The 72,089-nt window shown below is 45.0% G+C and overlaps 1 pseudogene; it reads right to left on the minus strand.

Moving 5' to 3' along the window:
• Positions 1–20,729: 20,729 nt before the first annotated feature.
• LOC141370896 (tropomyosin alpha-4 chain pseudogene) lies at positions 20,730–21,501 on the minus strand (annotated as a pseudogene).
• Positions 21,502–72,089: the final 50,588 nt, after the last annotated feature.

Here is a 72,089-nt window from a genome sequence, read left to right on the forward strand (position 1 = left end):
CCTTTGCGACTCTGGTCCAGTTAGTGGCTTGTGCCTCACTGAAGTGTAAGGTCTGCAAGGACTGGAAATGTCATCTTCATCTGTGGTGGCTCAGGGTGTGGCCTGTGGGGCTCTGCCATTTACTAGCTGTGCAACTTTGTATAAGTCACTTAACTTCTGTCTAAGGACCTCAAGTACCTTTTCTGTAAATGGTACAATAATAGTCAAGTCCCAAAACCTGCTCCCTGCTGAGAAGCCCTAGGGTCCCGTGCGGGGTTAGTTTAAAACCAGTCTTCTCACTGAGCTTGAGGGATGGGGGCAACGGGGAGCTTCCTGGAGAAACAGCTGGACTGGCATGTTTCCCTGACATGTTTTCTTGACAGAGTCTGTGAAGTAGATTTCTGTAACAGGAAAGCCAATAGCCCAGCACCAGAGTACAAGCCCAGCCCCGGACCAGTCCAGTCCCAGACCAAGCCCAGGGCTGAGGTTCTTCTCAACTAGGCCCAGCACCAAACTCACTGCCTCCCGAGCTCAGGCAGACTCCTGGGTCTGAGGAGTGGGTTCGTACATCTGGGCCCCACAAGCTGGAATCACTAGGTGATTAAACTCACCTTTTATTGTGGCCCTGAGGGTTATAAACAAGCAGACCTGACGTATGGGTCATTCCTGAGACTCCTGCTTCATTGGTTTTAAGGGCCCCTTGGTGGTAAAGAATTTCAAAGCTGCTAACTCCATAGTATATTAAAGTGGAATAAATTCCTCTGAATGGTCCTCAGGTGAGAAGTGGTACTTAGCAAATGCCTCTTGGTTTTCTCTTGAAGGACCCAAGACTGACCTCTGGTGGTCTCCAAGACCAGCTAAAGGCCAACCTTGCCAGTACCCACCCTCTAGAGTCTTCCCTGGCTGAATCTGGCTCCCTGTCTCTCCGGGTCTTTCTATGTCTGTCTGTCTGTCTGTCTCTCCTCCCTCCTTCCTTCCTTTTCTCTCTCTCTCTCTCTCTCTCTCTCTCTCCCTGCCCCCCACCTCAGTTTGGGTCTTTCTCCCTTTCCATGTATCTCTGTGTATATGTGTCTTCCTCTCTGTCTCCCTGTCTTCTTCCCCATGAAACCCCCAATCCCTTAGAAATATGGGGGTAATAGGATTTTAGAATGAGACTCTTCTTGCCTTATTTTCAACTGAAGTACCACTATGTGAGAGAGCAAATAGGGAGATACCAAAATGAGTGTAAAATAAACCTCCCCAAATATGCAAATTTACTAAGACTAGAATCCCCAGAACTTACTCCATAACCTTGAGAGCATGTTAGGTTCAAAATGAGGCTGTCCTCACCAACTTGTCCAGTTTCATTTCCATTACACACCTGTACTCTCTATGTTGTATCGCTGCTGAGGGCTCATCTCTGTTCCCCAGTAGGCTAGAGGATTTCCGGCCTCTCTACCTTGGTTTATCCTGCCCTTTGTTCATAGAACACCTTTCCCTATCTTGCTTTTCCTAATTCTGTTTTCCTTCAATGCCAACCCCAAATGCCTCTGGCCCCCCAGAGATGAATTGTACCTTCCTCTGGGCTCCCACGTGGGCTTTTACCATCACTTTCGGCTCTTCCCACCTGGTGTCAGAGAATGTGTGTGCACACCTGTTCCGCAGCCTCTGTGCTCCCTAGGGCATGGGCTATCTCCGGGTCATGCCTGGCAGGACATGCACACATTAGTAAATGCTTGGTGAATGAGGTAGTGAGTGGATCCTATTGGCCGTGGTGCCTAGGTGAGTTTTCTTCTGAGCATCAGTGAAAAAAAAAAAAAACAAAAACAAAAACAGAAAGAAGTGATTTCCTGAGTCCCTTAGGGGTGGGAGTGGAGTTGGAAGGCAAGTTCCAAGCCAGTACTCAGAGGAGAGTGACTCAGAGCCAACTTCCTGCCTTGCAGACATCAAAGTCCCTCCCTGGCACATGAGTGGGGTAGCTGTCACGGGGCTAATGCCGCACAACCTGCCCGAAGGCCAGGACTGAGAGTTTGTCACAGGCTGTGTCTACATAACGGAGGACTGCAAGACCAGTGTCTACACTACAACCTGCATCTAAATAATCCAGACTGCATACTATGCTTTTGTGACTCCTGTCAGTAAACTCCATGTCTCTACAATCCAGTTTCTGGGCAGTCCTTGTCTCCTCAACTTTTGTCTCTACCATGGTCTGTACGTCCCATGTCTGCCCGCCTTCCCTGTCCATGATCCCATCCTGGGCAGCCGATGTCTACACAGCAGGCTGTGCTGTCACAAGAGTTTCTGCACACACCATGTCTGGGTAAAGAATGTGTAACCAAACAGGTGAAGCTTTGTTTGTGACCCACTGTAAAAGGAACACCTTCCTACTCAGATTCACATGCCAAGATGGTGATTGCAAAGCCGCCTGAATTGTGCCCGCCAGAAATGGTTCCTTTATCTCAAGACTCTGTAAATATGGAAGGAAGGGAGGGAGGGAGGGAGAAGGGGAGGGAGGGCGGGCGGGAAGGGAAGACTGAAACCTTACTGAGAAATAGCGTAAGAAAGAGATTCTCTATTTTCAAGGTAATCAGAGTCACTATATTTTACTTGTAAAATAAATTTTAAAATAAGGCGTATTTATAGCTATGTTTCTTTTACTAAATAATCTATACTGTCCTTTTTACTCATTAGCACTATATCAGTGAAATTATAATATTGCACAAAGGTTGATGTTAGGCAAAGTGAATAAGATCAGTCTTCTATGGCAAATAGAGTTTACAACTGTAAGCAGGGAAAAAAACCAGAAAGTTTTCTATAAAAAAAAAAACACCCCATAACAAATATTCTTTATTAGAATAAGGACATTCTAATAAGTGTTTCTTTCCTATAACAAAATTTCAGACTCCCGAGCTTAAAAATCTTGGAAGTTAACAATAAAAATGTTTAATATTGAGGGAAAGCTCTTTGTCCATTTTAATAAGCAGGTTTAGAAATTCAATTTTATGATGACAAGATATAGAGTAAGAATAGATCTAATTTCAATTTTATTTTTTTAATTAAAGATTTTTATTTATTTATTTGACAGAGAGAGACACAGCGAGAGAGGGAACACAAGCAGGAGGAGTGGGAGAGGGAGAAGCAGGCTTCCCCCCCGAGCAGGGAGCCCGATGCGGGACTCCATCCCAGGACCCTGGGATCATGACCTGAGCCGAAGGCAGACGCTTAACACCTGAGCCACCCAGGTGCCCCAATCTAATTTCAATTTTAGAGTGCAGAATATATAAATAGTTGCTAAGCTAAGATTTCTCATCAGGATGCCATTGCATTTGGGGTAAGAACATTCTCATTGTGGAGATGTCCCATGCATTGTAGCAGGTTGGCATTCTTGGGCCTGTCCATTAAATGTCAAGGATACCCCACAGTCAGTGTGACACCAAAAACGCTCCCACACATTTTCAAAGACACCCAAACAGGTGGTACACTCTCACAGGCTGTGTCTAAACCAATGATTCCAAACCTTTTTTTTTTTTCATTATCCCCCTAAGGAGCCCTTTTAGATCATTTTATTCCCTAATCCAACTTTATGAAATTTTAATACCATAGGTAAACCACACACACACACACACACACACACACACACACACATATATATATATATATACATATGTTTATATATGTTTATATACTATATCCTTTGGAGAGCCACCATTGTTGTATCTCGAGTTTTTGTCACACCCCCCCCAAAACCAACTTTCACTCCCTTGGAATTGATATCGTTCCCATTGAAAATCACTGGTATAAACAAAGGCTAATGATCACCCAGGACTCTTTATTCTCAATGCAGGAGAATTGATGGCTCCTTGAAGTTTCTCTCAAGGTTTTTGCTAAAAACCTATCTCTTTGGCTTTAACTTTACTTTTTTAATTGAAATTTTCATTGAGATAACTGTAGAATCTCATATAACTACAGAAAATACAGAGAGATCCTTTGTACACTTTGCCCAGTTTCCTTCAGGGATGACAAAACTTTTTGGTCTGTTTTTCAAAACTACAGCCTAATATTGCAACCAGTGTATTGACATTGATACAATCCGCCCATTTATCCGGATTTCACCAGTTTTACTTATACTCATTTGTGTCTGTGTGTGTGCCTGTGCATGAAGTTGTGTACAATTTTATCACCCGTAGAGGATCTGGTATCTGTCACTACAGGCAAGACATTGAACAGTTCCAGCAACACAAGGATTCCCCCTTAGCTCTTTTATAACCACACTTACCTGCCTCCCATATCTCCACCCTTCCCCCACTCCTTAACCCCTGGACACCACTACTCTATCCCCCCCAGTCCTAAAATGTCCTCATTTCAGGAATGTTGTATAAATGGAACCATATAATATACAACCTTTGGGGATTGGCCTTTTTTGCTCAGCAAAATTCCTTGCAGATTCATTCAAGTTGTTGCATGTATCAGTAGTCTGTTCCTTTTACTGCTGACTAGTATCCGTGGTATGTATGAACCACAGTTTGTTTAACCATTCGTCTGTTGAAGGACATCTGGGCCGATTCCAGTTTGGGGCTGTTACAAATAAAACTGCCATAAATATTTGTGCACTGACTTTTGTGAACATAAGTCTCCGTTTTTTAAGAGTGCGGTTGCTGGGTTGTTTGGTAGTTGCATTTTCTTTTTTAAAAAAATTGTCAAACTGTTTCCAAGGGTGGTTGTACCATTATTTTGGCATTATATATCTTTGGCCTATTTTCTTTTTTTTAATTTAAATTCAATTAACCAACATCATTAGTTTTTGATGTAACGTTCAACAATTCATTAGTTGCATATAACACCCAGTGCTCATCACATCATGTGCCCTCCGTAATGCCCACCTTCTGCCCATTTTCTAATTGGATTGTTTGGGGTTTTTTACTGCTGGGTTTTGAGAGTTCTTTATTTACTATAGATAGTACTCCTTTGTCAGATAGGTTGTTTGCAACTTTTCCCCCAGTCTATCATTTGTTTTTTTCATCCTCCTCACATGGGCTTTTCACAGAGAAAAACTTTCTAATTTTGGTAAGGTCTAATTTATCCATTTTTGAATTGTGCTTTTGTTGTCAAGTCAACTCTGCCTAGCCTTAGATCCCAAAGATTTTTCTCATGTGTTTTTCCATAGGTTTAAAGTGTTAGGTTTTACATTTAAGTCTGTGACCCACTTTGAGTTAATTTTTGTATAAAGTGCAAGACTTAGGTCAATGTTCATTTTGGTTTTGCCTCTGGATATCCAGTTGCTCCAATACCATTTGTTGAAAATGTAACTGTGGCACAGGTGTGCAAGAGCACCCTGGCTCCAGGGGTCCCAAACAGACCAGGTTCAGCCTTTAATTGCTGAGGAAGTCCAAAGGCAGAGAAACAAGTGGTGGTGAAACAAGAGAAGAATTTATTCAGTGAGGCTAACACCAGGAAGACATTGGACTAGCGTCTCAAAGAGTTGTCTCCAAAGTGCTGAAAACCCTTCCAGGTTTATATAAGGAAAATGTGGGACAAAGGTCGGTGGGTACAGGCAGGTGGGCGGTAAAGGTCTGGTGGATCATTGTCTTGGATTCAATCACCGAAGGGGTCTTGCTGGCTCGGGGTAGTCCCCTAGGTAGTTTTGGTTTCCTATCAGTGGATGCTTTGCCTACAGGATCTTTTGTCTGAGTTCAGAGATAAGCTGGAAAGAAGAACTTAATCAATTAGAAAGCACAGACTGGGGTCAAAATGGAGGTAGTTGAAGTCTTCCGTCACAAAGGCTATTTAACTTTAATTTTAATCTAGACTGAATCAAGTATATTTAAGGTTTTATAATCATTTCACACACACACACACACACACACCCAAGGGTAAACAACATAGAGTTTGTTAATAGTCAACACAAGCATACATATTTAGCTAGTTTCTGACCATCTAAAAGAGTGGCATTAAATCTTTTTTCAAAACAAAAAATATTTGCGACATATATTATAGTTGGAGGTCTAATATCCATCTTATATAAGGAACTCTTAAAAATATTGAGGAAACAGGGCCAAACACCTGATAGAAAAATGAGCAAAATTTCTGAACAATTTACCCAAAAAAGACATAAAATTTTCCTTAAACTTATGAGAAGTTGTTCAACTCATAAAAAGAGAAATGCAAATTAAAACTACCCTGAAATACCATTTTATCACCTAGCAAATAAGCAAAAATTTTAAAACTTGGCACCACACCTTGTTGGCAAGGCTGGGGAGAAATAGGCACTCTCATACATTGCTGATAGGAATGCAAAATGGTACAGCCTTATGGAACAGAATTTGGCAGTATTCAACAATACTATACATGCATTTACCTTTTGTTCCAGAAAGCCACTTCTAGGAATTTGTTCTGAAAACACACCTGCAACAATACGAAGTGATATATGCACCTTTATTTGTTGAAGCATTATTTGTAATTGCAAAATATTGAAAACAACCTAAATGTTCATACATAAGGAGATGTGTTAAATAAACTAAATGATATCCACACAACGTAGTACTATGCAGTGGTAAAAGAGAATAGGGATGGTCTCTACAAAGTGATATGGAATGACTTCCAGGGCATATTTTGTGTATGAAAAAGCAGACTGCAAAAGGGTATATATATATATATATATATATATATATATATATATATAATATAGATAGATAGATAATTCTACCTTTTGTGTGGAAAGAGGAAATAAGAAAATTACATGCACTTGCTTTCTTAATTGCAAAAGGAAATCGAGAAAAAATAAACCAGAAACTGATGAGAATGGTTACCCACAGGGGTGGGTGGGAACCAGGTGGATAAGGGAGTCACACTTCAGTGAGAGTGACTGTTTGGAGTTTGGGATCATATTAATGTCTTAAATGCTTTTTTAAATGTAGTCAAATGGATATGGATATCAGTTTTAAAACTCTAAAATGGAATGTAAACAGAAAAAAATGAACCTAACTATAATTTAAAAGAATAACATAATCATGGTGAAGGGGAAAAAAACAAGAGAACAAACCCTAGTCACTTTTGAGCACAGTGTTTTGACTATGTACCTTCAATCTAAAGACAAAAGAACTATAAGTAAATAATTCTACTTATAGGCTTGGTTCTTGCAATGGTATGGGTTAGCAATTCTGAAACAACTTTCTGTGAAAACTAGGATTGAGCAAATAGATAAATAGATTGAAATGGTAGGAGCCACGTTTCTCACTGTGAGAGACAGCCGTTACAAATATGGAATGGGAGAAGCTAGGGATGAATTTTGTGGTATGGGATTGGAATTAGAGTTATAGGATAGATAGATAGATAGATAGATAGATAGATAGATAGATAGATAGATAGACAGATAGATAGATAGGGGTATGTGTGTGTGTGTGTGTTTTCTAGATCTGTAAGCTGAAAAGGCCTAGAAGCAATGTTATGCTGGTAGCAATGAACACACCTACCACCCAGATCTTCTTAATATTATCCCTTATAATAGTATAAGGAACCAGGGTTCCTTGGAGAAATGGCTGATTCCAAGGCTGAAGCAAGAAGAATGTCTTATCACTGAAAGTAAAGAAGTGCTTAAAAAATTATGGGAACATATCAAAAAACATCAGAGCCACCTTGATGGGACTCCCATTGGCCAAATCTGGGTTAATGTGAGCATCAAAATGAACAGTGACAGCAATGACTTATAATCCATGAATAAAATAAGATCTATGAGTGGATCTGACATAATTAAATATATGAATAAATAAATGAGAAGCGAAGAAAAGACTTTCTTATAGAGTTATGCCAACTAACTAATGTAGAAGGAATGATGAAGTTAGGAAAATCACCACTTGGCGCTCATCATACTAATAATAGATTGAAGTCAGAATTATCAATGGATGCTAAAGCGAGTGGGTGGCAGTTTGATAAGGAACAGGAGATTTACCTCGTATTAAAGTATCTTTCTGCAAATTACTTAATTACAAAGGGGAAAATGAGAACTTACAGCAGAGAGACCTGGAGGATGCCACCATCCTCTTGATCAAGGGATCAAGGTCACCGCCACCAACACGTCCCTTCTAATACAATGTTCTGAAAAGAATACAGCATCACTTCTGTGGCATTTAAGCTAAAATGCATGATCTGAATCCCACTATGAGGAAATACTGTACCCCAACTGAGAAGTAATTCACCAAATAACTGAACTGTACTCCAAAAATGTCAAGGCCCTGAAAGACAAAAGCTGACGAAAGATTCTAAATTAAAGAAGACTGGAGAGACATGACAACTAAATGCAATGTGTGAACTTGGATCAGATCCTGGACCAGGAAAAAATAGCTATAAAGACATTTGGCAAAATTTGAATTTGGACTCTAGCTTGGATGACAGCATTTTGTTGATGTTAAATTTCCCAATTTTGATAATTGTACTGTAGAACAAATTACAAATTACAAAATGTACTTCTTCTTATAAACACTGCCATATTTAGGGATGAAGGGATTTCATGCCTACTTACCTTCAAATGGTGCAGATATGTTTATATTCAGGAAAGGGGCACCTGGGTGGCTCAGTTGGTTAAGTGTCTGCCTTCGGCTCAGGTCATGATCTCAGGGTCCTGGGATCAACCCCACATTGGGCTCTGCTTGGCAGGTAGTATGCTTCTCCCTCTGTGTGCTCTCTCTCTCTCTCTCAAATAAATAAAATCTTTAAAAAAAGAGAGAACAAATGATCATGCAAATGGGGCTAAATACTGAGTCTTGGTGAATCTGGTTGAAGGGTATATGGGAGTCCTTTGTATTACTGCAATTTTTCTGTACATTTAAAATTATGTCAAAATTATAAGTTATCAAAAAATCTTTTTCCACCAACAGAATATTTTCTTAAACGAAATCCCACCTGGAAGCTCAATGTGTCCCACATATAAACTCAGAGTTACTCTGAATGAAATGGGGATGATGGATCCAGAGATCCACATATTCAGACCCCCTTCCACCCTCCACAGCAACACGTGAAGGGTGTGACCAGAGAGGCTTGGCTGTTCACTGCCAGCCCCGTCCGCTAGAGCTCTCCTGCGGCACAGGTGAGACCTCTGGCCTCTTCCCAGTCCAGGTCCTCTTCCTTAATCACCTCTGCTCTACACCTTCCCCTGACCTATATTGCCCATGCTTACTGGCCTTTTCCTAATATTTATGTAAATATGCCAATTGCTGAGAACTCTTAGTCTCTCTGTATGCATGATTCTCAGAAATGTTCTTCCCCAAACTCACATAGCTTCATAACTGTTATTTCCATTTCTACATCCAGCTGCAGCTGCCCATAGCTGTACCAAGGAGGAACGAACTCCCTGAGGGCGTGAAGGCGCTGCGCTGGTCCCCTCCAGCTCTCCTTGCCCCCTGTAAATTACCTCTGTCTGCTGGAGTGGAACTCTCTGGCATTAGGCAAGGAAAAGGTTACCTGTATTAGTTTCTTTTTTTTTTTTTTTTTAAGATTTTATTTATTTATTTGACAGAGAGAGACACAGCAGGGGGAGTGGGAGAGGGAGAAGCAGGCTCCTGGCTGAGCAGGGAGCCTGATGCAGGGCTGGATCCCAGGACCCTGGGATCATGACCTGAGCCAAAGGCAGATGCTTAAGGACTGAGCCACCCAGGCACCCCAGTATTAGTTTCATATGGCTGCTATTACAAATGACCACAAAAGGAGTAACTTAAAAAAAGAAAAAAAAAAGATTTCTTCTTTTACAGTTCTGGTAGTCTGGAGTCCAGAATCAGTTTCACTGGACTAAAGTCAAGGTATTGGCCATGCTGGTTCCTTTCAGAGGCCCTGAAAAGAGAATCCATTTTCTTGTCTTCTTCAGCAGCTGGTATCTGCCTGAATTCCTTGCTCCATTTTCAAGGGGATCACTGCAATCTGTGTTTCCATCATCACCTCCCCTTCTCCTCTTTTGTCTCATCTCCCTCTGCCTCTCTCCTATAAGGACACTTGTGATCACATTTAGGGCTCACACAAAGAATCCAGAATACCTTCCCCATCCCAAACGCCTTAACCTAATCACATCTGCAACGTCCTTTTTTCCGTGTACGGTAACTTTCACAGGTTCTAAGGATTAGGATGTGGACATCTTTGGGGACCGTTATTCAGCCTACTACAAGGTACCCAGCTGGATTATTGTCCAGCAGCCTTCCAATTAGTCCAACCCTAATACCTTTGGGTATTACCCAAATACCCCCATATTCGTTGCTTTACTTCACTTAATTGTTCCCCTAGAGTGCACTGATTCAAGTTCAAAGCAGCTCTTTTGAGACAGACATTGCCTTACTTTTGCCGCTGTGCTCTATTATGCCCCTACTGATAGGTGAAGTCACAGAGCTTGTGTCTGCACAGCCTTCCAACACAACCTTTTTATCAGCTGAACTGATAAATTGTGTTGGTCTTGTGTAGCCCTAGTCCAGGATGGAGGCCTCTAAAAGCAACAGGAAGGGGTTGAGCAAGAAGAGCCTTGGCTAATTTTCCAAGGCAATGGCAGGGGTGGGCTGAGGTCTCCCCGGGAGCTCTCATCAGCTACAACCACACAAATAAATCAAAAAGCAACTGAGCCACAGTGCTCCCAGAGAATGAAAGGGGAAAAAGATCATTGGTTCGTCTTTGGGCTGATTCTGAAATATATGGGAATGAAAGCCTTTGGGGTGATGAATTTCCCTTTAATGCTGTCACATCTGTAGTCCTGGGGGTTTAACCTCTGATTTTTGGCTGTAAAACCAACATTATTTCTGCAAACTTGACACCAGATGTTGCCAGGGAGATATAGCTGAAGTGAAAAAAAATCTATTTAACAGATTTAGTAAAGCAAATACAAACTAATTAACAATTTTGGAATTGGGATTAAACACTAATTCTTTTAAGCCATAAAAACTGAGATGAACAAAAAGGAAAAATGGTTTCCCTCTGAATAACTCAAAGGAGCCATCTGCTTGTCATTGAAAAAAATGGCCCAACTCATAGATTTTGAACAAATTTCGACATATTTTTATCTGAATTTGAATGCATTATGGACAGAAGAAGAAAGAAGGCACATTACTTCCTGGCTAACATGTCAATCTAGGCTTCCCTGAAGCTCCAGAAAACAAGCTGTTTGTGTACTGACTCAGAAATGAGACAAAGAATGAAATGATATCTTGATAAATTCTGCTTGAGACATATGTTTCCAGCCATTAGGAAGGAAAGATTGCCTGAGGTTCTGCCCAACTTTATTGTGCAGTAGCCATTGGTGGGACACAGTTTCTTCACTCTGTCTTCAGGGTCATCTCCCAACGAAGGCAGAGGGAGACTTTGAAAATTAAGTGAAGCCTGAGCTATGAAATTGTGAAAACTGGGCTTGCCATCCTCCCATCTCTCCCCCAGACACTCTCAGCCTCAATGTGTAATCTAATCTGGAACAGGGCTCTGGAACTAATCCTACCCTTGTCAGGACTGGGTGATGGGGGTGAATTCTGTTTATTCTAGCCCCAAATTCAGTTGGTTTGGCATCAAATCAGTTTGACTGTTGATCCTACTCTGAGTGGCTCCTGAGAAGGCCTCAGATCTGTTAGAAGCTATTTGAGGATGGAGAATTTGGTAGTCCTGGTGCCTAACCCAAAGGCATGCATGTATATATATAAATATATAAAATCAATACTAACAATAGCAATAATAAATGACCATTTATTGAGTGTCTATTGGGTGTCAGACACTGCTACCTCATTTAGTCCTCTCAACAACATTATGAAATAAATATCATTTTGATTCCTATTTTACAAAGAAGGAAACCAAGTCCTAGAAGGAGCAAGCAATTTGTCTAAGGTAGTACAGTCTTGAGTGGTAAGACCGTTAAAACTCAGGCCTGTCTGATTCCAGAACCCATCTCTAACCACCACATACACCCTGCTACATGTGTGTACATGATTCATCCATTCACATCCCACTTCCTTCTAAAATATATTTGAGATGACTTCACAAATACAGAACCAATACAACTCAACTCAGACCATTGAGTTTTAGGGAAAGTAGGGTGGAAAGGTCAAATTGAAAGGCACACTGTCAGTTCAGATAAGATTGGTAGAAGCACTTAGGGGGAACTTGAACCACTCCTCGAGGTTTGGTACTTGGACTCCTGGGGCAGCCCGGGCTGTGGATAACTGGCTTCACAGAAAGAAGCAAGAGAAAGTCTGTCCTGGGCTTTGATGAGTACTGATAGACTGGCCAAAGACCATGGAGGGCAAGTTGCAGGTGAACCAAGCCTGTCCATAAGACCTTGGGGACAGGCCCCATGGATCAAGCATTACAATGCCTCAGTTTCCCTCAAGTGGATCAGTATTTGGAGGCTGAAAAGAACATGTTTTAGTAACAACTCAGAATTCTCTATTGGGTTTGGGGTTTACCACAGGCAGTCACAGAGTAACCCGTATTCTTTTTGTCTGCCCATCCTGAAAAAGGCAACCGAGCTCGTGGTCTCCTCATCATTGTTTGACCATTTCCTCCATCAGAGTTTCTTCCTTACTCAGAACAATCCTTTACAGCTGGAATCAATGCAGTTCCCCTGGGCCCTCCCAATGGCTGTTCTCTAAAATTCTCCTGATGATAAACATATATATTCAAACATAGAAATAGCAGGAAAATTTTTTCCAGTGAGAGCTTCCAATCTGTTTCTGGACAATGAGTGACCAGACTCCACTCCATAAATCCCCAGTTCCTATGCCCAGTGCTAGGCAGGATGGCAAGCTCTCACTGTCAGAGAGATGGGTTGGCAGCACAAAGCCAGTGGCAGAATGATAGGCGAGCACTGGGACTCAAATGAGAAGCTGAGCTGCCCCAGTCTCCCCAGTAAACCTGAGAACAGACCTTTTTTTTTTTTTTTTTAAGATTTAATTTATTTATTTGACAGAGAGAGCAAGCACAAGCAGGGGGAAGAGCAGAGGCAGAGGGAGAAGCAGGCTTCCCGCTGAGCAGGGAGCCTGATGTGGGGCTAGATCCCAGGACCCTGGGATCATGACCTGAGCCGAAGGCAGATGCTTAACCGACTGAGCCACCAAGGCGCCCTGAGAACAGACCAGTTTTGAGGAGATGTAGACTAAAGTAGATAGAAGCTGATTTGGGTGCCCTGACAGCTTAAGCCCTGCTCCTTGCCTCCATTTCCTGTCCCACAGCATGGAGACAGCCAGGCCAGCAGGCTGTTCACACTGGTGTTTCTCGAACTAGCACCTTTGGATTTTCTTTTCTCTGGGTTCATAACATTTTGATACTGTTTTTCAGTTCCATGTTTTTGTTTTGATGAAAATCTAAAAATATAATCAATATAAGTATCTTGTGGATCAACTGGCTGACCAGCTCAAACCACAGAATTTCTGTGTCCACGTGTAGGTTTGAGTTTATGACAGCACGGGGGCTAAATAGAACTGTTTTAACTGTCTCGGGCTGATGAAAATTGAACCCAGGAGGAACTTCAAGACAAATGATATGATCCTTGTCAAGTGAAGAGCAACCTCACTACCTCCTTGTAGAAACAAAGGTGGCATGACATTTAGAACCAGACCTGGGGAAGAGCTGGATTTATCCAGGAATGGGACAGCCTTAATGCTCATCCCCATGGTTTCTTCATCTGCTCCCGCCCCCGTGACTGGAGACAGGACGAGCTCCAGAGGCTGGAGAAAGGAGGCCAGGGAGGGTAGAGCCTGAAGCTGAAAATCCATTTACCCCAGCTGTGAACTGATGAGGGCTGGGAAGCAAGAGCCAGACTAGTGAATTCACAGATCGATTGCCGGCCACAGAGAAAACAAATTACTTTAGACATAATTGCAGACAATGAAACACCAAAGCTGTTCCAATAGAACATCATATTACTTCTGATTTGAGTTACACTAGAGAAGGATCCATTGGAAGAAATTGTTAAAATGTGGAGGTTTTGCCCTTAGGTCCCATCCAGAGCCCTTTAAATGTGGCCAGCTTGTTTGAAGACAGTGCCCAGTTCTGGGGAGGAGCCACCAGTATAAAGAGGGGGGCAATCAAGGTCAACAACACATGCTCTGGGACATTGCCCAGGCCTGCTCCTGGTCATCCCGAAGCAAATACTCACAAAGTCCAAGCAAATAATGTGAATGAAGGAGATAGACAAAGTCTAAGACACAGATGCACTTGGTTTGTATATTAAATGCATGTGAATAATTTTTTAATCCCACAAAGAAATATACTTTCTACCATTTTTCATTTTTGGTCTGTATTTCATTAGTGTTGCTAAAGACATGAGTACAGAGACATGCTTCTCTATCGTAAAGGGAACAAAATCACAAAAGCGATGTAAAAGATAAACGGACACACAGTTTAAAGTCGGGAGACGATGGGGCGTGGTGGACACTGTGCTGACCTGGAGAGCCCTCCCTTGACCTGAAGACAGCAGCCCCTGCTCAGGCCCGCTGGAGCTGCTGTATGCTTCACTGGGCCAGTGTTGGTTCCGAGCAGCATTAATTCTTGGGGTCTGCAAAGGGAACAGAGGATGATTGCTAAAGGGCCATCCATCCTTCAGATGTGGGCCAAGCACTGGCCAATTTAACCGGTTTGCTGCTGGGCCTTTTTTCTGTAAAGCATTTACCAATTAACGACCTGTAACAGGTAATAGAGGTAGATTCCGGGTACAGAACACCATTATGTGTCCAGCCATACATAATGAGGTCATTCCCACGTCTTGGCCAACAGCCCATGCTAACACAACTCTGCTGATGTGGGTATAACAAATTCTATTAAATGAAAAACCCAACATAATGGCAGCTATTAATACCTTCTAATATTAATAGGTAGCATTTATCTTATGTAATAGACTCTGTCCACTTAGCAGGCACTTCATTTGATAGCTCTTCCCCAATTACTTCAAGAGTCCTCTCACCACACTGACCACTGTGTGCTGGATACCCTCTATTTGTCAAGCTATAAGATGGGGACTGAAGGCCAACAGTGCATGTCACAGCACAGAAAAAGTAGCCCCAATCAGGGCTATCGGGCTCTCCTCATACCTAGAATCTCATCCTTCAGATCTCAGCTTAGATGCCATTTCCAACAGGAAGACTTCCCTGCTCCTCTCCTCCACCTCAACAACAAGAACTGAATTAAATGCCCTCCATCAGGTTTCCACAGAATGGTTGGTTTGCGGATATCGGTCATCACCCTCTGTAGGTTCCTTCCAAGCAGGGTCCTGGCATCTCCCAGACCAAACCATAGAAAGCATTCAAACAAATGAACAAATTATTAAGTGGATTACTGTATGAATGAGTGGATAGATGTATGGGAGAGTAGATGGATAGATGGATGGATGGTTAGATGGATGGATGGGTGGATGCAGTCTGCCTTTTTAGAGGCTCTATGTAGGGGAAAGAGTGTTCTCCAATATGATGTTTTAGTAGAGATCTCGCCACAAGATGGCGCTCATAATTTTCTTAATTTATGGTTTCTATAGAAAATTTTCAAATTTTAAGCTGTCTTAAACATCACTATGTGTGTTTCACAGTAAATTCAGTTTATTTGCCATGCTGCCCATGCTTCACGTTCCACCACATTTCACACAATTAGAAACATGGTCTTTCCCATGGGACATCAAGACACAACCCTAGGGCATTTTGTTTTGACATTCGGTGGGCAGTTCTGTGGCTTGTCTTGATTGCCGCGGAGTGTGAGGAACAATGTCAGTCCCCAGATAGGACTAGAAACAAAGGCATTCTTCCACCACTCCATCCACAACAACAAGAGTCAGCGGAAAAATGAAACCTTGGCTTGAAATAGCCATTAACCTTTGGCTCCGTGAATTTTGCCTTAATAAAATAATAACCCCTTACACTGTACAGTGCTTTATGCTGTAAAAGCAATTTCACATCACAATAACAGTTTTTGAGCTCCTACAAACTATGGCAATCACTTTAGATTTATTATCCCCCTTTAACTCTCATACCAACCCTGGGAGTTAGGTCTTCATACCCGCATTTTACAGATAATGAAATGGAAGTTCAGAGAATGGATGTCATTTGCCAGAATCACAGATGGTAAGTGGCAGAGCGAGAGTTGGGACCCAGGTTTGTCTCCAGTTATGTATTTGCTTCTGATTATTCCCCAGGACATAAGCCATTTTGGTGTCAAGAAAAGGATATGAGGCAGTAAGGAGGCTTATGGAGGAAAGCGCCAGATGTAAGTTCATGTGCTGTGCCTGCTAGGTGTGCCTGCACACACACACCTCAGAACCACTCTCTAAGGAGGGCAATAATTACTATTCTCAAGTACCCACAAGCAGGCCACGCCCAATGGCAACTGCTTTCTCATACATCATTTCATTTCATCTCTGTCCCCTTCTGTGAGGAAGATATTATCCCCCTTTTACAGATAAAGAAATTATAGCATCAGAGAACCTAAATGTCTTATCTTATGTCACAGAGGACCCAAGTGCCAGGGCTGAGATTCAAACCCAGTTCCATCTGACTTTAAAGCTCTGGGGTACCATATGAGGTTGCCAAAAGCTACCCAAGTGGGGGTAACTTGGGAATTCTGGGAAGGATTCCCGGAGCTGCCACTTTATCTGCTCTTATAGAACTATCCATGTTCCCCCAAACATCCTCTGAGCCTTTGCACATTCTGTTCCTCTGCCAGAAATGCTCTTCCCTACAGAGTCTGCCAGGAAAACTCCTCCTCACTGTTTGAGACCCAGCTCAAATGTCATTTCTTCTATGGTAACTCTTCTGATGGCCTCCTCATTAAATATATACACATATCTTTACGCCCTATCTATTGCCCTTCCTCTGAGTCCTGCCACACCCACACACACCCCACCCACACTGGCACCCACACCCACACCGGCACACACACACTCACCTTGTGGTTCCCTACAGAATAGTCCGTATCCCACTGCATGGTGTCAAGAATTGACAGGTCTGAGATCTCACCTACCTGCAAGCTCATATGTTGACCCGCCACAGTTCCACAGATGACAGAGGAAGACACAGATTCCATCTTCACTCTCTGTCTCCAGCACCGTTAACGGTAACCTGCTCAGCAATGACTGCTGAGTAACGGAACGAATGAGTTCAGAGGAAGGTTCAAGGCCCACATCTTTGATGGCAGGTAGTTGTGGAGATGCAGATGATTGGCGTCTCTGTGTGAACCTGAAGAAGGAGGGGTGGTGACAGGAAGGACAGAAGCAACAGCAGTAGGTAGATTCAGTGGAGACAGGAAGCTTCCTACCCATGGACCACTTAGCGGTCACGCATCTGTTTGTAAATACTGAAGTCCCCAGCTAGAAAATTCCTGTATATTCTTTTTTACAGACACGCGTAGCACTTAACTCTGTCCAGGAGCGGCACTCCATGACCAAAGGTCATACAGCTTGGCCAGTTCCTCTTGGGACACTTTGGAAGCCTTTAGCCAGTAAGAAGTTCAACTACCCTGAGGCCACCGTGTGGAAAGACCAGAGAGGGTGATGCCTGAAGAGTGCCTATGGTTTCAGATCCAGCTGCTTGAGTGTCCCTAGCCCCCCATCACCACCATGAGAGAGCCCCAGAAACAGCTTTCTTTTTTTTTTAATTTTTTTATTAACGTATAATGTATTATTTGTTTCGGGGGTACAGGTCTGTGATTCATCGGTCTTACACAGTTCACAGCACTCACCATAGCACATACCCTCCCCAATGTCTATCACCCAGCCACCCCCTCCCTCCCACCCCCACCACTCCAGCAACCGTCAGTTTTTTGCCTGAGATTAAGAGTCTCTTATGGTTTGTCTCCCTCTCTGGTTTCGTCTTGTTTCATTTTTCCCTCCCTTCCCCTATGATCCTCTGTCTTGTTTCTCAAAATCCTCATATCAGTGAGATCATATGATAATTGTCTTTCTCTGATTGACTTATTCGCTTAGCATAATAACCTCTAGTTCCATCCACGTCATTGCAAATGCAAGATTTCATTTTTTGATGACTGCATAATATTCCTGTGTGTGTGTGTGTGTGTGTGTGTGTGTGTGTGTGTGTGTGTGAACACATCACATCTTATTTATCCATTCATCTGTTGATGGACATCTAGGCTCTTCCCATAGTTTGGCTATTGTGGACATCGCTGCTATAAACACTGGGGTGCACGTGCCCCTTTGGATCACTACATTTTTATCTTTGGGGTAAATACCCAGTAGTACAATTGCTCGGTCGTAGGCTAGCTCTATTTTCAACTTTTTGAGAAACCTCCATACTGTTTTCCAGAGTGGCTGCACCAGCTTGCATTCCCACCAACAGTGTAGGAGGGTTCCCCTTTCTCCGCATCCCAGCCAACATCTGTCGTTTCCTGACTTGTTAATTTTAGCCGTTCTGACTGGTGTGAGGTGGTATCTCATTGAGGTTTTGATTTGGATTTCCCTGACACCAAGCGATGTTGAGCACTTTTTCGTGTGTCTGTTGGCCATTTGGATGTCTTCTTTGCAGAAATGTCTGTTCATGTCTTCTGCCCATTTCTTGATTGGATTATTTGTTCTTTGGGTGTTGAGTTTGATAAGTTCTTTCTAGATTTTCGATAGTAGCCCTTTATCTGATATGTCATTTGCAAATATCTTCTCCCATTCTGTCGGTTGTCTTTTGGTTTTGTTGACCACAGAAACGGCTTTCTAACTGAACCCTCTCTACTCCCAGATTCTATAGCAAAATAAATGATTGATATTGTATTTTTAAACCACTTTACTGAGATATAATTGACATACAATAAGCTGTATATATTTCGTCTATACAACTTGGTGAGTTTGGAAATAAGTATACATCTGTGAAACCATCACTACGATCTATGCCATAAACCTATCCATCACCTCCAAAAGTTTCCTCCTGCCATAATAATAATAATAATAATATTTTTATTATAATTTATAATAATAAAAATATTATTATTATTATGTGTGTGATAAGAATCCTAAATATAAGATCTACCTCCTTAAATTTTTAAGCATACAATACACTGTTATTAGCTATAGGTTCTGTTGCTGCATGGTAAGGCTGTAATACTTATCCATCTTACATTACTGAAACTTTGAACCCTTGGCCTAACACCTTCTGATTCCCCTATCCCCAGGCCCTGGCAACCACCATTCTACTCTGCTTCTGAGTTTGGCTATTTTAGAATCCTCGTGTAAGTGGTATCCTGCAGTATTTCTCCTTCTGTGTCTGCCTTAATTCTCTTAGCATAATGTCCTCAAGGTTCATCCATGTTGTCACATATGGCAGGATTTCCTTCTTTTTTTAAGGCAGACTAACATTCTGTTTTTTATATATATATACATATATATATATATATATCACATATTTTTCATTCATCTGTGAACAGATGTTTAGGTCTTTCATGTCTTAGTTATTGAGAATAATGCTGCAATGAACATGGGATCTCTTCAACATCCTGATTTCAAACCCTTTGGATATATACCCAAAGGTGAGATTGCTGGATCATAGGGTAGTTCTATTTTTAATTTTTTGAGGAACTTCTGTATGTTTTCCATGGTAGCTATACCAATTCCCACCAAAAGTGTGCAAGGGTTTTCTTTTCTCCACAGCCTTGCCAGTGCTTACTCTTTTTTTGTAATAGTCATCCTAACTAGTGTGAGGTGATATATTATTGATTTTCATTTTCCTGATGATGAGTGATATTGAGCACCTTTTCACACTAGCCATTTGTATGTCTTCCTTGGAGAAATGTCTATTCAGTTCCTTTGCCTTTTTTTTTTTTTTACATTTGATAAAGTGACTTTTTTTATTTTATTATGTTCTGTTAGTCCATTTTTTAATTGGGTTATTTGGTTTTGTGCTACTGAGTTGTAAGAGTTCCCTATATATTTTGGATATTAACCTTTTATCAGGCATGTAGTTTGCAAATATTTTCTCCCATTCCATAGGTTACCTTTTCATTCTGTTGATTGTTTCCTTTGCTGTGCGTAAACTTTTTTGTTTGATGTAGGCTCACTTATCTGTTTTGGCTTTTGTTGCCTGTGCTTTTGGGGTCATATCCAAAAAATCCTTGCCAAGTCCAATATAAAGAAGCTTCTCCCCTAGTATTTTTCTAGAAGTTTTATAGTTAAAGTCCTTATGTTTAAATCTTTAATCATTTTGAGTTAATTTTTGTGTATGGTGTAAGATAAGGCACCAATTTCATTCTTTTGCGTATGGATATCCAGTTTTTCTAATACCATTTATTGAAGACTATCCTTTTCCCATTGTGTAGCTTGGCACTTTTATCAAGGGTCAGTTGACCGTATATACATGGGTTTACTTCTCGGCTCTCTATTCTCTTCCATTAATCTATATGTATGTTTTTATGACAGTACCATACTGTTTTGATTACTATAGTTTTGTGATGTATTTTGAAATCAGGAAGTATGATGTCTCCAACTTTGTTCTTCTTGCTCAAAATTGTTTTGGCTGTTCAGGGTCTTCTGTGGTTCCATCCAAATTTTAGGGTTGTTTTTTCTATTTCTGTTAAAAAAAATGTCATTGGGATTTTGATAAGGATTGCATTGAATTTGTAGATCACTTTGGGTATTACGGGCATTGTAACGGTATTAATATTTCCAATCCATGAACATGGGATATCTTTCCATTTAATTTTCTCTAATTTCTTTTCTTTTTTTTCAGATACAAAATGTTGGTCATATATTCATAATTTACTTGACATTTCCAGCACAGTGAAGATTCAATAGCAAAAGAAACTTCTTAAAAGAGAAGAGAAAGATACGGAGCTCTGGAGTTTCTGTTGGAACAGGACCCTTCTGTTTGGTTATATACCTTTAAGTTCGTTTAGTGTCTGATCCAGTGTCTGATGTAAGCCCACATTCTCTTCTTTGGCCTGGGCAAGTTTTTCTTCCAGGTCTCAATTGTCTTTTCCAGTTTTGCAACCGTTCTCTCTGCAAATTCAGCACGGGTCTCAGCCTCTTTCAGTTTGTCAGACAAAAGTTTGATTTCTTCTTCATATTTATCCTCCTTTTCAGAATACTTTTTGGATGCAGCCTCGAGTGACTTCAGATAGTTAGTGACATTCTTGAGCTCTTCTTCCTGGTCACCACATTTTAGTTCAGACCCCTCGGCACACTCCCTCTCCAGCTCACCCTCCAGGATGACCAATTTACGAGCCACCTCCTTGTATTTGTGGTCGGCCTCCTCAGCGATGAGCTTGGCCTCTTTGAGCTGCATCTCCTGAATCTCCATCTTCTCATCTTTCATGGCCCGGTTTTCTATCACCTTCATTCCTCTCTCGCTCTCATCGGCAGCCTTTTCTGCCTCCTGCAGCTTCTGCAGGGCTGTGAACAGTCGCTCCTGAGCCCCGTCCAGCGCCTTCTCAACAAGCTGGATGCATAGATTGAGAGCTGCCACATCCCCTTCGGCTTTCTCAGGCCACTCACGCTAGCTGTCCAGCTCCTGCTGCAGGCCCTGCGCGCGGGCCTCTGCCTCATCTGCCTGTTGCTGCAAGGCCTGGATCTTGTTTCACCGCCTCCAGGGAGTTGAGGCCAGCCATGGCATGGAGGCGCGGAGGCGCGGAGGTGCACGCGGCGGGCAGTGGGCAGCGGCGGGCGCTGGGCTCGGCTTGGCTCAGGCGAAAGCTGCACCAGCCATGCCCCGGCCTAATTTTCTCTAATTTCTTTCATCATTGTTTTACAGTTTTTAGTACACAAGTCTTTCAACTCCTTGGTTAAGTTCATTCAAAGTATGTTATTCTTTTTGATGCTCTTGTAAATGGGATTGTTTTCTTAATTTCCTTTTCAGATAATTCCTGTTGGTATACAAATGCAAATGTTTTTGTGTGTTAATTTTGTATCCTGCAACTTATTGAATTCATTTATTAGTAATAACAGGTGTGTGTGTGTGTGTGTGTATCTGTGTGCATACATGTAGTCTTTAGAGTTTTCTACATATAAGAGCATGTCATCTGAAGAGGTAATTTTACTTCTTTCTTTCTGATTTTAATGCCTTTTATTTCTTTTTCTTGCCTAATTGCTCTGGTTAGGACTTCCAGTACTATGTTGAATAGAAGTGATGAGAGCAGACATTCTTGCCTTGTTCCAGATCTTAGAAGAAATGCTTTCAGTTTTCCACCATTGGGTATGATGTTAGCTGTGGGCTTTTTATATATGTCCACAGGCTGCTGGGTTCTGTGGGTGGGCTTGTTCTTTCTTTCTCCCATAGGAAAACCCATGACTCAAGGGGATCTCTCTCAGAACTGCACTGTGCCAGGTTGGGGGTTTAAAGTGAAACTTTTCTTCTTACCCTTTTCAGTGTGTCTTTTTTCATTTCATGCTCTGCTGGGGTGCTGTAATGTCTCACCTGGATTCTGAAGCTCTCATAAGGGTAGTTTCATCAATGGATGGTTGCTAAATTGGTGTTTCTCTGGGAGGGCAAGGGCTGAGACTGCATATTCCACCTGCTGACATCCTGCTGATGTCACTCCTGATTGTTACTGTCTTGAAGCCACTGTTCGGAGTGGTTTGCCATGCTGCAATAGATAACTGAAACAGGTTTGGGTTCCCAGTGAGATAGGTGCTGTAATTAACCCGAGTACATGTCCCTAACAACTGCACAAGCTGCCTCTCCATTTAATCCCATAAAATGAAACTAATAAAATCAGACTGAGGATATGCCAGATTTCCAAGTCACAACAGCCTACTAATGATGCCTGCATGTTTCAAAATGTCTGCTAATAATTCATTGTTTCGCTCATTCTGCTTTAGCTTGAGCAAGAGGTAGCTCTAGGTTGCAGCACTTCCAGCTTTTTCAAAGTACACATAACAAACGGGCGAAGTGAAACCTTGAAAGACCTCTAATGTCCACAGCTAAACAAAGGTGAAGACAGATGAGGATCCATTCTTCAGCCACTATACTTTGATTGGTGGTGAGGAGAGTCTGAAAAACAAAAGTGCTATCAGTCGATCTGTAGTATTGCAGGTTGGGAAGATAGTTACACCACAGGGCCTTCTCTAAAACACATGCCTGGGAAAAGAAGCATGCCTGAGAAGTAGATTCTCTAGATCAGGGGTCAGCAAGCTAGAGCCTATGAGTCAAATCCCACTGGCCACCTGTTTTTATAAAAGAAAGCTTTAGTAGAACATAGCCAACCTATGCATTTGTGTATTGCCTGTGGCTGCTTTCAAGCTAAAACAGCAGGATTGAGGAGTTGTGAGAGACTGTACTGACCACAAAGCCAAAAATATCTACTTACCTTGCCCTTTACAGAAAACGTTTACCTAATTCTGCTCTCAATAAGTGACATTTAGCTCTTTTTTATTTATTTTTTTAAAAGATTTTGTTTATTTCTTTGAGAGAGAGAGAGAGCAAGCATGAACGGGGTGGAGGGGCAGAGGGAGAGGGAGAAGCAGGCTCCCCGCTGAGCAGAGAGCCTGATGCAGGACTCGATCCCAGGGCCTGGAGATCATGACCTGAGCCGAAGGCAGATACTTAACCAACTGAACCACCCGGGTGCCCCAATTAGCTCTTTTTTATCTTCTAAATGTCTCTCAAATCATTCACACTTTCCTTCCTTATTGTTTTTAAATTGTTAATCATGAGATATTTCAAACATACATAAAATTAGACTAAATAGTAAATAACCCACTCACATACCTACCACTGAGACTAAGCAGATGTTAACATTTAGCCAGATTTGTTTCATCTTGACTTTAAAAATGAAAAAAAAAATACAAATACAGCCAAAGAACCCCTTCCCTTCCCCCTCTCCCCATCCCCAGAGGCTGTCATCATCTTGAAATTGGTGTGCTTCCTTCCTATTCATATTTTTGTAGTTACTACAAACTTATACAATTGGCTACAGGTTGAATAATTTTTACATAAGTACTATCATCATATTGTATGTATCTTTTGGTAACATATTTCTGCTCAGCATTATCTTTCTGAGATTTGTAGATACTGATACATGTTTATCTAGTTCATCCATTTTAATTGTATTATGGCATTTCATTTTATGAATTAACCACAGTTTATATAACCCAGTTGTGTAACAATCTAATGAGAGACAATTTGGTTGTTTCCAATTTTTCTTTTAACAGGGCTGTAATAAACAACTTTGTATACATCTTCTTGCACACAAGCATATGAATTTCTCTAGGGCATGTTCCTAGGAGTCCAATAGCTGGTCAGAGGGCATGAGTGTGATTACTTATCTTCTGTTCGCCCTTCCAGATACCACTCTTCACCCTTTCCATTCCTGCTCTGGATGCCAGGGAGCTGAATTATGTGGACCGATCAGCAGGCTCCCTTGCCTTCTGCTCCCCACTGTGTTTGGCCAGTGAAGGGAACCACCTGGAAAGGTGGAGAGGGGGAGGAAAGTGGGACCAGGGTATTTATTCCCCCAGACCCCTCTCCGTGGGATTGCAGCAGGCTGGCTGGGTCCCTCCGGTAAAGGTCACAGGTGCCTTCTCACAGCCATCTGTCCCAGGTTCCAGTGACTCCTCCCTCAGCTTTCTCCTGCAGGCCTGAGGGTGGTACGGTCCACTAACCCTAGCTCCTGGGGACCGCACTATTCCTTGTGCCTTTCCTGTACCTTGTCCATACGTTTCTAAATAGTCCCATTATTAAATGTGCCTCAAATTATCAAATCTGAGTGTGTCACCTGTCTCCTACCAGCACACTGTCCGGTACAATATGCATCTTCAACTGTACAGAGTCTGTAAATTGGTCCCCGAAGTGGCTGTAATAATCTGCACTTCCACAGATTCGTGTATGAGTCCCTATTTCCCCACATTCTCTCCAAAACTTGATGGGATTTGCTTAATGACTTTTGCCAGTGAGACTGAGCACGAGCATCTTTCTCTATGTTTATTGGGTTTTTTGGGTTTTTTTTCACCTGTCACATGCCTGCTCCTGTTCTTTTCGATTTTTTTGGCTTTTTTTTTTTCTTACTGATTGAAATGAGTCCTTTATATATACTGAGTGCTATTTCTCGTTGGACTGAGGAAAAAAATCTTCTCCCAATCTAGGTTTTGTTGTTGCATTTGACTTACAGTGTGTGTGGCTTTCAGTTTTCAGATGATCAGCATCGTCAATCTTTTTCTGGCTTTGCTTTTCATAATTTCTTAAATTCTTTCCTAACCCACTGCCATAAACATATTCTCTTATATCGTCTTCCCAAAGTTTTCTAGTTTTGCTTTTCTGTTTAGATGTTTAGCCTGTCTGGGATATATTTTTGTATTTGGTGAAAGGTGGGAATATAATTTTATTTTTCCATATAAATAACTAGTGTATTGGATAGTCCTTCTTACCTTCACCAATTTATAACGCCACATTGGCAGCATTTCAAGACACCCAATGGCACATGGGGCTGTTTCCCCTGTTTTGTTCCATTGGTCTATTTGTCCCTCACCCAGGACCACACAGTTTTTATAAAACATCTGGCTGTCTGGCAAAGTATCCCACCACCTCCCCCAAACCTGCTTCTTCAAGGACTTTCTCAGGTCTTTGTGCATTTGGGGTAAACCAGATCATGACAATTTTCTTCTGGCTCTGATTTTCTAGTAAGTTTAATGATAAATGAAAATAATATGTTAAAATATATATAATAAATGGTGTATAAATAATTTATAATTTTTTGCGTTAAGAAAATCATATGACTTGTCTTTTCATTCATTAACAAGGTGTAATACACCAACATATTTTCTAAAGTTGAACTGTCTTTGAATTCTAGAGATAAGCCTTATTTGGTTGAATTATTTTTCTTAATACAGCTGGTTTACCTAGGATTTTCGCGTCTATGTTAATAAGAGGGATAACCGTATGATCTATTTCTTGTGTTATCCTTGTCCAATTTTTTGTGAAATAGCTCATAAGTGATAGCTTTCTCTCCTTTTGTATTATCTGACTTAGTTTTGAAAGAATTCTCTAAATTTTGAAGAATTCCTAGAACCCTCCCATAAAAAAACCTATGCCTGGTAGCCTTTGAATTACATTATCAATTATCATTCTAGTTCATTTAATAGTTACAGGTCTAGTCAAGTTTTCTGAATCTTGTGGAGTCATTTTTAGTCCAATACATTTTTCTTTTTTTTTTAAAGATTTTATTTATTTATTTCAGAGAAAGAGAGAATGAGAGATAGAGAGCACGAGAGGGAAGAGGGTCAGAGGGAGAAGCAGACTCCCCGCTGAGCAGGGAGCCCGATGTGGGGCTCGATCCCGGGACTCCAGGATCATGACCTGAGCCGAAGGCAGTCGCTTAACCGACTGAGCCACCCAGGCACCCTCCAATACATTTTTCTAAGCTGCTGTCTGTTTCATCCACATTTGCTAGCACATGACGTGGAGGAGCAGCTCCTCTATGACAGCCAGATGACCTTGCACTGTTCCTCACAGGCCACAGAGGCGAGGCTTCTCCATGGTCTGACTGCATCTTTACAGAACCCCCGTCATCCCCCTGAGGACATGGGGAGATAGGCGGCCATGTGGGGAGCCGTCGCAAGCCTCTTTACCATGCACTTCCTCTGCCTCACAGAACACTCCCTATTTCGTGACAGGTTGCCATGAGACAACAAAATTTTGCTAACTGAATGAAACTCAGACCTCCCGTCTCCAAATCCAGCAAGCTTCCCTCAGTCCCACACTTCCTCCTTGTCATCACAGAAAGGACTAGAGCCCACCTGGACCGGCCCGACCCCCCAAGCGCTCCTGAATCCCCGGTCCTCTCCCCAGGTCAGGGTCTAGTGAGGCTTTTGCCCTGGGATACGTCCATATCCACTGCTGTGTCCCTCTCTAGGCATAGTGTCTGCCACAGGGCAGGGCTGATCTCAGGTGCTCACAAACCCGGGGTGATTGAAATGGATTGGCTTTTTGATTTGAGAGGCCTCCCAACACCGAACAGTGCTGACTCGGGGAATCGCAGCTCCCACAACGGCTCATACATCAGGACCTCTTTAATGGGGAATTGTGGAAATGTGCCCCCTGGAGCTGTCTTAATCAAGATTGCAGCCTCTGAGTGGACTCTCCCCGCTATCCTCCCCTCGTCTTTGCTCCTTGACACCTAGGGGCGGAATCCAGCTGCCTTTGACAAGGCTTTCCTTCTCCCAACATTTCTGCTGACAGGCTCAGTTTGGAAACAGTTGAGCTGGTTGGGGATGGCGGCCTTTCGGCCAGTATGAGCTCCCTGATGGGAAACCCAAATGAGTGAATAATAAAGATCTTGCGGCCCCGTGCTGCCTAGTTCTCAGGAAAGGCTGCGGCTGAGGTTGGAAATAGGTAGAAGATAAGATAATCAGGTTGGATGTTCTTCCCGGCACCCGCTCTCTCCACTCACATCCTAATGCCAGTTTGTCCTGGAGATTATATTCCAACCAGAGACTAGAGGTGGACTCCCGCCCTTCCCACCACCTGTTGGCTTCAGTCCCCAACCAGAGGGCAGGCTGGGTCCTAGCCTCCCAGGGGAGGAAGGGCCGCCATTCTTTCTCTCTCTGTGCACAAGGACATCTTTTTAGTATGCTCCGGGAACACAAAAGAGAACTGGGCTCCAGGAAAGTCTGGCTTCCCGAGGCAAGAGTCCGGACCCAGCCCAGAGCCCGATGCCACCTGACAGCTTCCTGTCAGCCCAAACTCCCTCACTCAGACTGGCCCTGGATTCTCCATCACCATGCTCAGTCCTCTGGTCACGTCTTCACTCAGCAAGTGTTCACTAATGTGTGTGAGGTCTTGACACTCTAGTTCCATGTCCTTCTTCCCCCTCCCCCCGCACACAGTTTTAAAGTTTATATAAGATAATTTCCAAAGCAGCTTTTTTACCAGGTATGACTCATCTTTCAGTTCATGGCTGTAGGTTTCTCCAGTTCCTAGCTTCGACAGGGAATAATTTAAAAAGTGTAAACAAACATCTAAATCATTTGGGAGCTCACTATATAAAAGCTCTAGGGGTGAGCTTCTTGTAATGATGTGGCCATTCCTTAAATCATCTGTGGGTAAAACCTCCATAAACAGGAGGGCTCTTGGGTAGAACTCTACTTGAGTGAATAGAGCCATGAAACTGCACCAGGCAGGACAAGAGGGGAAATATTGTGTATCCATTTGTCCTTTATATATTCAGCTGCCCTCACTGGTTCACAGGGGATATCAGAAATCCTAATCCCAGAAAACAGATCCTTCGCACCTGAGTCCCTGGCCCTGCTTCTCCAGCCTAACCCTTTCCAACAGCTTCCTGCTTCCCAGATCAGTAATTCTTCGAGTGTGGCTCCTGGGCCAGCAGTATCGGCATCACTTGGAACATACAAGAAATGCACATTAGCAGGCCTTACCCCAGGCCTACTGAATCAGAAACCCTAAGGGTAGGGCCCAGCAATCTCTGTTTTAACAAGCCCTCCCAGTGATTCTGATGCACACAGTTTGAGAATCACTGCCCTAGATGGGGGCACACCCTTAGCAAGATCTGCAAGGCCCTCCACGGAGACACCGGCGGCCCCAAGGAGCCGTTGCGTAAATTAGAAGTACAGCCTCCTCTGGGAGGACGTGGCTACAAGCATGCGCTTGCCGAGGGGAGTCAGAGCTGTATTTCAGCCCCTCGCCCCCTCGGTAGGGTGTGCTTATAAAGCCAACAGCCTGCACAATCATACCCGGCAGCCCTGCCCGCAAGACCAGACCCTCCAGCCTCCTCACCCCTACGCTCCAGCCACTCCGAACATTTTCCAATTCCCCGAACACATCACGGTCCTTCGTGCTTCCTTCTCGCCTTTGCCCAAGCCCTTCCCTCTACCTGGAATGCCTTTCCCCTGCCTCCCACCTAGAAAACTCCTACAACCTTTAAGAGCCAGCTTGGCCGTCTCCTCGGGCTCCCTTGTCACATTGTGCTCGCCTCTCACGTTGTTCCTGCCTCACTGTGTTCTCACTGTTCCTCGCATTGTCTCTGCGCCCCCTGCACCGGCAGGAGGGATGTCTGATCCGTCTCTGTGTCACAGCGTCACATTCATACAATGGCAGAATACCAAGCGTCAGTCCTCTGTTGGGTTCTTGGCACTGGAGGTGCAGCGAAGGTCATGTCAGGTAGGCCAGCCTCATGGAGCTAATTCATAATTAAGTGAACACTCCAAAAGGAGGGAAGGGGGGAGGGGAGAAGCGAGGCCTTTGCCAAGGTGGGGAGAGGCAAATGCTTTTCTGAATGATTTAGAAGCTGCCTTAAAAGCAGGGTGACTTCCTCTAGCTCTGGGAGGACAAATTCCTGTCCTCTCCAGATTCGTTTGTGAAGGTGAAAAAAACGAAGACCAGTCCCAAGCAGGAAAAAAAAAAACCTTCCATGGCAGGAGGGATGTGTCCTCCCACCGGGCGCGGTTCAGCCCCAGCCATTGAAGGGCCATCTTGCCATCCAGAACGTTCAGTGCCACGCCCACGGCAGCTGCAGCCAGGAGTCTGAACAGGGATAAGCCCAGATGAGGAGACTTGATGCCTCTCCTCCTTATAATTAAGGCTCTGATCACTGTGTCAGGACTCCAATCAGGTTGGCATGCCCTTCCTCAATTAGCCGCTGATCTAATTATAAGGCATGAATTGCAAGTTTCCGCTCACTGCAGTAATGCAATAATGGGGTTCCTTATGGAAGCCATTTGACTTCTGAACTGATTTCTACACCCAGTGAGCAATGAAGGAATAAAATAGGAGTTCAGTTTACATGCAGAAAACATGAGTCTCTTCAAAGGAAAAGAATAGGTTTGAAGGTAGAAGGGGAGTGATATAAAGAGGTGCTTGCCATCATCCAGAGGGAAAATGCTCTGGAGCAAGGCGGTGGGGATGCGGAAGTCACCCCAGACAGACATATAGAGATGTTTGGAATATAGACCTTGATGTGGGAAGAGAGAGCAAGAGGGATCAGGAGGGAGATGAAGGGGTCTAGTCTGGACTCTGAAAGTGCTACAGGAAAAGCTAGAACAGACTTTCCAATAGACAGACTTGATTAGCACACTCCGCAGCCTGAGCCCAGAGGGCGTACATGCACACACGTACACACCCCCATGCACACACGCACATACAGGCACACACGCTGATGCTGAGCCCAGCCCCACTTCCCTTTATTGGCATGACTGTGCTATAAGAGACCGCCTTTCGGAAAGCTCAACAGAGCTAAATCAAAGCCCCATTCTGTAGCCCCAGCTTCTTCAGTTTCTCCCTGTAATAACAAATTGTGACCCTTTGCTCCGTGGTGCAAAAAAGCCTCTCCGGGGGCAAGAAAGCAGATAGTGTGGCCAACAGAAAGGAGGGAAAAGAAGCTCAGTCGTGGTGCTGATCCAGTGTGCTAAAAAGGCCAATGCCCACATCCTTACCAGAATTCGGAGTAGACGCACACAGACATGAACCCACATTCACAAATACATGTAATATACACAGAGACACTCCGACCTGCAAGACATGCACACATACACACATACGGAGGCTTTCTCGCTCACAGAATCACATACAAATACACAGAAAACATAAACTTGCACACACGAACATCACACAACAAACAGGCACTCTCTGAAATACATTCATTCACTTAAAACAGTTTTGAAATAATTATTCAGAAAATTAAAGCAAAAAACAATTTCGTGCTAACTATCTAGATTTTTTTTAAATAAATAAAATAAAAGTGCATTGTTTCATTGAATGTGCTGAACACTCTCCGGCTATAAAACATCTTGTATGGGCGTGGCCCGTTTCACTCAGCAACGGAAATACACAAATGTTATCTCCTTGACACCTCACAGGGCTTTTCTGTGGGCGTGTTTCTTTGTCATTTCCACATGCCTTTTGTGCTGGGTGCTGGCTGTAGTGCTCAGCACTATCCCAGCCCTTCTTAGCTCTTTCTCTAGCCCCAGAAGCTGGAAACCGAAAGACTACACTTCCCAGATTCCCATGCCAACAGAGTTCTGGTTTCTATTCCACTAATAGGAGACGTTCCCATGAGATTCGGAAGGTGGAAGACATTTAGCAGGCAGGTGGGCATTGGCAGGTGCAGGCAGGGGGTTTTGCCGTGGTTCTGTTATCCATCCCCCTGTGAGTTACCCACGTCAGGGTTTCAGGTGGCAGAGATCACGGGTGGTGGGAATTCTTGTAATTTTTATAACTGCCTGATTTTCTGAGACTATCAGCAGTTTTCTCAACCTTTGCTCTTCCCCTTCAAATATTTTTTAAACATCAAGTTCCATGTATCAGTTCCTGTCTGCACGGAATACCTTACGTAGTCTTCCGGATGGATACAAATGTGCATACCACACACGCGTAAACATCATATTTCCCCTGTCAGGTTAAACACATCTTCATGAACAGTGAATTAAAAGGAATGCTTTTATGTAGTGCCATCAGATTTGTCTATTTGCTTATGCTCTCTGTATCCATTTCCTAGGGCTGTCATAACAAAATGTCACAAACTGGCAGGTTCAAGCAACAGAAATGTGTTGTCTTACAGTTCTTGTGACCAGAAGTCTGAGATGAAGGTGTGGGCAGGGTTGGGTCCTTCGGAGAGCCGTGAGGGAGAATCCGTCCCATATCCCCCTCCCAGCTTCTGGTGGTGCGCGGGCCCTCTTTGGGGTACTTTGGCTCCTGCTGAATTACTCAGATCTCTGTCTTCGTCTTCATGTGTGTCTCTGTGTCCAAATTTCCCCTGTTTGTATGGACGCCAGACATACTGGATAGGGTGCCCTAATGACCTCATTTTAACTTATTACCTCTGTAAAGATCCAATTGCTGAATAAAGTCACATTCTAAGGTACAGGAGGTTGGATTGCAACATATCATTTTGAGGGGGACACAATTCAACCCACAGCACTATCCAATTCCAGGTAAATGCCCTGCAGCAGTCAGTTGGATGGATCACTCAGGAATTCAGAGATGATTTAGGCTAGAGATAGAGTTGGAAGGCTCAGCCAAAAGTGGCTGGCAAGTTCAAGCAGAAAGAATAAAAAGGGTAAGAGAAGAGGTCTGAACGCAGAATCCTGGGGCACACTGACATGTAAATCCAGGGTGAAGGAAGAGAAGATTGTGAAGAAACCGAGGAGTAAGAAACATGGAGAATTCAGGGTCCCAGAGCCAAGAGAGGGTGAGATGAGGCATGAGGATGGAGAACTAGAACATGAGGTAGATTGGACTCCAGGCTTGCACAGAGGTACATGCAACGTGCTACTTCTGGAAACTCCATCAGGACCCCATGGACTAGCCAGCAGTGCTCAAATGCCACTATGCCATCCACTCATGGCCCTGGACCTCCCTGCCCCTCCACTCCTGGGCCCAGGTCCCACTAGCCCTCTGCGGAGGGTCTTCTAGTTTGAGGGAGGAGGCAGTTTCCTCACTGGACTCGTCGGGAATCTTTTAGAAGTGTTTATGAGGTTAGAAGTAACAAAAATCAAATTTGAGACTTAAGCAAAAAATAAGGACACATCACTGGAGTAGCTCACAGAATTACAGCCTCAGGAGCCAGGGTGGATTGGGTTCCCGGAGAAGTGGGCTCTGAGATGAATATTAGCCTGGAGGGAGTTTGGTAGGGAGAGCACAGGACTGGAAGGGATGTGGGGAGAACTCGAGAACCTATCATTCTTGACAGAAGCCCTGGACCACCACTGGGGGTATTCTGAAGCTGGGATGACCCTTCAGTGCTGGGGCAAGAGTGCCGGAGTTCACCCCCTCACATTTGCCAGTTGTCCTGAATGGAGGCAGAGGCCAGGCCTTGGTAACCCACCGGAAACGGGGGCATGACCTTAGGCAAGGCGACTCTTGTCAGCTGAGGCAATCCCCGCAGGAGACAGAAGGCTCCGAGCCTTCTGCCTGCAGCTTGAGGTAAACCGTCCTTTGTTCCTATTACGGACGGGAAGTGTGTGCCCCCCCAAAATTCATATGTCAAAACCCTAACCCCAACGTGACTATATTTGGAGATAGGACCTGTGAGGAGGTAGTTAAGATGAAATGAGGTCGTAAGAGTGGGCCCTAATCCAGTAGGACCGGTGCCCTAATACAGAGAGGAGGAGACACCAGAGTTCTCCGTCTGCCCTGAGAGGACGCGGTAGGAAAGCAGCCATCTGCAGGCCAAGGAGAGAGCTCTCACCAGAATCTGGCCGGGCTGGCTTTTTGATCTGGGCCTCTTCAGTCTCCAGATCACTGAGAAAATTAATTTCTGTTGTTTAAGCCACCCAGTCTGTGGTATCTAGTTAAAGCAGACCAAGCTAACACAATTCCTGAAGGAGAATGTGGGCCGCACACAACCAGGTCCAGCGCAGGAGCTGAACCAGGGACCCAGCTTTCATCTCTGCTATCTGTCTGTCTGTCTTTTCTCTCTCTCTCTCTCTCTCCACCTCTGCTCTTTTTCCCCAGTTGTGAGATAGAACCTGACTACCTGTAGGTCCTCATTCTTCCAAAGCCATGACCCAAGAAGGAAAAGAGCTGTCGTCCCTCAGGCTACAATTTGGAAAACCCTGGGAAGCCCACACTGTGTACAACCTCCTAGACCAATTCTGAGCCCGGTGGCATGGGGTACCATGACTCACCTTGCCCTTGGCCAAATAGGCCAGATTTGCTATCAAAAGACGAAGGAGTGATGGGAAGATACCAAGCAGGAGAAGACACGAGACACGAACCTTTTATTTTACCAAGTATTTGCTCAGTCAGATTTCAGTAAGTCACCAACCCTGTGACACCAAGCAAGTCACTTCCCCTGTCTGAGTTTTGCTGTGCTCATCTGTCCGGAGATGGCTGTGGTTGTGTGGGGATAGGCCTACCAAGCACGAGGCTGGCACATAGTAACTGTCCAGTAAAAGATAGCTTCCGTTATTTTATTGTCTGGGTACTGCCGTAAGAAAATATAATGCTGCATCTCCAACTTCAAAACATGGAGGAAAAGCGAAGTCCCACTGAGGGCAATAATATTTGCGCCAGGTCCAAAAACTACTACAGTTACATGAAATATGCATTTTTCAGATAAGGAAACGGAAGCCCCGAGAAGTTAATAACTGGCATGATATCCCACAAAGAGAAGACAGGGCTGGATCAAGAACCCTGAACGCTAGTGATGTACCCGGGTCCGCTGCATCCCACCATTATCTCCCCACACAGCCCGCAGCCGGGACCTGACTCACACCAGCCCAGGTATGCAGCCTCCTGTTTTTTTTCTCCCGGACTCCCAGCCTGTATGGTCAAGCCCAGGTCCACTCAGCAAGTGTTGCTGCAATGGAATTGAAACCCAGTGGGGTATCTGGAAAGCAAGTGGGATATCTGGAAGTAATAAACTTCCAACTGCTTGTTCATTTGGCACCCAGTGGGGGTAAGCACAGACTCCTCTCATCTCTCTTTCTTAAGAATCAATAAAAGTTAGTGATGCATTTAGCAGAGATCAAATGCATGCAATTCGGTTCCTTTTTTAACCTTTATGGGACCAATACTTTGGTCACATTTCTAAGAATTGCTCCAGGTCATTCTGACCCATCATTTGGTAATTGCATTGCAATTTTAAACACCGCTTCTCAGTGGACTGAGAAGAGACACATTTGATTGGCTGGGGGAGGTGCGAGCGACCAGGAGAAAATAGCATCTTTGGCTGAGCTCTGACGGCTGAATGACCAAGCAGGGGTGGGCATTCCTGGCAGAAGGAACCAGCGTGACAAAGGTGTGGAAGAAAGGAACACAGATGTGCTTGGGGCTGGAAGGACTAGATGAGTTTGGAGATGCTTTCGGTGAGCGTCCGAGTGGGCAGGGGTTGGGCCGGGGCTGGTCGCAATAGCCCAGCACTACCCACAGGCTAAGGCAGAGGCAGTGAGACTGCAGACGCGGGCGTTTCAGAGTCTGAAACAATAGCATTTGGGAACAAACTTCTCCTCTCTGATCCTGACATGGGAGGGCTGGAGGAAGATGGGCCTGAGTTCAAATCCACTGCTGCCATCAACTTAGTGTGAGATTTTACACGTGTGTTTTTTTTAACCCCTTGGGGAATCACTATCTTCTCAGCAGCTGGAGGCAACAATGCTCCCCTTTGAGTCTGCAAACTCAATGCCTACAGGTGCCAGGCAAGGACAACAAATGACTTGTCCTGGGTATAAAAGAACAACGTCTAATGCTAAAAGTAATCAAACTCAAAATATATTAAAAAGATTGTGCATGCCAAACAAAACACACTTAGCCAGCATATAACCAGGATGTGAATCCCTGACAACCTCGTAAGATTGTCCTGAGAAGTAAGTGGGATGATGTGGAGGAAATGCTTCACATCGTAGAGAAGCTAGACAAAAAAAGAGTCCATGTGCTATGATTCATTTACAGGAAGTTCAAGAACAGGCTAAACTAATCTGTGGTGACAGGAATTGGAATAGTGTTTCCCTGGGAGCAGCAGGGGCACTGACCATGGAGGATGTAAGGGAGCCTTGTGGTGGGCTGGAAATTTTCTATAGCTGGTTCCAGGTCTGGGTACCTGTGCGTAAACATGTATAAATATTCACCGAGCTATACGCTTGAGCTTTGTGAACTCCACTGAATAAAAATTTCACTTCAATCAAAAAGGACATTTTAAAAGAGGTCGTTTCACAGAGAAATAAGTACTGAATAAATGGCTGTTTTAGTTGTTATTACCATGACTACTTTTACTATTACCATTATGAGAAGGAGGAGGATTTAGCCACAAGGTCAATAAACCAACTAAATGAACAACAAATATTCACCAAAGACTTATGTATTGTATTTTCCAAAAATGACTATATATATATATATTTCTGCCGCGAGCTCTTGCTACAAGGTGAGTTTCGTGCCTCCCACCAAGAGGTGGGGTCTATGTCCCTCCTGTTGAATCTGGTCTGGATTCATGGCTACTTTCACCAGTGGAGTACAGAGGACGTGATGCCCTGTGACTTCTGAGATTAGGTCATAAAAGCAATCAGCTTCCGCCTGACTCTCTCTTGGAACACATGCCTTGGGAACCCTTCTTGCCAATATGTGAAAGTCTGGCTGCCGGGAAGGGGGCCATGCTGGAGAAATCACATGGAGGGACCACACCAAGAAAGATGCCTGAGGAGACCTGGCTGTCCCAGCCCCTAGCTGCTCAAGTCTTCTTTTCCCAGGCCTTAGACACAGGAGCCCAGAAGCCTTTAAGATGCCCGGACATCATCTGACTGTGACCTCACGTGGGACCCTGAGCCAGAATCACTCAACCAAACTGCTCCTGAAACTGAGAGACGATAAGTAGCTATCATGGCTTTAGCCAATAAGCGTTGTGGTGTTTGATTTATGTCAGCATCAACAGATAACTAATACAGATTTTGGTACCTGGAAGTGAGGAGAGGGTGCTACTATAACAAAAAAAAAAACTAAAAATGGAGCAGTCACTCTGAGGGCAGAGGTTGGAAGTGTAGGGAAGAAATGTGGAATCTGATGTTCTTTGAGGAGGCTGCCCATGAGGGCTTAGGGGAGAGTAGGGAAGATAATATTGGAAGACGGAGAAAAAGGGACCTTTGCGAGGTAGTGCGTTACTCGGCTTAGGCTGCCATTACAAAATACCACAGACTGGGTGGCTTACAGAATGGAAGTTTATTTCTCACAAAAAATGGGAATGGAGGCTGGAAGTCCAAGATCAAGGGGCCAGCCAACCCGCTCACTGGTGGGAGCTCTCCTCCTGGCTCGCAGGTGGCCACCTTCTCCCTGTGTCCTCCCGTGGTAGAGAGACCGAGCTCTGGTGTCTCTTCCTCATAGTGACACCAGCCCTACAAATTAGGGCCCCACCCTTATGACCTCATTTTACCTCCATCTCCGCCTCACAAACTGTCTCCAGATGCGGTTCCATTAGGGGTTAGAGCTTCGATATATGAGCTCTGAGGGACGTAGCCATCCCGCCCATGACACATAGTGAGGGAAATCATAGCAACCCTGTCTTTTGTGACAAAGCGGAAAGTAGGAAGCGTGCTGAATGAACTGGATGATGTACTAAAGAAAACTTCCAGGCAACACGTCAGACATACCTCCTGTCTCCTGGTTGCTTATAATAAAATGTGAAAGGAGAGAAGGCGGGTTAAAGAAAGAATGATTGAGAACAAAGGAGCCAGGACTCGCTGAGTTTGAAAATAAAAATGTCTTATTCCTAAGTATTCCAGACAGGAGTAATACTAAAATGTTAAATGGCCTCCAGGCAAAGATCAAATCTAGGAAAACATCGGGAAAATGTGGTCTAAAGATAAACCTGAGGGAGCCAACGTAAAACCCTTTATTAAGATCTTGGAAATATTTAAGGCAGTGATCCAAACAGGGGGAAAAAAAAAAAGTGCCTCATAGATCCTTACCGGTAACCCGTAAGGTTTCTGGCAATCTTAAGTGCGGTGTCCCACAGCGGGTTTACAGGAAACCCGAGGTAGAAATGGGCTGCTCTCATTCACATTTGTGGTCGTGACTTTGATCTCATGGAGCGAGCGCCAGTCAGAGGCACAGAAAACGCCCAGTGATTCTAAGGTGACTGCAATGTCTGAAACACTGCCTGTGTGCGCTAAAAGGTACAGAGGCAGTGCAAAAGGAAGCTAGGTCTTTGGCCCTCCAACCTGCTGTCAGAAAGCAGGCTGAGGAAGAGACTTAGCTCACAATGACTGTTTCTTATGGAAAAGAGAGGCAGGTGCAGAGGATATCTGCACCTGAGCCCAGAGGGTGGAGCCAGGAGCCATGGAGAGCCATTCCCAAGCAGCAGTGCTGAGTTCTAACCCAGAAAAGACCCATGTGCCCAGAGGAATTTCTGAATTGCTAAGGATCCCTGTGTATCTCCCATTCTTTACCCTCATTGTTTTTTTTTTTACAAGAGGACCTGTAATGGTTATCCTATGCCTGTCTTACTGCTACATATTAAGTAGAGGGAGATGATGTGTTTCTTTAGTCCACAGGCCCATTGATCCGGAGGAACTGTACAGGAAGAGCTGTAGGTGAGAAATTCACCCAAGGAGCGATTAGATGACAAGGCGCAGGACTTCAAGTTGATGCCGCAATGTAATGAGACTTGAGGGCCATGGAAAGGGGTGAGTGTATTTTCATGTGGGAAATATATGAACCCTCAGGAGCCAGAAGGTAGACTGAAGTAGCCAACCTCCCACGATCCCATGGCCATTCTTGCCCCCGAGAAGGGATTCCTTCTTGCACTGCCTCAGGTTGGCCCTGGGTGACCCAATATGTTACAGAGAAAAAAAGGTAGGTCTTAAAGCCTTGCCGCTTCTTCTTGGACTCTGATCTTCTGCTCTAAGGGAAGCCAGCTGCCATGATGTGAAAAGGCTCATACTGCCCTGTGGAGAAGAGCGGAGGCCCCTGCCATTCGGCAGCACCAGCTGCAGCCCTGTGTGCAGACCGCCTGGGGAGTCGAACCTCCAGCTCCAGTCGAGCCTTCAGATGGGGGCAGCCCTTGCTGCATCTGACCGCAGCCTCCTGAGAGATCCTGAGCTGGAACCAGCCAGCCACACTGCTCCAGAACGTGAGCCCCAAAGGAATTGTGAGGGAGAAAAAAAATGATCATTGCTGTTTTAAGCCACTCAGTTTTAAGGCAACTTGTTACACACCAGTAGATAACCAACACAACTCTATAGGGTATGAAAAAGGGAACCCAATGCAATCACTGGCAGAGGAGTAAAAAGAAAGTGGGCAGACCCAGGAGAACACACACACACACTCAGGCAGCATGAGGTTCCCTTGGCAAGCATGACAAAGGGCAGCTTCTCTCTCTCAGCGTAGTGTTGGCATTGAGGGTCAGAAGATGAGGTGCCTGGGGACGGTGAGACTTTGGGAGACAATTTCAAGAGGTGAGCTGGCCACCTTAGATGGGACTAAACCCTCCTGGGTCCTGGCTTTATTGTTGCAAAGGAGGCCTTGCCATTTACAGAGCTATTTTGCATCCATCTGTCACAATGTGACAAAGGCAGGTCCTCGCCCAGAGGACAAAATTGAGGGTCGCACTGGGTAATTGGTTTGTCCAGGCCCTGGGCACTTTCTGTTCCTGTAACAGCTCTCAGCAGATCAGAGCTGCCTTTGCCTGCCAGAGGAATCAAATCACCCAAAGAGTCTCAAGACCAGGCCAGAAAGACACATTAAGGAACAACATGAAGAGGAAATGCAGGCCAACTGCTCTGATGGGGACCCTCAGTCAGCAATAACAGACGTTGGCTGCCTTTAAGCCATCTTTCACACCTATTAAATCTGTGCCTTGGGATGCAGAAGCTGAACTAGTGTCATTGTTCAGATTCTGTCCCTCTTTACCATGTGGCCTCAGGCCTTGGGTCTTTGAACTTCATCCATATTATGTGGGGTTCCACCGGCTGGTCTCTTCGGCTCCATGTGGCTCTGACAATGTGGGATTTGCAAGGAAACCGTGGGAATGTCAATACTGATGTTGGCATAATAATACCAGGCCATTCCCAGTCAAGGCTCCAATTTACAAAATCAGTGCCGAACAGGAAATTGCAGGCAGTAATTTATTCTGAATTTTCCCACCATGGGACTCAGTTTGTATACGTTGCTACGTGGACTTTAATAAAATAGTGAACAAGGGAGGTTTCTGCCAGCTTCCCCAGCCCCCTGACATATGCTCCCCTTTCTGCCAGAACCCCCTGGAGAGAGGACCTCCCCGGGACTGCAGCTGTGATCGGGAATAAATACAGAGAGTCAGGTGGGAGGTCGTTTGCAAAAACAACACAGCCTGTAAAATAAAATGGGGTGGCATAAAATAAAATAACACAATATGCAATAAAATCATAAAATGACCAGGCTAAATTAATGTCAGAGGACGCTGTCTGCCCGACACCCACTCTTGGTCTCTATATTTAAAAGGAGGAAAACAAACTGGAGTATCTGCCTGTCCAGCCCTACCCAGCTGACTTGGCCCACCTAGGCCCTGGGGCAATGGGGATCATCATGGCAAAACAGTAAGATGAAGTGGGGTCTGTGTTGACCCCATAGACAGTGCTGGCACCTGCTCTGCTGGGCTTGGCTCTGGGGGCCCAAGTGAGCACTGAGCTGCTACTGCATTTTCTAGCAGCCATTATCCCTTCCCAGAGAAGGATAGCAAACCTCTACTCTCTCCCTATTGCATCAGTATCTGCACTAGCACGTAGGACCAGAAACAGCTGGAAACACAAAAACATACTAATGAAAACTCAGGAATGTGAAAGCTAACCTTTGATCCCCCAAAGCAGAGATGCCTAAGAGCTTTGGGCTGGGGGTGCCTCTGCTCTGAACAAGGAGATGAACAGCATGGAGCTGCATGGTCCTGAGCTGGCCAAGGAAGCAGAAACAGTTTAGCAGAATATGCAGAATCATGACAAGGCAGGGCACGGGGGAACTGGATGGTGCTTAAGTCACTTGTGTCTAAAGAGGTCAATGTCACCCCTGGGAGCGAAGGTTGGCAGTGAGCACACAGCCGTCTCTGAAGGGAAGCCTCATATTGTGTGTGGCTGATGCAAGTACAGTTATGATTAGGTTAGCTGTTTGAGTAAACAAAATACAATGGGCTTGCTTCTTAGCTCATCTATTTGTTATCTTTACAAATTCCTGAACAAAGGGTGCTTGCTGACACCTTTAAGGCACTGACTAAACTATGAGGTGTACAGTTGGCACCTTGGTGCTCAGCAGAGATAGATCCAGGAAGCAGATCCCTGCTCTTCCCCTGCCAGAGGAAAGAGGGAAAGCCTCTTCCTGCTCAAGTGTCTGATCCTCTCCTTACCCTTTAAGGCCCGTTTTCACTTAGTAAGAGGCACACCCAAGAAGAGAGGCAAATGTGTAATTTGCCACAATTTAGAAAAAACAACAAAAGTAATTGATTCACTTCACCATTTTAATGGATGGTAGAGCAAACATAGGCTAAAGATGGAATGAGGCCCAGATACACTGCATGCTTGGAGACACTGCTAGAGATTATCTCTGCCCTCCACCAAATGAGAGAGAGAACAAAGAACACGGAATGGGGGTTCAAAGACATGCGTCTGGTCCCAGCTCCGCTGCTCATGGGCTGACTGGCCTTGAGTGAGTCACTCCCCCCACTCTGGCTCTCAAGCCTTGCACCTGTGAAGAAGCAGGTTGGGATGTTTGACCTCTAAAGACGGGTCCACCTCATTCATTCGTTCGGCCAACATTTATCAAGTGTCTTTTTTGTGTCAAGCACTTTTCTGGAAAGCAAGAATACATGACTGAGCCAAAGAGAGAGCCCCTGAAGCTTACACTGTAGTGGAGGGAAGACAGGCAATAAACATAAATACAGAATAAGTAAGCAAAGTATATATATTTTTAGAAAGTGCTGAGTGCTATGAAAGAAAAGAATGAGGCGCCTGGGTGGCTCAGTCGTTAAGCGTCTGCCTTCGGCTCAGGTCGTGATCCCAGGGTCCTGGGATCGAGCCCCGCATCGGGCTCCCTGCTCCGCGGGAAGCCTGCTTGCCCCTCTCCCACTCCCCCTGCTTGTGTTCCCTCTCTGTCTCTCTCTCTCTGTCAAATAAATAAATAAAATCTTTAAAAAAGAAAGAAAGAAAAGAACAAGGAGACTGGTTTTTCTTTTTAAATAGAGAGATTAGAATAGGTTACGTTGAGGTGCATGTGAGTGGTGAAGACTTTAGGGAGGTAAATTTCAAGCCATAGAAATATCTGGGTGAGGGCACGTGGGTGGCTCAACTGGTTGAGTATCTGACTCTTGGTTTCGGGCCAGGTCATGATCTGGGGGTTGTGGGATCGAGGCTGTGGTGGGGCTCCACGGTGGGCATGGAGCCTGCTTGAGATTCTCTTTCTCTCCCTCTGCCCCTCCCCCAACTTGAGTGCGTGCTTGCGCATGCTATCTCTTAGATAGATAGATAGATAGATAGATAGATAGATAGATAGATAGATAAATAAAATTCAAAACAAAAAAAAGAAAGAACTCTCTGGGTAAGGAGCAATTGGGACAAAGGGAATACAGCAGAGGCTCAAGCAAAGGATGCCCACCATGTTAGAGAAACAGCAAGGAGGCCAGCGTGTTTGCATCAGAGTGAGGAAGGGGATAACAACAGAAATTGGGCCAGATTGGTGAAGGGGGTGACCAGGCAGGTCACAAAGGCCTGGTAGGCTGCTGTAAATTCTCCATAAACTTGCTCCAAGGTCCCAAAGGCCCCCAGACAGCCCCTTTTAACGTACTTGGGCCCCTGGCAGAACATGAGGGCAGCGATGCCAGCCCAGCCTGTTCGGCCAGAGGGGGGCTGTGGCGCTAAGGAATGGCTCCGTGCGCCTTGGCACTGAACCTGGCCGCCTGGAGTCAGGCTTGCAGTGTGGCCCTCACACAGAGAGGCCATGTGCCCAGGGCCTCTCCTCCCCAGTGCAGCCCTCAGCAGGGCTTCTGTCTTCCTCTAGCTCAGCTATGTCCTCCGTGCTGGGCACGAAGGAGATCCAGGAAGGCCCTGGCTGTGCTCTGGGTTGTTGGTGCTCTTTCCAGCCAATGCCATTACTGCTAATTGACCTTGATTGCTCACTCCCATCACTTGGAAACCCATTGCAGCCCCAAGTGTTCTCTGTGCCTCTGAAAAGTAAAAACTCACTTAGGCTTGAACTGAGCAATAATTATCTTGGCATTGTGAGGCCAGCCAGGCCCCTCCTCCTAGCCCATTACCTCTCTCCTCTTTCCAACTTGGGAAAGAAATATGAACCAATGTAAAAAAAAAAAAAAAGTCATTTATTCTCCACTTTACAGGCTGCCCCTCAAATAGTTTGTTGAGGCCTTTTGAAAGCCACTCTCCTCACTCACATTCTGCTTAGAAGCTTGCTCTGTCTTTTCTTCTGCCATTGATTTTTGCATCTGGTTAGGATTGTTCGGTGCTCCTAAGGAATTAATAACAGATTAGCCAAAGTCTAACAAGCTGCAGCTCAGATAGCTGGGCTTACCTGGACAGACAGTCTGCACTCTGCTTCTCTTCCACTTCATGCCAGGAGAACGGGGGTGCCCCCAAGGATGGAGTCTGGGCTGGAGCACAGCCTTGGGGTTCCTGGGCTTACTTGGCATTGCCAAGGAAGAGTGGGCAACTGCTCTGGGCTTGATCTTGGAGTCCTGAGGATTGAGTGCAGACCTCTGGAGGTAACCGGAAATCTATGGGGAATGGTGAATGGATGTGGTTTTGGAGCCAGACTTGAATTTGAATCCAAACTTAACTAGTCACGGGCTATGTGGCCCTTTGGCAAGTGTCCTGGTGTTTGGGGGCTACCAGGGTGTCCCCAGGGTGTCCCAAGAGAGCATCCAGCTGCAGATCATGCTGGGAAGGGGCTAAGGAGCATGATAAAGGAAGCTAAGGAGGTACAAGTCTGGAGCCCGGGCCATCGCCTAACTAGAGAACAGAACCCTGAATGGGGAAAACAGGAAACCAGATCTCAATGTTCGGTCTGGGTCACTGAATATTCAGGTTCGGGCCAGGCTGCCATCAGGGTCCAAGAAGTTCTACTGGGCCCTTGGGTTCTGAGAAGGACTCTAACTGGGACACTGCAGTGCATGCAAACAAGCAACAGCACAGTGGCTAAGAGCAGGGACTGGGAGCCACACTTCCTAGGTCCAAATCCTGACGTGGCCACTCACTAGCTGTGTAAGCTCAGCCAAGTCTCTTAAGCTTTGTGCCTCAGATTCCTCATCTGTAAAATGGGACTAATCATTGTACCTCATGGAGTGATTGTTCAGATTAGTAAGTTAATATCTGTAAAGGGCTTAGAAAAGTGCCTGGCATCTGGTAGGTGCTATAGAGGGCTAACAAAAAGAAGAAGAAGAAGGAGGATGGGAGGGAGGGGGAGGGGAAGGGGAGAAGAAAGAAAGGAGAGAAGAAGGAAGGAAGGAGGGAAGGGAGGGAGGAAGGGAGATAGGAAGGAAATGAAAGCGAGGGCTCACCTATCGCAGAAATGTCATTGCACTTTCCCCTTCCTATCCACCTGCAGCACAAGTAAAAATTCCTCATGGCTTTACAAACGCAGGCATCCCCTCTAGTGCTTGGTGCTCCCCCATCAATCACCAAGTCTCTGTGCCCCTTCCACCACGGGCCCAGGCGTCCCAGCTTCTCGTCCTCTGGACTACTGCACCAGCTCCCCTCCTAGCTGCTCTGTGCTCTCCGTCTCCAGTCTCGTATTCTCCAATCCACTCACCATACTTCCAGCAAAGTGATCCTCATACATCACAAAGCTGGTCAGATGGCCCATCGGAAGCCATTTCACAGGGCTTCTCCCTTTATCTACAGGAGTCATTGAAACTTCCTGGCACACAAGGCCCAACTTGGTCCTCTACAGATTCCTGCAGCCTCATTTACTGCCCTCGGCCCCACTCTTTATACCCCAGCAACACTAAGCCGCCCGTTGTCACTCACAATGCACACATGCACACGTGCACATACACCATCCTTGCCCACACGCACGCACACATTCCATGATTCATTTGTTCTGTTCTCTCTGCCTGAAATATCCTCCCAGATTCCCCCACCTGCCCACACATTGCTTGGCTAGCAGCTAACTCCAGCCAGCACCTAAGACCTGGATGTCACTGTTTCCTAGGCTCCTTCCCTGAAGCCAGCAGTTGGATTAGACGATCTATATCCGTTTGGATGATTCTAGATAACAAATTCCTAAATTTCCATGTCTCGACCCAATCGAAGTTTATTTCTCATTCCAGGACAGTCCAATGTCGGTGTCCCGGTCCGCAAGCAGGCTTCCCTCACGTGGAAATCCAGGGCTGCGTCTTTTGGCTCCATAACCCGTGGGATCTCAGGCTTCTGCATCCAGCTCGTGGAAGGGGTGAGAGGAACCAGAAGAGGCCCGGCCACTTCTTAAAAACCCCTGGCTGGAAGTGCTACCCCTCCTGTCTGCTCATTCCCTTGTGAAAATTAGTCCCAGGTGACTCCTGGATGAAGTACGGCCCCTGTGCTGCCCAGTGGACAGCCGGCCCTCGAAGCCCCAGGGCGGCTTCTTGGCCGCTTCCCGCCCCCCGCCCCTCCCCCGCCGCCGCCGCTCCCCGGCACCCTGTCCGTACACCGCCTCAGTTACCACAGTGTGTGGTGGCTACCATCTGTTTCCAGGCCCACCTCCCCCACCAGGCTGGAAGCCCCTGAGGGCAAAGGCCTCGTTTCTTGCACTTCTCCGCACCCAGCACCGGGTATGAGTGCTTAGTACTCAGTACTGTTGTTGCTTGAATGGATGTCCCAAGTCAGAAGCAGCTCCGTGAATGGGTGGGTCTGACACTGCAGGTTGAAGGCCCTCCTTGCAAACAGCTGAGCTAAACTGGAAGAGGCAGGGCCCGCGGGGACAGAGCATGAAGAGAGATCTCCCTTGGGAAAAATCAAACACAAGGAGAATGATTTGGCCCTTTGGGGAGGTTTGCAGTTTTACCTCATGATACTTCTCAGGGCCGAAAGGGCCCCAACTCTGAAAGCTCTCTTCGTAGCTAACACAAGGGGCCCACACCATATGCCGAGCTCTGTTCTAGCTGCTGTGCGCGCACTCCCTCATAAATCTCCATGATAACTCTGTTCTCTACGTGAGGAAAAAAAGTTAAAGATTCGGAAAAGTTAAATGCCACGATACTCTCTCTACCCACGGACTTACCTTCCATTTGTGGAGCCCCTAGACGGCCCAGGCAAGGATGGTTTCAGCCTATCTTCCAGAACTTCTGTCAGAGAATTAAGTTTAGGGAAATAGCAGAGACGTGGCTGCCTGGAGGCCAAAGCAGACATTTTGGAGGTTTCTGACCCTATCTGAACCTCAGGGCTCAGGGAACAGGCCGGATGGCCTGAGAAATTTCCAGGATTATTCTTCACCTTAGCATTTTTAAGCTAAGAATCACTGAACTTTAACATTGATGTTTATGTTTTACAATGTCCTTTGGTGAAATTAAAAAACAGTACAGGTTGGAGCCAAGTAACAAATTGCAAGCCTCCAAGCCCATCTCAACATGACACTTGCGCGGAATTAACAGTGATAATATTATGACAGGAGACTGATCCCTCTGCACACACCGCCAGAGCTGAATACCCAGAGGCTGGCGGCGCAGAAACACAGCTCCACTCAGCCATGCTCCACGTCCCCTATGCTGGGCGTTTCCAGAGTCTTAACTGGATAACAACTGCGGCCCCTCCTGGGAAATCACTGCTTCGGAAATGTTTTACACTGATGACAAGAGAAACAGCTGTAATTTGTCATTATAGAAATATCCAATTATCAAGCCACCAAGTGAGGACGGCAGCTTCTCGTCCTTACTGCCATCAGTCTGGGCTCTGAGCTACACACCTGTCATAGCCGGAGGGGCCTGCCAGGTGACAGCCATGGAAGAGCCCGGCTTCTCTTCCCACCACCTCAGGTGGTGGCGGGGGTGGGGGGGGGCGGGTAGCAGTCTGTGCCTCTGGCAGGAAGCAGGTGCCTCCAAGGCCGCCTCCTGATGCAAGTGCAGGAAGAACAGCGTATGAGCAACACCTGGCTGAACTGCCACCTCCTCCGGGAAGGCCACAGGAGTTACTCTTCCTCCTCGGCTTTGCCACCAGAGGATGGAGTGGACTGTTAGAAGCGAAGGGGCTGAGTCTTTGAAGCCAGGCAGGCCTGGGTTCAATGTGTGTCCCCAGGATATCCTAGCTGTGTGCCCTGTGAGGCTCACTGGGGACAGAATCTTCCATGGATGGAGTGGAATGTACTAGGGAAGGAGAAAACAAATGGAAAACAACTGAATCCGATACAAAGGTGACGAGCCATCATTTATAGGTACCAAGCATTTTACATGTTTTAATTCATTTTTATCCTCACAACAACCCTACACAGTGGGTGCTATTATTATATCTATTTTATAGTTAGGGAAACTGAGGCAAAGGAAGATTAAGGAATTCAACCAAGGACACCTGGCTATGAGGGACAGACATGGGATCTGCACCCAGCAGTCTGGTTCAGGTGTTGAGCTCCTAATGTTTTGTGGTCCTCATAACAAGTATTACTGCTATGTCCCGGGTCCTGTAAGTTCTTTATATGTATTATGTCATTTAATCCTCATAATATAATATCTCAGATGTGTACAGATGAGTAAACTGAGGCCCAGAAAGGTTGAGTAACTTACCCAAGTTCACACAGCTACTAAGTAGCAGAGTCAGAGCTCAAATCCTGGCCTTCTGGCACAGTCTGGATACCGAGCCACCATCTAGCTACACATACTACACTGTGGTTCCTTGATTACTTTCTATGCACATTTGCTTTTAATTAATTCACCCAATAACTCCTGAGAAAGATACTGTTATTAACTCCAATTTATAAAGTGAGAAGGTGAAGATCATAGAACCTAAGCAGATTACAGTCAGTAATTGAGGATCCAGGATTCACATCCAGATGCTGTCTGGAACCCTCTCTGCTGCAGTAACCTCCTACCCTAACCCAATGCCAGCTCCTATGCAGAACATGTGAATTTGAATTCAGTTGAGCTGAAGTGTGAATGAGCTGCTCAGCACCTGGTTCAAATGCCACCTCCTTCAGGATGGCCTCCCTCAATCTCTTCTTCCTCTGTTTAATCTCAGACCTGGCTTTTGTACCCAGAATAGCTCTTGGTCACTTCTATGGGCAATCTTGCTGTGATGGAGAGAAATCTATGCAGAGAAGTTAAATGTGGTGACATTGGAGTCTTCCCCAACAAGTGGTTAGACAACAGGTGGCAAAGCTAGATTACCCTGCAGAAAAGTTCCTGGTTGACAAGCACCAACAACAGGTTTTTTAGAGCCCCATTCCTGAGCATGAGCAGATATGCAGGGATCACCAGGCTCCTCAGGGAAGTTTCCAGCATGAAGGACAGAGACCAAAAGAACCAAGGGGGCAGGGGTGCAACCTGAAGGAAACAGACTATCCAAGATGAACAACCTTAAAATAACCTCAGCATCCTCAGAGATGTGAAAGAATACGTTATATCCAAGAAACAAGAAAAGGATGTTATAAAAGGGGAGTGGGACATTTGAAAACAAGGGAGAGCTTTAGGGAATTAAAAACATGGAAGCAGAATTGAGAAACTCAGTAGTAAGTTTGAAGGGCTGAGGAAATCTCCTCGAATGATGGAAAAGAAGAAAACAAGGTAATTTAAAAACCAGTTCAGTGGTTCCAACGTCTGAGTAATAGGAATTCCAGAAACAGAAAAACCTATAGTACCAATTCGAGATCGTCCAGATCTATAGGCCATGAGTCTCCAGATCAAAAGGGACACTGAGTACCCACAAAAATGGATAAAAATACCCAAACCAAGGCACATCAATGTGAAATTTCAAAACATGGGACAAACATAAGAGGCTATACGTTTCCAGAGGGTGGGTGGGAAGGAAGAAGGAAAGGGCCAGTATACACAGAATTCGGAGTTAGAACAGTGTTCAACTTCTCAAAAATAACTAAGTTCTAATGGTTAGGAGTAATAATCTAATAAATAACTTCTCAATAACAAATAAGAAATAGAACTAATAAATAACTTCTTAAAAATAGCTAGAAGCTAGAAGGCAGCAGAAGCATGCCTTCAAAATTCTGAGGGGTAATAATTACAGAAGGGCAAGGTCTCAAAAAATGTATATCCCACACCCCTGTTTCTCAGGAAGCTACTGATGATGCGCTGCTCCTTCAGTATAAACCGAAAAAGAGGAAGAACGGAATACAGGAAAGAGGAGATCCAATGCAGTAGAGAGGAGAAGGGAATTCCCACTTTGATGCTGAAGGGACATCTCAGGACAACAGCCATGCACCAACCAGGGAAAGAAACCATCCACCCCCAGCAGTCCAGAGGCCATGGAAAAACGCCTTCAAGAAGATAAATTGATAGAATATCTGATGTGAATGAAAGGTAACATGGACAAACTTTGGAGAGCTTGGGGTTGAACTGGTGATAAGTACATGGAATATCCAACACACATGCAAACAAAAGACAAATTTAACTCCAGGGAAAATAAAAGACTGTTCAGGAAAGGAAAAGCAATCAAAATTTGCTATGAAGGCTCAGACCTGAATAGCATACCTGGTCATGATATTGTAAGCACTGACTATTGATCTAAGTAAAACTGTAGTTGTGCCGGGAGGATGGGAAGGTGGCAGGGTGCATGTGTTTGGCATGACAAGAGAAAGAAAAGGAGCTAAGCCCGACTTTTCCATAGTGGGAAGTAAACAGATGAAGCATAAAACAAATACCCGCAAAAAAGTAACAATACAAACATATGGTGGGAAATAAGGTGATAAGGACTAAAATAAATCTAGAAAAGCTGAAAATGGTTACCTCTGTGGAGGGGAAATGGGGGAGGTAACTGAAGACTGCTTTTTGTCTTAGCAAACCTTGTAGAACCAGCTGAGTCTGGTTCTTTAAAATAGATGGTTGTTTATAATTTCATATATATGTAATGTATATTTTTGTACATGTATAATTTTGACAGAAATTAAAACTTAAAAAGTTTTCCCTGGCTTTGTAGTGGGAACTGTAAGAACAGGGTGGTGTTCTCTGCAAAAACCCGGCCCATTTATGCTTTGGCAGTGAAATAGATGGCTAGTATCATACTGCTGCTGTTCTGTACCACCATAGAGTTTATTCGCTCATTTATTTGACAAAAATCAATCAAGGCCCCACTATATGAAGGCAGTTTCACGTCCATTATCTCTGATAATCTGGCTTTTAGAAATTAGAGGGAAGTAATGTGGGCTCATGGCTCCCTTTCTAATCAAGTCCACACAGGGGCTACTGACTCACCTGGGAGGGAGCAGGTAGGGTCTGGGCCTGTGCTGGGGGTAGAAGAAACAGAGGCTGGTCTTCCCCTCTGGGTGGCAATGGATACTCCTCTGGTATGTCTAAAATAAGTCACCTCACCACCTAAAGATTAGTTTCTTTCCAAATTAAGTCTCACCCACAAGCTAAAACTCGTATTTCCCCTGTTAATGGGGTACATGAGAGAATGGGGAGGGATGAGGAATAGTGTCTGTTCTCTCTTTTGTGGAATATTTGTGACCTGGGAAAAGTATGTAGTTGAAGTTCTACCCCTCCCTAATGAGCGGGGAAGGAATCTACATAGCACAGTTGGGTCATATGAAATATGCCCTCCCTGAGCATGTCCTGCTCACTGTAAGTCACCAGAAATTTGGGGGCAGCTCTCCTTTCCTGTCACAGAGAGCCTGTGTCATCTCCTCTACTTGGGAAGCAATTCTGACCTCCTTAGCAATGTCATCTTTCACGTGAGAAGGGGTAAGCTATATGCCAAAGCACCACTGAGATTGCCTTGGGATCAAGGTGCACGAAGGCATGACCAGTGGCTCCCCAAGCTAAGAAGAAAGGGTCATCAGGTGCCTGTCTCAGTGGGGCCATCTACTGCACCATGGAGGAAGGAGGAAAGGAGAAAGGGAAAGAGACAGGTTCAAAGTGGAGACAATTAGGAACTCTCCCTCTGTGGACTATTTAATATCACACTTGGCTTTCCGTCACTCCTCTTCATTATAGATTTTCTGAATCACAGCCCAGACAGAGGGGGTACTACTCAGCCCTGAGATTGTTTGTTGCACTCGCGCCTTGTATAAACCACATTTCAGAGCCAAAAGATGAGCTAATATTCTACTTCAGTGTAAGTAGTAAAAAGCAAATAACTTTGGGCATGAGAACCAGGAAATAAGAAGAGAAGTTTAATGCTCCCATAGAGAAGCAAACATTTGCACTTATTAATATCCTGCAACCCACGTTGCCATGAATAGTTCCTTCTTCTTTTATCCTGTGGCTTTGTCTAACACAGTGATATATTGCCACCCTTTCAAAATCCTGACACAGATGACATTGAAGCAAATTATGTACCTCAGCCAGATTTCTCAGTTGAAATGGAGATAGCTGATGTGTACATTTTTCCATCTAATTAACATTCCACAGTTTGAATAGCTGTTATCATGCCCTGGGTCCCCATGAATGGGGGAATAGATAGAAAGATCCATAAACAGCTTGGCTTGCATAGAATGAGATTTTTCTCCAGACAAAGAGAAAATGGAATGAATCATTGTCATCTGGATGGTAGCAGCCATCGGAGACTAACACAAGCACACTCCCCTGTGAGCCGAACACAAGTGTGTTGCCCAGCACCAGCAGCCATCTCTGGAGGATCTTGGCCCACTCGCAGCCTCTGTATTTGGCTACAAAAATTTTTTCACCCAGGTCTTTGCTTACACTGTGTTATGGTGTCCAAAAATCTGTCCCAAATTTTCTGATACTCCTCCACTCAACAGGTGTAAATTAATTCTCCTCTCCTTGTACTTAGTGATTCAGTTCCAACAAACGGAATATGGCAGAAATGATGGTATGTAACTTCTGAGACTAGGTCAAAAAATGCATTTCTCTCTCTCTCTCTCTCTCTCTCTTTCTCACTCTGCAGAAAACCAGTTGCCATTGCAAGAGGTCACTCATAAAGTTCCACGGAGAGTAACTGAAGCCTCCTGCCAACAGCCATGGGGATGAACCATCCTGGAAGTGGATCCCCAGACAAGCCTTCAGATGAGACCACAGCCCTAGCCAACATGACTGCAACCTCCTGAGAGACCCTGAGCCAGACCCACGCAGCTAAGTTGCTCCTGAATTCCTGACTCTCAGAAACTGTGATGTAATGTTTATTGCTTGAAGCTGCCAAATTTGGGGCTGATACTATGCAACAACAGATAACTAATACACACTATGATTTCTCTTGACTTTCATCACCATATTTGTGGGAAAAAAATTTTTTTCTTCCTAATATTCAAAGGCCAAGATGACTATAGCTGCCACAGCAAAACTCCAAAGTCACTGCAAAGTGAGGGGATCAGAAGCTTGCTCAGGCCTTCCACAAGCCAGCCAGTTCTCTGGGAACTGCACAACTTGCTGGAAAAGGACACAGAGAAATTGAAGGAAAATGTCTAGGACATGCCTCAGGCCACTCATCACTCACTCCCTCTTTCCTCCACGTAAGTGGTGTCACCTCTCGCAGACCTCACCATGTTCTGCAGCCTCTCTCATCAGCTGTGTGCATGCTCTTGGCCCCCTGCGTAACTCCCCGTACACCAGTCTCCTCCCCCCCAGAAACCCATAGCTGGCATACTGGTGGTCACATCTGCAGAGCCTGGCCCATGCCAGGTCCTGTGCCATCTTGGGCCAGGACACATAGTGTCAGAGGTCCCTTGGTGCTTTCAAAGCGAGGTGGACATGGAAAGCCCCATAAGTGGAGTAACTACAAATGAGCAGAGTGGTTAAAGTCTCCATTTTGGACCTAGACAGAAATAGGTTTGATTCCAGAATCCACTGTTGACTAGCTAATTGACTTTGGACAAGATAAGCAACTAATACTTGGCTTCCTCCTCTCTAAAATGGGAGCATGCCATTGCCTACCTTAAATAGGATTACGTTAAATCTATGTTACATCTTCATACAGGGCCTGGCGCCTTACTCAGTAAATGTTGCTGTTCAGACCAGGAGTAGAAGGCTTGATATCGCAAGCTTGGAATCCCCTTCTCCCCCTGTGCAATTACTTCATTCCAGCTCATTGTAGATGCTGGGGATTCCTCATACCCGCTGTGAGTGGTTTGGGGTGGTGGTGTTTTCCCCCTGCTCTTTTACCTGTTCTTACCTGTTTTCCATCAGCTCTGGCCATGGCTTCTGGCTCCTGCCCTGACTCCTAGCCCATTGTTAGGCCCCAGGGGTGCTGTGCCCTTGCTGGTATCTGCTCACACCTACCCTCCAACACCCTTGTCTCTCCCTGCCCAGCCCCAACTGACCTCTGGTACATGAATGGGAGCTCAACACCCCTACCACGACACGTCTCCATGCATCTTCAAAAGGTTTCCTGTCTGTTTCGTCTTAGGAGGAAAGAAGGAACCTAGTCCCCTCTTTTCGTTCAGGGAACTGCCTTTTCTGGGGAAAACTAGCTGAGGTACTTTATGTGCCCTGCTTAATTACTTCACTCCCAGACTCCCAACTAAGTTGCCCTAGCAACACCCAGCCACTGGCCACTGTCACCAGGTGCTTCTGTAAGAGAGTTCTTCTGGCTGTGTTATAAAGTCTTTTTTTTGGTCGCCTTGGTACAGAAAAGAGTAAGTTAAACAGGACTCTGAACGATATATAAACCAGTTTTATGCACCCCGCTGCTCAGCTTTGCCTCCATTTTCCTGGGTAGGTAGTGTGGTATTCCTCCCGCACTTCGATTTAGAAACCACAGTGTTTCAGAGCACATCTTTAGAGTCGGCTGGATGTTCTAGCTGTGGGACACTGGGAATAGTATTTAACCCTGCTGTGCCTCAGATTCTTCATCTGTAAAAGGGGGGTGATATTACCCCCCTAGATAATGCACAGTACTTGGCATATAATACACGTTCAGCGCTGGCTGCTATGATTATGAGTAATCTCAGATGGGAAAACAACAGCCGACTTGGCAAATGACCCTACAGCAGAGTCACGTGACTGAAACACGCAGTCTACCTCGGGAATTCTACAAACTGTGCCCCTCCTCTCCCTCCCTGTTCCCCTGGCTGCCTCCCACCCTGGGTCCTATCCCCACTCCCACCACATGTAAGCTCCATGGGGGCAAGAGTTTTTATCCATTTTGTTCACTACTGTATCCCAGCACCTAGAACAGCGCTTGGCTTGTAACAGGTGTTCAATGAACATTTGTTTGATAAATGAATGTTTGCAGAGTTGTCTTGTGCATACAGCCTCCCTTAGGAACTTTGTGTGCTGAGATATGGGAATTCCTGCGTCCCTAGCCTTACACATCTTAATAACTCACCAACCCCTAACAGCTGCTAAGCCTTGTCTTTGTAGAAGGCCAGGTCTAAGCAAAACCTCAAGTGTGACATCTAAACCCATCCTAAGTGGTCATTTCATTGCCAAAACTGTCCTATGATAAATCTCCTGAACTTATTTCTTTACAATTGAAGTTACAGCCGCAACAGGGAAACTAAAATGACATCCGAATCCTCAAGACGTGGTGTGAGCTAGGAGGCAGAAGTGGAAGGATGTGCTCTCATTGTGCCATTCTTAGGGGTTTTTTTCTCTCTCCAACCCAGTAGATCTGTTCTAAGCAGGGATCCTTCTAAGGGGGAGAGGGGGAAGGAATGTCCAAACCAAAAGGAGAGAGCTTGTCCGGGGTGTGAAGAGGGTGCAGATCCAGGGCCAGAGCCAGAGCCTGCCTGCACCTGGGGTCAAGAAACCAGAATTTTAAAGGAGGCCAGAGAATCAAAGCTGTGTATTTGGAGCAAACAGAGGAAAAAGCCACAAGTAGAGGTAACAATGCATTCATTGCCAAAGCGATCGGGAAAGTGGGAAGGGCTACCCCTACAGATTACAAGGATGTTCCCGAATAGGCATCTTTGGAAGGCCCAAATTCTATCTCCCAAACCTGGGTCTTCTGTTATAAATAAGAAGAGCTTTATGAATATAGAGGGAGCTTCTGCCTCATACCAAGGCCAACTTCTTGTGATCTAGCCCATGTCCTTCCAAATTTTCACTTTGGGAGCAAAGTCGAGAGGACCCCAATATTAATTAGCAGTGCTGCCTGGGGCATGTACCACCTGGGGGTGACCCTCCCTGACCTCTGTGAAGAGTCATTCCACAGAGGGGAAATTAGCTCTGTCCTGCCCAGTGCCTGGTGCCCTTGAACTTGATCTGGGAAGCCACCTATTCCTGCTGGGTGAGTCCCATGGCCCAGGCAGGTGCATCTGAGCTGAATGTCAAAGAACAGCAACCAAACACACCCAGGCATCCCATGCTCCTCTATCCCCACCCACCTCTTTAGAACCCAGGTTTTGTCCCCTAGAGTCACAGCCCATGCCACCATCCAGTGAAAACTCCTACTTATAAGATCGTGAAACTGAGATTCACAGAGAGGGTCTGACCCATGTCACACACCACATCCATGGGCAAGCTCCTGACTCCTGGTCTCAGGTTCTCTTTCCATTGCTCCCAGACTCCACACTGAGGCTCCTGGGACCTGACCATGAATGCCCTGCTCTGAGTGCCCAGGGGTATAGTGGTGCATGTCTCCCCTCAACTCCAGCCCCTCCGGGGGCAACCAGCATGGTGGGGAAAACTTGAGATTAACTGTCAAAAGACTGAATTTAGTCACCAGCACCACCTCTCACTAGCTGTGTGTTGGAGGCAACTCACCTACCCTCTCTGATCTACGGTGGGAATAACTGTAGGGTGGAAATAACACTGACGAAGTTGTTTGGAGGACTCAGTGAAAAATGTGTAAAAATGTTCTGCGTATTCAAAAGTCATAATGTGATTTTTATTTTCCTCCCTGCGCTTTTCAGGATTTCCCAAATTTTCTATGTTGATTTTAAAAGAAAGAACAGACTATACATAACTTTAAAAATGAAAAATTGTTTTAAAGAAACAGTACCTTTTACTTTTGAAATTGGCAAAACTGTCGATTCTTACTCTAATGTTGAAGGGTACAGTGAGATGAGCATTCTCATGCTCTGCTAGTGGGAAAATAAATTGGAATTAACTTTCTGGAAAATTATTTGGCAACAGGAATCAAGAGGCTTTTAAAGTTTATACCTCTTGGGGTGCCTGCCTGGCTCAGCCAGTGGAGCGTGTGACGATTGATTTTGGGGTTGTGAGTTCTAGCCCCACATTGGGGGTACAGATTACTTAAAAATAAAATCTTTTAAAAAGAGAGAGAGAGTTTCTATCTCTTGACCCAATAATTCCACTTTTCAGAATCTATGTAAAGAAAATTACCAACTATACAGTAAAAAAATAATTATGAGGGCAGTCTGTGGCAGAATTTCTTTCTTAGGGGCACCTGGGTGGCTCAGTCAGTTGAGTGTCTGCCTGCAGCTCAGGTCATGATCCCGGGGTCCTGGGATCAAGCCCCACACTGGGCTCCCTGCTCCGCGGGAAGCCTGCTTCTCCCTCTCCTGCCCCTTCCCCCTGCTCGTGCTCTCTCTCTTTCCCTCTCTCTCTCAAATAATTAAAATATTAAAAAAAAAAAAAGAAACCTCATTTAAAAAGTTTCTTTCTTAAATATACCTAAAAACTGGAAACAACTTGTCACCAAATGAGAAATTGTTACATAACTGTGGTACTCCTTACAATAGAATATCCTGAAGCCCCTAGAAGTCAACTCTTCAAAGAATATTTAATGAGCTGAGCAAATAGTCATAATATAATATAAAGTAAAACAAATAGAATATTAAACTGTATATATGATAAACACCCATCTTTTAAAATACAGAGAGAGACACAGAGAAAGAAAGAAAAAAACATAAAAACATTAACAGTGTTGCCTCTGGGTGATGGGCTTATGGGTTTCATTTTTCTCTTTATGGTCTTTTTTTTGCATTTTAAAATTAATTACAATGAGCTTGTGTTCTTTTACAACTGAAAATGCTATTACAAATAAATAGGCAAATAAATAAAGTCGTATGTTTTTGCATTCCGTTTTGTTGCTCTGGTAGTACTTTTTTTTTAAAAGATTTTATTTATTTATTTGACACAGACAGAGAGACAGCCAGAGAGGGAACACAAGCAGGGGGAATGGGAGAGGGAGAAGCAGGCTTCCCGCGGAGCAGGGAGCCTGATGTGGGGCTTGAACCCAGGACCCTGGGATCATGACCCGAGCCGAAGGCAGACGATTAACGACTGAGCCACCCAGGCGCCCCTGTTGTAGTAATTATTTACACTTATCTGTATCAAACCTTCTCTCATTAGTGGTTAGAAGTTTTTATTAACTTTTTATATCTCTAACTGGTTTTAGTGCTTGCTTCTTTCAAATTCCAAATTCCCTATTTTACTTTCTTGCTGTGATTCATTTTCATGTAATTTGGAGACATTTTTTGAGTCATTCTTATAGAAAAGGTACTTGGATGGTACCTTTTCTTGGCTTCTGGAGATCAGAGAATGCTGTCTTACATTGGTGACAATGTGGCTGGGTGTCTTAGTTCATTTGGGTAATCTCAGGGTCGTGAGATCGAGCCCCACTTCGGGCTCCAAGCAGGGCAGAGTCTGCTTGAGATTCTCTTTCCCTTTCCTTCTGCCCTTCCTGCTCATGCTCTCTCTCTCTCTCAAATAAATAAATCTTTTTAAAAAATTATTTCTCAACAGTTTTAGACGCTGGGAAGTCCAAGAGCAAGGTGCTGATAGATTCCATGTCTGGTGAGGGCCCACTTCCTGGCCCATATAACCTCACATGGTGGAAAGGGGAGGGAACTCTCTGCGGTCTCTCTTTAAGGGCACTAATCCCATTCATGAGAACTCCACTCTCGTGAACGAATCACCTTCCAAAGGCCCCACCTCCAAATAGCATCTCATTGGGGATTACGTTTCAATACATGACTGGGGTAGGGGTGAGCACCCAAACATTCAGTCCATAGCACTGGGTAAAAGTTTTCGATTTCTGTAGATATCCTATTGCTAACTTTTAGAATGTATTGTTTCAGAGAAGAAACCTAATACTAGTCAGATTCCTCAAAAGTATCCTTAGTTTGTCAGCTTATTTGCCTGTAGGACTCCTACATCCTTAAAAGTAAATCATCGTAAAATTGTTATTGATCCTAAAACACAAGCATCAAGAGGCAAGGCAACAGCCAAAGCCCAGCTCACAGGGTAAGCTTCCATAAAAGGTTTTAGAGACCAAACCCTTCTCTTCATTGGCCAGCCCTCCACATTCCACGCCGAGTGCAGACCCAGCTCTTCCCACAAAGCAGCCTCCATTGTACCTTTCCACTTAGCCTCCTCCTCCCCAATTCCTGGCAAAACCAAGGTTAGAAAACTGCTGGTTGCCATTAACATTTTTTCTATCACACATTCGTGCAATTGAATGACGCAGGTGGGCGTGCACAATTTGGGCATTTAGGCATTATTTTGCACACACAAAGAAAATGTGACTCTACTAAATGCACTTCTCTATATCATGCTTTTAGTTAGCGCACCTAACTGGCAGTCCCTCTAGGTTATCTCTAGGTTGATATAGATACAACTCACTTTTTCTAGGCTGCATAATGATTCAACTTACCCATATATTGCAATCTGTTCAAGGGTTCCTGTACTGATGGATATTTAAGTGACCATTTGTTATCCTTATGTGTAGCTTCGTTTTATTGTCTTTGTTTGCTGACACAACAAAAATGCTGCAATAAACACATTTGTAGACATAACCTTATTTTTTTTTAATTCTTGAATTTCTACAGGATAAATCCTCAAAAATATAATTGTTCCATCGTGAGCATTTTTTTCTTTCTGTAAGTGCTCTATCTATTCACATTTCTACCAGTATTATAAGTGCCCTTTCCCCAGCAAAAACCTCTACTAAGTATCACCTCTGTTTAATTTTTCCCAGCATGACGTGCGAGAAGCTGGATGGATCTCATGACCCCTTTGATTTGCACTGCACTAGCGTCTTCCACATGGTGTTTGGACTCCCTTTTGGATGAATTGTCTATTCATATCCTTCGCCTATTTTCCAAGTGGGATGTCTTTCTTTCAGTTTGTAGAGGTATTTAAAGATTTTAAGTGTTAATCTTTTATCTCTTTATACACTGTAACTTCTTCCTAGTTTATCACTTGCCTTTTGGCTTCATTTATGGACCACTTTTCCTTACAATTTTCTAAGGTTTCGACAAGTAAATATGGCTATCTTTTCCATGATAGCTTCTACAAGTCTACCGTCTCAGTTCAAAGATCTCCCATACCACTAGGAGATTTGTATGTTCTCCTAGATTTTGCTCTTATACTATTTTGTCCATTTCTTACATTTAAATCTTTAATCCATCTGGAATTTATTTTGGTATGTAGAGGGAGTTAAAGCTCTCTTCATTTCCTTCTGCATGGATAGGGTCAGTTAGCGAGCGTGATATAATACACAGAGCCATTCTTTTTCACATCAGGACTAGCTTCCTAGGTGTGTTGCATGTGCAGTCGCCCAGGACCTCACACTCAGAAGGGCCCTGCATGCCTGGTTTAATGCTCTGCTCTCGCCCTCTTGAAATTCTTAACAATGTGATCTTCCAGCTTGTGTTTTATAAGTGAATTCCAGTGGGGCACTGAGCAGGGGGATTTTCTATCCTATCTCCTACTGCCTCTCTGCTTCCTTGGGATGGTACCAGGCCTCCAGCTCCCCAGCCCCCTGGTGCCTTGGTCCCTGCCCATCTTCTCCCTCCCCGCTTTAGCCCCTTCTCAGTCTTACAAAGACTCAAGAAATTTAGCCATATGCACCCTTTCTGAAAAAGATACTGGAGGATATAGTCCACCCAAACTAGAGAGTAAATCAAGAGAAGGGAAGATATTGAGTTCTAGAAGCAAAGACCCAATATGGGAGTGAGGAAAAGGGTGTTCTGTGAAGGTTCGGCTGGCCTCGAGGCCTACAGAACAACCAGCAAAAACCAGAGCAGGCGGACCAAGGCCGGTGGGAGGGACATATCCAGGGAAAGAAATGAAATGCCTAGATCCCTATTTGCTTGACCTTACTGAGAGGGGTTTTACAGCTGTGTGGAAGAATTGGGGGAAAAACTGGGGACGCGTTCACCAAAAAATCCTAGCAACTGAGAAAATAAGATAATCATTAACTCCAGGCATAAGAGAATGCCATATGAGGAAAGAAATGTATTCATAGGTTACTTCTTGGCCAGCCGTAATATAATTAAATGGTCACAGAGAAGGTAAGTATTGAATGTTGATATAACTATCCTGGGAGGATGATAAAGGAGAAAAGTTTGAGGGAGAAGGCAAAAGAGGAATAAGAGAACTAAAGACTTATCTTTATCTTCCACAATGGAAAGTGAATACGGAAAGTCTCAAATCGAAAGTTTAAGAAACAGCGGTTCGTAAGCATGTTTTTCAGAAATCTGGAGATAAATACCAATGGAAATAGCCAGAGTTAAATGTCTCTGGGGAGAAGAAGTCAGGCATAGGGGCGGGGCATAAAACTATTGCTTTTTATACCCTACAGTACTCTTTATTTGTAGAAGCAGATCCTTGGTCCCCCTGCTCTGGTTTTTGCTCGTTGTTCTCTAGGCCTCGAGGCCAGCCGAACCTTCACAGAACACCCTTTTCCTCACTCCCATATTGGGTCTTTGCTTCTAGAACTCAATATCTTCCCTTCTCTTGATTTACTCTCTAGTTTGGGTGGACTATATCCCCCAGTTTCTTTTTCAGAAAGGGTGCATATGGCTAAATTTCCTGAGTCCTTGTAAGACTGAGAAGGGGCTAAAGCGGGGAGGGAGAAGATGGGCATTTAAACTACATATTTGTTAGCCTTTTTAAAAGTAAAAGTTAAATTTTTTAAAAAGTAACAGGCAGTGGGAAGTCAGGACGTGCCCTACTTCACATGGGTGAGAAGGGTCTTATCCTCCAAGGCAGGTCTTTACTGCCCAGCCTGGTGTGGCTTCCATGCTGGCACTTCGGTACTGGTAGAAGCAGATCCGTTTCGTTTCAACCCTATGAAACCATCAAAGAATTGGACAATCCAAAGATACTTAATCTCTAATTCCAGGATTTTAAAAAAAAATTTGTAAAATGGTTGGGTTTTTTTTTTTTATACTTTTCATAACAGTTCCTGATCCACTTCTTAATCTTCGAGTTTTCACACCTGTTCTCACCTTTTCCATCTCTTTCAACTCAAAATGTTTTCTTTAAATTCTGGGAAATCTTTTCAGATTTGACCTCTGCTCCAAAGACAGAATTTTCCTCTGCTTTCAGCACTTTCTCAGTGTCTCAGAAATGGCCTAGGACTTTTTAGCCCTGAGAGTCAAAGTTAAAGAAAGTGCAGGGTCTTTCCTTAGAGCAGAAGAAAGAAAACCAGGATTATAAAGAGCAAGCACCGATGGCAATTGAAATCCAGCTCAAGAGAATGTCCGCATTGGACGTAGGTAGTTATATTTATTTAAATGTTAATTCTGAATTACCATTTTGTGGATATTTAGTAACAATTTAATTATTTTAATACAGGATTTTGATGGGGGAAAGTGTAAGTGACTAAACCAGTGGCTTTCAATCACCCAGGAAGTTTCTAAAAATACTGATGCCTGGGTGGGTCCCCCCTGCAAAGATTCTAATTTAATCTGAACATAGCATAGGTGTAGGAAATTTTTTTTTTAACTCCCCTTGTTATTCTGGCATGCAGCCAATTTTGGGTACCACGACACTAAATTGTGTCCCAGGTGTTCTCGCTCAGTTAAAATGTCCAAGAAAAATATCTAATTAAGTAACCATAATCCAGGTAAATTCACCTTGTGGCAAATGCCTATATGGCATATGAATTCCTGGAGGAAATAACCAGTGGCTCTTGCAGATTTAAACCTCAAAGTGAGAGCAGCTATCACACAGGCATCCCTAAGCCTTCTCCTCAGTTCGCGATAGATTCCCAAAATGGCATGTCAACGGTAGCATGGCTGACCCGTTACTCTACCTCATTTGGGCCTCCTTCCGCACAGACAATGCTCCTTTCTTGTCAAGTGGTTTGTTTGAACTACAACATTGCCCATTGCAGAGCCACCCTGCTTGCCCACACAACCAGCTTCTCTGCACTCTTTAATCAAAGAACTAGCTGCTCCGAACATGGTTAACCCTAAGTCCTTTTGTTCTGGTCTGGCACCTTGGATGAACAAAGGTTTCATGGAGCCCATTCCCTATGTGGAATCGGAGGATGCTTTGTGAGCATATGTGAAATGCCTCTTCAGCAACTGCAATGGCATCTGTCTCCTGAGATAAGCATGTGTTTGGACGGGATGAATCCAGTCCCTCAGCTGAGATCTGGAATTGGTGATTACAGTCAGCAGTTGGTGCCTATTAGTGAAGCAGGTGAGGCGCCTGTTGAAAGGGGTTGGGGTGGGGGTCTGCTGAACCAAGAGTCACAGGTAGAGGTACGTAGAGCACCTCTGAACTGCAGATAGTCAAGGGGTAGGTGCCAATGCACTGATCTGGAGCCCAGGTAGAAGAAGCCAGACTGGCATGGGGCCACACTGGCCTGACTCCCAGAACAGAATCATCACTGGACCTCCTAGGAATGCAAGGGTGGGCGCAGGGAATATGAGAAGGAGCCAGGGAGAAAAGAAAGCCATGATCATCCTCCTATAGATGATCAGCACTCCAGGGTAATTGCTGGAGGAGCAAGGAAAAAAAAAAGAAGACCAGGAGCATCTCTGGGGCCATTATGTCTCAGCCAAAGGCCTCCAAGATCAGGAAGCGGGCCCTTGTGAAATGCCCCAGTCCTAAACCAAAGCCGTCAACTCCAGCCACAGCCTACAGCTCCGATGCTGTTCATACCCAGGTAGGATGTCCCAAGCTGCTCCATACCCATTTTGAGTGCAGTCAGGCCATTGTGCAGGAGCCCAGCTCAGACCTGAGCAATAGGAAACACACTCAAAAGGCCTCGTGAGTCTTGGCCTGGCAGAGGAAGGAAACCATCAGTGGGTAATGACTATAATCAGAACTAAAGTGGAAACAGACGGGCATGCCTATTTGGCCCTTTGAAGGCTGGACCAGTTTCTAATTTTCCTTGTTATACTAAAGAACCAACACTTTTGAGCCAATGTGTGAGATGGAACATGGGTGCAAACTCCATCTTAATTATTAATGAAAAATGTGAATTGTTATCCTCCTCCATATATGTCTAAAATAATCCTGATCTGTATATATTAGTCAAACCCAGTCCCCCTAAACCAGTCCCTTTACTTCCACAAATCCCTTGAGCAAGGCCAAAAGCTCCAGAAAAAATACTGTTCTTTTCCTTCAAGGTTCTAAGTGTTGAGAAATCTCTAATCTGCAACAGATATTGAACAGAATCACAGAGCTATGGCCTATTAGACCTGAGTTCATCAAACATTTACTGAACACCTACTTTAGGAAGTAGATACTAGGAACTGAGGTTAGAAAGAAATCATACCCAGTGCCTGCTTCCAGAGGCTCTCTGAGAAAGGAAGGTCATAAATCGATCATTTTGATACAATATAATGTATGCAAACCAGAGTGATATGAATAAGTGACAGAAGGATTGGCCCTGCACGAGGGAAGGAGGAGAGAGTCAGCAAAGGCTTCATGGAAGAAGTAGCCCTTGAGCCTAACAATGAAGAAAGTAAAATAAAAGTTGAAATGTTAGCAGTGTTATTTTTATAAAATGAAATAAGGTCATTCTTTTTTAGAGCATAATAGAAAAATAATAAATAGTTGGGAAAGTACACTTCTCCCACCCCAGCTCAACAATTATTTGAACAGGAAAACAAGATGGCAGAAGGTTAAGAGGAATGGCAGCAACATCAGAAACCATGCAAAAATGACCAGTTCATCACTGGTGATGGCCAGAAGGGTGAGATCAGTATAGAGGAGAGATATTTGTGGGTCAGACGAGGCTAGCTTACATCTAAGAAACTACAGTAAAACAGTAGCTGTCAAGGCTTGGAGGTGGGGATGTGCAACTGTGTGGAGAGCGGGAGGATGTAGGCCGCAGAAGAGCTCACGTGAGTCCCCAGGACTCCACAAGGGAGGGTGCCCGGGGAAGAGGCCTAGTCATTTCACTGTATGTCCTTTGTAAGACAGGGAAGGAAGGAACCTGCTGAGAGCAAGCATGTTTTATTAGAGTGTGGTGGTTGTGAATCTAAGGCCATAGTTCAAGTACAAAGAAACAGGACTTCACTTTTCCATAACTCAATTTCTTTTTAGGTCCCATTCCACTGAGGTGCCCTTCTTCTTTTTCCCAGAGTTATTACAGAGAGCCAGGGCATTGGAGTGGGGGTGGTGATCTGGTCTTCAGTTATTATCTACCCACACTGATACAAGCTCAGATGTGTTTTTTGTTGTTGTTGTTGTTGTTACCTGTCATTCCCAACTAAACACCCTATTCAGGTTCAACTTGTCCAGCCACTTCCATACCACTCCCCGGTGCCTAGGAATTAAATCTGCTCCTCCCACACCATGCTGGGCCTCCACAACTGTGGAGCTGTGTAAGACCTTGTGATATCTATGACAGGCTGGCCAAGGGAAATTATGACCAAGACACACAATGTAGCCATGTCTTCTCTGTGGGCTTGCCACTTCTCTGGGGCTCCAGAATGAAATGAATACAGTCATCCCAGTGAAAGGAACTGTATTAGATTCACTATTAAGCTTCAGTGATTACAGCCAGCAAGCTGTATCCATTCATGTGCCTTCAGATATAAGCGTAATAGGTATCTACTGCTGTGTAATGAATTACCCCAAAACTTAAAGGCAAGGAACATTTATTATCTCACAATTTCTGCAATTCGGGAATTTAAGAGTGGATGAGCTCAGTGGTTGTGGCTGAGATGCTCTCATGAGGTTGCAGTCAAGATGTCAGCTGGGCTGCATTCATCTGAAAGCTTGACTGTGGAAAACTCACTTTTAAGAAGGCTCACTCAGACATTTGGGAAATTAATGCTGGTTGTTGGCAGAAGGCCTCAGTTCCTCACTGCATACACCTCTTCACAGGGCTGCTTGAGTATCCTCACAACATGGCAGCTGCTCCCCCAGAGTGAATGATCCAACAGAGAAAACAAGGAGGAAGCCACAGTGCCTTTTATATCACAATCTCAGAAGTCACTCATGGTCACTTCTGCCACATTCTCTACTCATTAGAAACAAATCACTATGTCAAGTCCATACTCGAAGGCAGAGGAATTAGGTTCCACCTTGTGAGAGAAGGAGTACAAACAAAGGTGTGGTCATATTTTAAAACAGGCACAATAAGTAACAGGAAAAAACTCAACTTAGCTTGAAAAATGAAGGAGATATATTGACTTATTAACTAGAATTCAGATAGGACAAATTAGCAAGATATTGATTGATCCAGTGCCTCACTGCAGTAAGTCATCAACGATCTAGTATCTTTCTGACTCTTTGCTTGATTATTTTGATCATTCAAAATATCATTCTAAAGTTGGCTTTCCTCATGGTCACAGGATGGCTGCCAACAGAATTGAGGCGTGTGTGCTTCCTTGTTCATTACTAGCCAGAGAAAGAAGGCTGAACTCCTCCAATTATAAGATAAAAGTCTCCTGTGGTCAGGGAACACTCACATGCTGATTGGTTTAGATCTGGTCTACCTGAGCCAATCACTGCAGCATGGGGGTGGCACTACCTGACTGGTTTAGACCTGGATTTGGGGATTGGTCATTCCCTCCCAAATCTTAGAGTTTCCGCAAGGAGTAAGGGAGATTGCAAATGCAGAGGAAGAATACAGTGTTTACCACCCAAGGGCTAGGCAAAGGGCGGGCTAGGCAAAGGGCAGACTGGCAAGCAAAGTGCTGGCTCCAGGAGAGCTAATGGTAATAACCAGAGTTCAACCCTCTGAGTTGCAGAGAAACTGGAAATCACCCTCTCACTCAGCCACCCTGCCTATAGCACTCAAGACCCAGACAACCTACCCAGAGGAGATGCTGCTGGGTCAACAAGCTTCTCCTCTGGGAGAAGCAAATAGTCCATAAGCATGAATACATCAGTCACCTTGCGTTCCGTCACTTGAATTGTAAGATTCCAAGAGCTCAGGCTCAAGGGGTTAGAACTAAAATCGGGAAGGAGTCGGAGTAAAGAAAAGGAATAGAGGGGGACATTCACTCAGGCCATTCTCACCAAGCCTCTTCCTCCCGGCCCCCCACACAGCCACCCTCTCTAATTGCATTAAGGCCATCATGGGATATCCCAATTTACAAGGGCCCTAAGCCTCAGTGTTGGGCACACACAGAGTAGGGGCTCACTCTGTTGGGCCCTGTGTCAGTCTTCTAGGGCTGCTATAACTTTGTTAAGTAGCACAAGCTATATGGCTTAAAAAAACAAATTTATTCTCTCACAGTTCTGGAGCCTAGCAGTCCAAAATCAAGGTGTTGGGAGGGATACACTTCCTCTTAGACGGTGGGTAGAATCAATCCCTCCTTGCCTCATCCCTGCTTTTGGTGGTGGTCAGAAATCCTCACCAGTACTTGATGCAACCGCATCACTCTGATCCACCCGTCATCCCATGGCCTTCTCCCCCTGTGTCAGTCTACACATGGTGTTTTCCTTTTCTTATAAGGACACCAGTCATATGGGATTAGGGCCCACCCACCCTAATGATCTCAACTTGTTGACATCTGCCAAGATCCTGTTTCCAAATAAGGTCACATTCACAGGTACTGGGGGACTAGGAACTTCAACGGGTGGGGGCGGGGGGACAGAGTTCAGCCCACAGCAGGCCCCCCCTCATTCATTCCTCCTCCGGTGCTGGTGGCAATAACTGATGGACAGCTCCAGTCCTTTCCCTTAAAGAACAATCATGTATTGCCCAGTCTAGTCACCCTAAATGGACTTGGAAGGCAGAGCGAGGGGATATCCTGTCTGCTGATCCTTCAAGAATATAATACACTGGCTCACGCCCGGCCGCAGGGCTAGCCATTCTCCATTGAATCACTGTGTGTCTGTGTACTGAATGCCTACCCTGGTTTGTGGCTTCCTGACCCTGGGACTTGTACCCAAGCTGCAGTCAGGCTGTGGTGATTAATATAAACCTAGCCTCACTCACCTCTCAGGGCCTTGGTTTCCTCATCTGTAAAGTCTAGAGACCTCTAGTATCTGACAGGGACTATAGAGTGGGCACATCTGGCCCCAAGCAGTTCCACAGTTAATATATGGCCATGTTGTGGGTGTCCCGTGAGACCTGCAGGAAGGCTCATCAGACCTCTTAAAGCACCCCCTGGGGACAGCGTGTATGCTAGTCTGCAGATTCCAAGCTGAGATAATAAAGAAGCTACCGCTCTTCTCTTCCCAGGAGCCAGTGTTTTGTATTCATACAGGATATCTTGACACCCAGCAGACACCCTTTCACACACATATAAAAAAATCATACAGAGCAAAATGCAGGGCAAAATGTCTGAATCATAGAAGAGTCGGGTTAGTTCACTCTGCAGAATCATTCAGCAGACAGTGGCCTCTTGGCTTCAGTTGAGCAACTGCATGAAAGCTAAACAGCTTTCCCTACAGAAGGAAAAGAATCTGGGACCCAGCAGGACAGAGACTGGAACAACGCACAGTCAGAGTCCTGCAAGGGTCGGCAGGGGCATCCAAGGCCACGGTCCTTTTGGGCAGCCACATCAAATCCATCCATCAGCAATGAGCCCATTCAGGAAGGCCCTGCTGAGGGCTAGGGATGGAGAGCATAGGACCCAACTCTAAGAGAGGAGCACCGAGAGGACTAGGCAGAGAATCAGGACCCAGGCATGCAGGGTCAGGGCTCCCAGCTCGACCTGGATGTCCATACCCAGCAAAGAATCTGATGGGATGAATGCTGATTGAATTGGGGTGGGAGTGGCAGAGTGGTGGGGCCGGGGGGGGGGGGGGGGGGAGCAGGGAGAGGAGGAATTCAAAGCAAGCCATGTGTCAAAGGGCAGGAGATCCTTTGACTTGGTGGCTCTGGAGCCTCAGGGCTCCCCCAGGCCTGTGAAATATCAGGTCCCCGAGTAGCAATTCCAAACCCACCCATGAGGCCTCTGGGCCAAGTGGGATGGGTCCAGGCAGGCCTGGAGGGCAGAAACAGACACTGCACCCATTCGACCTGTTCTTCTGGGGCCCCAAGAGAGGGCATCCCTGCTCCACCCACCTGCAACCAATCTTCACCACACCCCATCTGTGGGTAAAAAGCAGTGTCACAGAGAATAAGATCTGCAATCAGATGACTAGACTTGAATCCTGACCCTGAATTCATCAGCTTTGTAATGCTGTGCAAATTATGTAACCAGACTAAGTCATTATATCGTCATCTGCAAAAGGGAAAATAATTGTACCTGCTTCCCAGGGTTTTGTAAGGAATCAGTGAAATGATGGAGTAGTTCAAGTGGTTACCAAAGTGCCTGACACACAATATGCTAAATAGGTATATATTCCCTCTCTCATGTAAAAATGTGTAGGGCTTGTGCGGAAGGTGAGGATTGTCTGCAGGACAGAATCCAGAGGCAGGCTAAAAATCCCTGTTTCACAGTTAAAATTGCAGGCAGCCGATGGCACTTGACGCCCCCCAAGACTGTTTCATGTCTCAAAATAAGAAAATCAGAAAACAGAAGGTCTCTTTTTCCAGGTCAAAAGAGGCTGTCATCCCAGTAACCATAGTTCTGGGAAAAGGTGCCCTCTTCAGGCCTCACTCACTTGCCCCCAACTAATTATTTTTTTAAAGATTTTATTTATTTGTTTGTTTGACAGTCAGAGGGAGAGGGAGAAGCAAGCTCCCCGCTGAGCAGAGAGCCTGACGTGGGACTCAATCCCAGGACCCCAGGATCATGACCTGAGCCAAAGGCAGATGTTTAATGACTGAGCCACCCAGGTGCCCCGTTGCTTGTCCCCAGCTAATTAACTGATCTCGCTGTGACCCCAGGAGACTGACTATTGTCCCTCCTCCACTGTGGGACATGGGAGGGGAGCATATCTCAGGGAAGACTCTGCTTGTAACCCCTCACCACTTACCCCTCCCCCTGAAAACAGAATGAGATGCCAAAAGATGTGTTTCCCCCTTGCAGAACCCAACAGCCCCAAAACAGGCTGCTCAGAGACATGGCCTGGCATTATGGGAGCTGAACAGTGCAAATGAGTTATTATGGTAGACTCCCTAAAGGTGTCCGTGTCCTAAGCCCCAAAACCTATAAATAGGTCACCTTCCATGATAAAGAGAACTTTGCAGACGTAATTGAGTGAAAGATCAAGTTGAGGAGAGTAGCCTGGGCTAAGCAGGTGGCCCCAGTGTAATCATGAGAATCCTCATATGAGAGAGGCACAAGGGTCAGGGTCACACAGGGAGGTGTGATGATGCAGTCAGAAATCAGAGTGATGTCCCAGGAGCCAAGGAATGCCTTGAGTCTCTAAAACCTGAAAAGGGCAAGGAGTGGATTCTCCCCTAGAACTCAGAAGGAACACAGCCTTTGATTTTAGCCCCATAAGACTTCTTGCAGACTCCTGGCCTCCAAAATGGTAAGATAATAAGCTTGAGTTGTTTTAAGCAGTGGGGTTTGTAGCATTTGGTTAAGCGGTAATTGGAAACTGCTGAAAGACCCAAAGAGGTAAAACCCAGAGTTACACAGCTAGTACCTGGAGGGGCTGCGATGGGGCTCATTCTTCTCACACTCCTGTACTCTGGGGGTACCCAGAAGCCAAGAGCTCTGTCCAAGGGCAGAAGGAACAGCTCTGCATGGTGCACGTACCCTTCCAGGGCTGGGGACTGGTTACACCTCTGCCAGTCCTTACTGTTACTGAACTACCTCCTTTCCCCCCGCAGCCTCCCTCCCAGGGATTGCAGGGTGGCAGACAGGGAAGAGTGAAAGGACCAACTGGAATCAAAGAGCGTTTTCCTTCGTGATCCCCTGCTCCCCAGCCACCACTGTCTTTATAACAGATCACTGTCCACAGCAACAAGGTCTGATATCCTACAACAGTAAACAGCTGACAAACAATATCTAAAGTGTGAATTCTGCCATTTTTAAAACTGCCTACAAGTGGTTAAAGGCTGATTTTTTTTTTTTTGCTTCTTTTTAGAAGATTTTATTTATTTGAGAGAGAGAGAGCTCACAAGGATGGGGGAGGGGTAGAGGGAGAAGCAGACCCCCTGCTCGATGCGGGACTCAATCCCAGGACTCCGGGATCGTGACCTAAGCCGAAGGCAGGTGCTTAAGCAACTGAGCCACCCAGGCGCCTTTTCTTTTCTTTCTTTTTCTTTTTTTTTTTTTTTAAGAGAAACATGATTCATGCAAGTATAGCATTTTAGGGCTGCAGACTTATTTGAGTACCTACTGCTCGGCTGTATTTGTATGTTTGGATCCTACCATATTTCAGAAAGACTTAGTACATACATACTGCAAATGCCTTTCGGAGCAGGGCTGTGTATGTGGAGGAAAGAGCCATTGCCCAGGGGCCGGACACTCAAAAGTCTGGTTCTTAGCTCTGCTAATTTGAGTGTGATCTGAGTTCACTCACTTCCCTCCATGCTGCTACAGTGGGAGGCAGGCCAAAGGAGAGGTTGAGTCAGAGATCTTGGCTGCAAACAACAGAAAGAACTCTGGTTAAGTAGAAGGGAATATACTGGAAGGCTCAAAATCAAGGGAACTTGGAACCCTGGGACTCAGTCTGAACCTGGTAGAACCCAAAGTCGCCTCATCACTGGAAATCCAGGCAACACACTGTTAGCTATGGCCCAATCAGCAGGAGGGTGCTATTGCATCTAAAAACCTCCCAACCATCCAGCTTAGTCTTGCAACATGTGCTCCAAACTCTCAGGAGAAAAAAAAAAAAAATCCTCTCCACTGACTAAAGTCAGGTCATAAAGCATCCCTGCGTATACCTGGGTACCCAGTGGAAAGATTTTGGAGTCTTAGGCTTTTACCATGGAGGGTACAATGGCTGACCATGTGAGGAAAGTAATTCCTTTACAGTGGTGGTCCTCAAAATGTGGTCTCAGAGCAGCAGCATCACTAACTGACAACTTTTTAGAAATGCACATTATTAGGCCTCACCATAGACCCACTGAATCAGAAACTGGGGTGGGGCCCAGCCATCTGTTTCAACAAGTCCTCCGGGTAATAGTGAAACACACCAGTTTGAGAACCACTGCCCTACAGGAAACCAAATGCTGCTAAAATGGTTGGCTGTCAGCCATCAAACCAAAACTTAACAACTGCCTGGTATGTAGGTTAAAAAGAGGTTGGAGGGAGACTGGCAAGAAAAGTAAATAAAATATTGGGAGAAAGGGCACCTATTTTTGTCCTTATTGATGTGTGTGTGCACACAGCTTCACAACAAATCCCCCACCCCTCCTTCCAACCCCTTGCAGCCCTTTAACCTCTCCTACAAAAATTCTGGACCCTCCTGTTTCTCAGCCCCCATTCCAGCCTCCTTCCGTCCTCGCTCAAATTATTCAACCCCCAGGAAGTGGTCCTCCTACTCTGCAAATCTAAAACTGTCCGATGAGACCCTTGCAAGCAAACAGATCACTGTCCTCCGACCTAAGAAATGTTCATCAGTTCCCCTCTGCCCCAGCATGGAGAAGCTGGATCGATGGCTTAGGGTCCTCTTAGAGCCCTTGCAGCTCAGCCAGGCCAGAACTGATGGAAGTGTCATCTGGAAGTTTTAGATTGAGCTGGGGGGACATCATGTGGCCATATCCAGTATGACACATCAAACCAGGGGGTTCTGTTCTTTACGTGGTGGTATTTTGTAAAGACTAAGAAGCAGCAACAATGTTAAGGATATTTTTGAGAATTAAACTAAAGGTCATCCACAATTATGCCAACAGGATTATTTGTATTCCTTCAGTTAAATATTTTCTGACCATTACAACCACAACACCCAGTCCAATGTGCCTCCCTTTCTTGTCCATGGAAATATGATCATCGGCATTTTCTATGCTCATTCGAGGAGACTGCAATCATTCTCAATGATCATCAGAAGCAGACCCTCAAATGTTAGCGCAATGCAATGGAATGAAAAGGCACTGGATTTGGGGAGGCATGTGGTTAAGAGTTCGATTGACACAGGCTGGGGTTCAAAACCCCACTCTGCTACTTACTGGCTGTGTGATCTTGGGCATGTTTCTTACCCCTTCTGCATCAGGAAGAAGAATATTATCTACTGTACAGCGTTGTTATGAGAACTGAGTAACAGTGTGAGGGGACACTTACCCCAGAGCCCAGCCACAGCCCTCAGAATAGCATCATTACTGTCACTTTAAGTGCATCGCCACTGGAACCATCACAACTCCTGACAGCCAAAGACCTCTCTTGGATGGGATCCCTGAATCTGCAAATCTATGAGTTGACTCATACCTTGAAAAACATAAAATAAGGCAGCCTAGACTTTAGCAACTAGGACCTTTGGAACAGGCAAACGGGATTCCAGGCCAGGGGTCCTTTGTCCCACTCCTCAGTGTCACTACCAAGCTATGTGTCCCTGGGCCATGCTCCTCCCAGTTGCTGCAGGCCCCATGTTCCTCACCTACAAAGAAGGAAAGAGATTCCCTATCACTGCCTTCATCTAAAATATAGTGTGCTCAACTGGGTGTTATGCACAAACAATGAATCATGGAACACTGCATCAAAAACTAATGATGTAATGTATGGTGATTAACATAACAATAAAAAATTTAAAAAAAAGAATAAAATATAGTGTGCTCAGAAAAGTGGAAACGAGCTTAGGATTCTGTCCAGGACACATTACCCTACAAGGTACTTAAGATTCATTAAAGGGCAACTTGATCTATCTGCCTGAGATCT

The sequence above is a fragment of the Callorhinus ursinus genome, unplaced genomic scaffold (genome assembly GCF_003265705.2).
Source record: "Callorhinus ursinus isolate GAN/ISIS: 27379988/994484 unplaced genomic scaffold, GSC_fseal_2.0 scaffold49, whole genome shotgun sequence".
In the NCBI taxonomy this organism is placed as follows: domain Eukaryota; kingdom Metazoa; phylum Chordata; class Mammalia; order Carnivora; family Otariidae; genus Callorhinus; species Callorhinus ursinus.